Source organism: Pavona decussata, unplaced genomic scaffold (assembly GCF_977016875.1).
Source record: "Pavona decussata unplaced genomic scaffold, jaPavDecu1.1 SCAFFOLD_87, whole genome shotgun sequence".
In the NCBI taxonomy this organism is placed as follows: Eukaryota; Metazoa; Cnidaria; class Anthozoa; order Scleractinia; family Agariciidae; genus Pavona; species Pavona decussata.
Genome location: NW_028145504.1, coordinates 1165636 through 1236844, shown reverse-complemented (window position 1 = coordinate 1236844; position 71209 = coordinate 1165636). Strand labels below are relative to the sequence as shown.

Sequence of the window (71209 nt, the reverse complement as noted above, 5' to 3'; positions counted from 1 at the left end):
GTGCGAAGCGATTTCCGATGCAAACAACGAACTTGACCTACCCGGCGCCAATAAATTAAAAGTCAAAGAGTTTGACTAGCTTTCCTTGTTCTTTTAGTTCAGCGTGGTGAATAGTTTTGTTCTTTACAGTGTAAGTTTTGTATTACGAACTTCCTTCGGGAATCCTGAATGCAACGCATTGAAGCATGGGCCAATTTGCATGTATTTGAAAGGAGAAAGTAATTTCCCTTTTGTGTTTTCAAGTACAATGACTTAATTGTTATCGTTCAAGTTCTTGTGTTGTTCAAGGCAGAGCTCCGCAAAGAATCCCAGACAAACGTCTTTAGGCTTTCATCGCTAAAAGGCTCCACTGCGCAGAATGAGGGGTGGGATTTATTCCAAATACCTGAAGATTCTATGCAATAGCAAATGATGAAAGCAGAATACACAGCCCGCAGGAGAAACTAGCTTGAATGAAAACAGATACGATAAAACTTCATCTCTGAAGAGGTTTTCTTTGAAAACAGCTGAAAATTAGAAGGTCACAACGGGGGCGCGAAATACCGCGCTCGGATTGGTGGAGAGAAAAATGACCCGATGACGTCTCTCTCACACACTGTTTATCCCAGGCATTTGATTAATTACAGAGTTTGGACGATGCGGTGAAGTAAGGTTCCGTTTAACTTAAAGAAGTAAAGCGTTCTCGTTTTGTTTTGTAATTTCTTTACAGCGTGAAAAGAAGGATTATGCTTCTACGCAGCTGCAAGGCGTGTTTGTTGGCCTTTGTTCAGTTGGTCGCCATTTCAGGTAGGAGACTTTGGTCACTCATTGCCATGTTGTCGTTTTGCCAATCTTTGGTATGAATACAAGCACGCGATACGTGTGGGTTTATTCTACGTGTACCATTAACCGTGCTTTTATTTAATCCTCGTATCCGTTAAGAGGTTTCTTCCGTCAGAATAACTCTCTTTCGGTTTCGCTCCTGTTCGTTTTGGTGTGTTCCTTTCCGAAAAACGTGTGTAGTCACACTGGTTGTGTTTACCTTGTATGCGGGCCCAACATCAGTTCATCGAGTTTCTTGCCTTTGAGTGACTTCCTAACGAGTATTTCATGCGTTTTATTGTAACCGCAAACGTGACTCAGTGTGTAAGATTGTTATTAGTGAAAGTGTGAAACCATGAAAAGCTATGGTCTTTCGACCAGCGTTTTGTGTATTTCGCGCGTTTGGATTGTTCTCCTTTTCTGACGAAATAAAGGGATTCTCAGATTTGTACGTTTGTATCATAATAAACGAATCTGTTCACTGGAAGATGAATGGACGGGGTTTGTTGTCTTATTCTGAAACCCTTGTGGACCTTAAAGAAGGACTAACTATTTGTATTTCGTTTTACCGGCCGCGAATAAAACGCTACGTGTTTGAATTATAATGTTGCTGTAATTAATCCTCGGTTTTTGACAGTAGCGCGCTGTTTTGGCACCCCATGTCCCCTTTTTCTTCTCTTGTCGGTTTTCAATGTTCCCGGATAGCTTTATTGCTGAAACCTAAGAAGATCATTTTGGGTGTTAAGCCGCTTTATAATGTGAGCAATAGATCTACAATAGGTCACCCAGAAATTGCAGAGACCAGTCTTGAGAAGTAATAAGTCGCGACGAGACTCTGGTCGTAAATATCCAAATATCTTTTTGTCTGCCGTTTTTCCTGGTAATAATTACCTCTGGCATTAGTCATGGGCATTTTTGTAAAATTTTGCAAAGTTAATTACATCCTCTTCGTTTGTAAAGGTGTGAAAAGCGGTATAAAAGCCTTTGTGTTGTAAAATCACCGGAGCTCCTCGTCTCAACAACGCGAAGTTTAATTTTCGTAGATTATCAACACTAGGTTACAAAAATCAGACTTGTGAACTGTATTTTAAAAATAATTTGGTGGTTAAACTTTTGCTAGCGGTAGTATTAGGGAAAAATAATGACTTATTATAGTTTTCAGCAGGCTCAAACTTATCAAGAATGTGCTAGACCAAGTTTTTACTAGCGTAGGATTTGAAAGAAACGGAAGTGATTCACGGTTCAGCCCCAATTAATAGCTTCTCTCGATTGTGTTTCTCTGAACGTGTTTTATTGAAGGGAGAATTATTGAAGAAACCTCAATTTTGTTTCTTATATTGAATTTCACTGTGGTGATAATTTTGGAACAGTATTTTTCTTTTGTAGTATTTGAATGTATGCATGAATTTGATAAATTATTTATTTCAGTCGTAAATTTGTGTTTAGACGCCTTGGTATATGTAGAGGCAGAAATTGAGAAACTACAGCTGTGATAATCTTCCGTTGAATTGTTTTGTGCATTCTTTGGAGAATCACAGGCTTACAAAATATCTACCTTTGTTAAAACATTTATACAGTTATAAGGTGATTTTTGCTTGTACAGATGCGAGATGAAGTCTGAAAAGTTTTGCTTGACCTTGCTGTTCGAAATGAAAATCACGTGAATTAAGCACTTGAGTACAAATGTACAAACGCGTACATTTTTGTCTTAAATTTAGCTCATTTTACTTGTCTGTGAGCTGTAAGAAAAAGCCTGTAAAGTGCAATAACTTCAAGTTTAATGTATATTTTTCTTTAATTATTTAATATACATCTGAATGTCTAGTTATTTTAATAAAATTATTAAAACGTGCTAATATTTAAATGAAAGAAGTATTTTTGTTTTCATGGTATTGGTCATTCTTCAATTTGAGTTTATTTACATTTCATTATCTATTTTTACAAAGCTTCAGCTGATAAGGAGAGGATGTTTGGATAACAAAAAAGTTAAAAAAAAAAAAAAGAAAAGAATACATATTTTCAAAGTACATTGACATTAAACCGACCTAATTCAATTTTGAGCACTGTTACCAAGCCCACACACCTCATTCGAAATTTCCTTTGGAATAATACAAAGTAGGCCTGTGTTTTTAAAAATAGAATAGTGGTCTACAAATAGGAAACAATGTCCCTTAAATCGTCATGTGATTAATTGACGGGGATCTGGTTGTTATAAATAATCTGCTACCACACAGGAATCCTTGTAATTCAACTTTCCTCAGCTGCTCTGAAATGTGTAATTACTGAATTTGTCACTGATCAATTCAATTGATGAATTTTTAGTTTATGTTTTATAAAAGGATGGAGAGATACTAACTTACACGTAGGAAAATAGAAAGTCAGAATTGTCTGTTTATACTGAAAACAATCAACTAATTAAGGAATAAGTTTAAGACTACATTAGATCCCCATTGTTACATAGACAGGAGCGTTTTACTGGAAAATGCACCACTTGTTAAATTCATATGAAACTACATCCTGGACCTGAGTGACGTATTTTCCATATCCTCAATATTAAGGATATTGATGATGTCATTTCCCTCTTTTTTGCGACAATTTGTTTGTGCATTTTTACAGTTGGTGAAAAATAGCAAGTGATATAGATTTGTCTATATAATAAAAAGAAAATTACATGGTGGCTTGAAGATATGAATTTTGTGTTCTTGTGTAAAATACAATATTTTACTCACTCAAACATTGAAAATAAAATTCACATCTCCTTGCCGTCGTGTAATATCTGCTGTATATGACTACTGTCTAGGAAAGTGAGAATATATATAATTATCTTATTCAATGGTTTTACATATAACGCGCGGATATTTTGCGAGTAGCGAAGATGGGCAATGAGCAAAATGTCCGTGCATATCATATGTAAAACAATCGAGTACAAGATTTATTATTCCACTGCAAAAAGAGTTTGTTATTTTTGGCTTTTGGCTTCTCTTTTCTAGTAAGAGTGTTGAAATACACCCGGCCTTATCTGTCCATCAGTATATAGCACGTGCGAATGACATAAACAACACGGAAAGCCAGTGAAATGTCTTTGTCCTTATTCGCCAGGGTCTGTTATAAACCGGTCAAACCAGGACACTACTGAACAGTGTATTACTGTTTTATGTTTTGCATGTTCTCTTGACCTTATTTGGTCAAATGACATAATAGTGGAATAAGTTGAATTATCAATTTATTGCGATAGTGAGCATTCCAATAGCAATGCGTGGATCGTAATTTCAACTATCAAAAACTTTCCCATTAGTTTTTCAACTATAATTTTGATAGTTAAATAGTCATAAAAAAATTGCCGATATAACACTATAACAAATTATATGTTAACAATTTGCATGATCTTACTTTGAGTAACGTAAAGTCAAAAATTAATTAAAAACATTGCAGTACTTACCGGTAGTATAACAATAGTATCTGTTATATGGCAATGATATTTCAACTATCACAATACTATCACAATAGTCAAAAATAATGACCTCAGTAGCTGTAAGAGCCACCTGCTGGCCTTGAAATTTTGATTTTAGCAAAGGCCAGGATTAACAATTGAAAGCTTTATTGACAAGAAACAAATGCAAAAATTTGTTTTGGATTAGTTCTTAGAAAGTGGGCTTAATAAGGCTGGTCACTAATAAGACTGTCCTGGTTTTTTATTTGTTTTTGGTTTAAAAACTAGAGTGATTTTTATTGTTCTTTGTATTAATCAATAACGAAAGAAAACATAAATAATTTAAACCCGTTTGAAAATTTGCAAACTGACACAAAATTAAGCCATAAATCATTTAGTCACCACAGAACTAACTTTTAATGTAATTCATTTGTTGATTTATTATAAATATTACACCCACTTGGTTGGAACTAACTACATTAAGTTTATTATAGTTTATGCAATTAAGTTGATTAATAATAATATTGTTCATTCAATTATTGTAAAACTTTTTCTTTTTCATTCAAATGATTGTGTGTTAATTTTGCACACTGAACAGTATATAGTGTATAATGTTCTTTGTTGCATGATGGATGTATTATACTGCTAATTTCCAGACAATTATAAAAATAATGCTAAGTTTCGTTTTTAGCAGGTGGTTTGATCTTTTTAAATTATTATTTAATTTTTTTTAACTGGTGAGTATTTTTTTCTTTAAAATCAGTTTGGAAACCATTGAGAATGCTCCTATACAATCCCTGTCCATTCATCTGTAAATTAATTTTTAAACAATTAACTACTTTTCACACTAGGTTTGAAAATAGCTCACTTTAATAATTTTATGAAAGTCACCTTCCATTCATCGCAATGAATGCTTGCATTGAACCACTGGACTTCTCAATTTTTTTGTTGTAGTTGTTGTTTTTTGGTGGTGTTCAAGTACTTCTTACTGCTTTACCGTAAAATTCTACAAGAGTATTGGGAAGAGTATAAAATAAAGAAAGTTTATTAAATTTACTCCTATAGTATTTCTCTATGCTTGGGAGTATCAGGGCTTCTGATAATTCGCGGGAAAAAAAGTCAAATTTCGCGGGATTTTTGAAGACAAATTCGCGGAGAAAACGGCCGATTTCGCGGGAAATTTCGCGGGAATTTTCGGGGCAAATTTCGCCGAAAAACAAAGAAGAAAGCCAAGAAGAAAGATTCCAGAAAAAAAAAAGATATACTGGAAGGATCTCGTGTTGCTTTGCAGTTTACAAGGCAGGATTGTTCGTGATCGAAGGTTTAAATCCATTTGTGAAGTCAAAACATTGTTGTGTCTTCAATCGACTCTTCGATCGTGCCCTGCACGTACGACTAAACATGTGCCTGCATTACTACAGACAGCAGTTTCCTTTTCCACTCCGTATAGTGTCACCGAAAAGTCTTCTCATTTCTTGTGCCCATTTTTTCGCAACATTAATCTAAGAACGCCTGGTAGTTATGGTACGTTATGTTTACTCGTGACAGTGACGAAATTTCAAGATAAATTTGCATTTATGAAAAGTAAACAGCCCCAGTGGCCAAGATAAGTTTCAAATATGTTGTAACGACATGCATTTGGTGGGATTTTTAACGAATTTCGCGGTATTACGCGTTTTTTTGTGAATTTCGCGGGATTCCGCGGATATAACCGAATTTCGCGGCTCCGCGACCGCGCGAAATATCAGAAGCCCTGGAGTATGGTTAAAGAAAAAACTTGTCAAGTGGACTTAAGAATTTGACATTCACAAAATAAGTGGATCGGAACAATGTGCACAATCGGAATCAATCTCTCCACACTACTGTCAACACACACAATGTTGTTATCAGATACTGCTGTTGTTGAAAGGCAGAACTGAAACATTCTAGAGTATGCTTAAAAGAATAAAGTGCCAAAATTGTGGTAAGGTTTACAGATTAGCATTGAGCAGGATTATAAAGGTGCAATGTTTATTATCTGAGCCAGAATTAATTGTGAAATAAAGCTTTCTAGTCTTACCTTCTGTAGTCACAGCAAGTGACCATATTCCTTTTTCTTTATCTGTTTAATACCTGTAGACTGATAACAGATTAGAAAATAGCAGTTTTATTAGGAAATTGTACCTCCAGACAATGAACATCTTACTCATTAATCAACCCTGTTATCATTATAAATCCAAGGAATTTGCAATGAGTGGAAGCAGATTCATATGTTTAAATAATTTGAAAGGCGGCTGTTGTTTTTGTCTGCCATCATGTTATGTAATTTTAAATAGTTGAATACAAACTTTTGTGCTCTTTTGCAGGGGCATCAGCTGTAACAGCGCCATATTTTATTGAAGAACCCTCAGACATTTATGTTAGGAAAGGCAAATCTGCTGTTCTGAACTGTCGAGTAGGTGGAAATCCAAAACCATCCATAAAATGGAAAAGAAATGGGATTACATTGACTTTAGACAGCCGAAGGATGATAAAACCAGACGGTTCCTTGTATTTTACGGAAATAATTCATAATAAAACGCACAAGCCAGATGAAGGAACTTATCAGTGTGAAGCAGTATCTTACATTTCTTTGGACTATCAAGTTATCAGTAGAACTGCCCGTCTTATTGTTGCTGGTAAGTTCAGTTTTACTGCATAAAAATGACTCAAGAGCATCAAGAACACATGAATTCAAACAGATATAAGATGTGTTTGTGGTTGACCAGATGAGAGAAGTCAAATGGTGACTGGTCAAAATTAACTGATCCTCAGCCTTGGACATGTATGATAAAAAAGAGTATGCTAAACAATCCTGCTGTTTAAACTAAATTGTGCTTAGGTTCAGTTATTAAATTATCCAAGGCTGTTGTCTAAGAAAAATTTCAAGGAGCATGCAAGGCCAAAAGCTGAGAATTTAGGAGCCCAACATGTGAAGTGGTAGGTGCTGCTACCTGGTAACCAGGCTGGCTCATTAGGCGGGACGAATTTTGTCTTCTGTTCTTATGGGAAATTTAATCCTGATTACCGAGATGAAAAATGTCCAAAAGGCCCCCAAAATGCCGATGGAACCGGGTTCCAACTTGTCAGCGACCTTATGCGCAGTTGAAAATGTTTCTTCCCGGACAGTCCTGGTATCCAGGCTGGAGTGTTCATATGGGAAAAATTTCCAGCTCAGTTACCGAGATCTCAGTCGCAAAAACTGAGATCGCCGTAACCTGGCCTGCCCGCCTTCTCGTGTGAACACATCGAAATTTTTGTAAAGAAAAGAGTGGCGAGGTGAGATCTTGGAAACTGAGCCAGCCCGGTTGACTGGGCTCATACAAAGAGGCCCTAGAATAAGTGGGAGTTTTCGTTAACCACTTCCTGCTTTTCAAAGGATTTCTTCAATCACCATATTGGTTCATTTGGCTGAAGCTGGTTTACTGAGAACGGTGAACACAAAGAGATTCCAACATGAGAAAATCCTTCAAAAGACAGCGAATGACTGCAGAAAGCTCACAATTATCTTGAGGAACTTAATATGCAGTGGGGCCCAGTTCACTGTTTACAAAGTCCCAACAGATGTATTTTCATTGTCTTCACCTGTTGTAAACAGTCACCAAGTGTTTCTTACAAAAGTATGTACTTGAGAAGAAAATTTCAGTAGCATTTTTCTTAATTTCAGGTATTTCATCCAAAGTAGCTGTCACTCCTTCATCATTAACAGTTACAGATGGGGATACGTCAAGGTTTTTTTGTAGTATAAAACATTCAAGTCCCAAAGCATTAGTTGCCTGGAGAAAACAAGGATCAAATATCACTATTACAACAGGGGAACGGTTTACTTTAACTGCTAATGGGGCCCTACAGATCAGAAACACTAGATTTGAAGATAAGGGAAAATATCTGTGCATTGCCGCAAATGAAGTCACCATGAAGACTCACATCAGCACAAATGTAGGATCACTTGAAGTTATACCAGGTATGCTTTTAATAATTGCTTCAAGCTAAAGAGTATAAAATAATGGCAACCTTGCAAACTTAAAATTTAAGTGTAAGCAAGAAACTGGAGGAAGCAAAAGTGAACATTACAGTGTTTTGGTTCTTCTCACAAGACCAAATGTCAAACATACAGAATGATATCAGTGGATCAGAGAATTACATCTCTCCAGGTTATGTTAAAGTGCTAAAGTGAACCCATAAATTTCCCACTTTCTCTGACATTGGTGGGAATTGAACCCACAACCTCGGGATTTCTGATCGTCCGTTACTCTACCGACGGAGCTAAGAGGCAAGACAGGACCAAGTCGTGGGTGGAGGTGGTAGTTGCGGCAATGTGATTGTGAAGAGTACAAGTGCCAAATGTTGTGCCACTAGCACTAAGGACACAAATGATAGATGAGAGAATTAACTCTGCAGTGTAATATTAAAGTGTTAAAGTGAACTTTATCATAAAGTACAAGAATGAGCATTAGCACTAGGTGATATTTAATTGTATCCTTTCAAAAACGATTCTTTTCTGGTTTGTAGTTATTTTAAACAAAATATCACTCACCATTTCAGGCTAATTGAAAACAACCAGGCAATGCTAAATACTAACCATTGGTTTAATTTAAATGGGATACCACAGGGTCAGAAATTAACTTTTTTAGGCAGGCGCCAAGTGGCAACTGAAATTTTTTTTTCAGTTGCCATATGGAAAAATGTGGTCGCCAAAAAGCAGAAAAAAAGTGTCAATAATCCTTCGCAGCGAAACACAAACCAAAATGTTTGGTTGCCAGATGTAAAAAATTCTGGTCGCCAATTTTTCTTTTAAGAATCAGAACGAAGAGAACGCGTTTGCGTTTGGGGCTGCAATGGCGATTTATACACCTACCACTGAAAAACCACGACGAAAGAATCGAATGCCGGCTATATACGCAGTTTCATAAGACTGCTAAATGTTTTAAGTCAACTTTATACCTTCTCTTGTCTCTACCTCTCGGAGAAGAAATGTACCCGATTGAAAAACTTCCGGTTGGTTCTTTGCTCTATGTTCAAAACCGTAAACGATCTTTCCTTTTGCGTTCTGTCAAGACAATCGACAGATCGCCATGTTGTTCGCACCAGGCCACAACCGTGCAGCATTTCTCGTTCAAAAAACATGGCGGCGAAGCTTCGCACTGCTCGAGCTGTGAAGCGTTGTGATAGATTTATAATAACAGGAAAATCGGTTTTATACTTCAAAAGCAGTGGAAAGGTAAAAAGTAAGTGACCAATTGGCGGGCGGCTTTGAATTTTATTTTTATTGATTTGGCTGAAAATCAAAGTTATTGTTTGTATGATGATCGTGGCATGAAATAGTTAATCGCCCGCTGGCGACCAGTTGTGAAATTCTGGTCGCCAGTGCAAAATTTTTAGTCGCATTGGCGACCAGGAAAGCGCAATTTCGGACCCTGTACCATTAAATTTTTCTTATTATATTGTGATCAGATTATTGTTTTTACTTAGTACTGGATATGGATATCAGCTTAGTTTCTGAATGGAATTGGATAGTCACCTGATAAATGCAACCCTGTTTAGAAGGTGTAATGGGATAATATAACAGTGTTTTGACCACATTTTACTCAGTTATTTCACAATCACTGCTTAGATATAAGTACATGATTATTTAATAAACAGATGAAGGTTTTCCTCGCCGTCCAAATTTTGCGGAGACGCCCCAAGACACAGTAGCCATCGTTCAAAGCAAAGTTGTGCTTGAGTGTATAGCAAATGGTCATCCCACACCCCGTGTCACCTGGCTTAAAGATGGTTCACCTGTGCCACTTGGAAGTGAAGGGTATTCAATCCTAGGCAACAGTAACCTTGTGATACATCCTGTATCTGTGTCGCATGCTGGAACTTACACTTGTCGTGCAACAGCGACAACAAGATTTGAAGAAGCAACAGCCAAGTTAGATGTGCACTGTAAGTGACTTTTAAAAAAACATATTACTTTCTGAGTTTCTGTTGTTCCAGAAAATATCCTCACTCCTTCCATGAAAGGAGCTTTGGTTTGGGTCCTCCACCCCTCCAGAAACTCCAATCTAACCATATATTTCCTTTAAAAACTTTGGCTTTGGAGACCCTCCCCTCCAGAACTCCCCGTGTGATATGGATACTTGCTGTCTCCTTTCCCTCTCCCACCCCTCCCCCTCTCATGCTTCTACCACTCCATGGGGGAAGTATGGATGTTTCCAGAACCACATGTGCATTATTAACCCTTTGAATGCCAACTCAGGTACAATCCCAATGACTGGTGGCCATCTTCAATTATCCATGAATTTGTCTTGACAATTCAACACTTTGTGATTTCTGTTAAGTGCGTTTTCATGATTTGCGTATTCATGCATATTCATGGTCATAAACATGACCTCTTCCTTTCCCATCACCTGCATTAGCCACGGCGTCTTCACTAACATCACCGTCACTTTCATCAGAACTTTAACTTTCTTTGGTGCTTTAACCTCATCTTCCGACTGAGAACTATTACTGCTGTATTCCGAAACATCTTCTTCACTGTGCAAGGTAGTTGTAGTTCAATTTTACAAAGGGTTACCCTACCAATATGGTCTATTAAGAATCAGTTATCAAGCTACAGTACAATTGAACGGACACAATGATAGTACCACATTTGAACAGGGCCTTAGTGGGAAGAAGTGTGCAAGAACAACAAGCAAGCTGAGTGTGTACCACTCGATAGATTTTATTTCAGTGATCCTCAACTGTTCATTATCTTGAATTGAATTGAAGAATGATAATTTTGTTATTGTCATCCATGAAAATTATACACTGTATCCATCTCCTCCCATGGTGGGTTGTTTTTGAATTGCACCCCTTCTCCCTCCTCTTCGAAAATTCAAATTAGCTTCATCGTCCTCAAAATTTCCGATGACATTCTGTTAGGTTTGGGGGAGGGGGAGTTGGAGGGTATGGACATTTTGTGGAACCACACATTATTTTAAGATGAAGGGTTGTTTACCACAAATCTACTCACATTAGGCTAAATTCCTTTTCAGTTGGTCCTGTTTTTACTAAGAAACCAAGTGCTGTCTATGCTTACATCAGGGAAACAGCACGGTTTGAGTGTGAAGCAGATGGGATACCTAAACCTAACATTACATGGAGTAAAAATGGTGAAGAACAGACCAACTCAGATTACATCACTGTTGGAGATGGCTTCTTGATGGTGTATGATCTGGTCTCATCAGACATGGGAGCTTATCAGTGCTTTGCAAAGAGTTATTTAGGAACAATTCAAGCCACTGCAGAGCTCTCTGTCTTTAGGAAAGGTAATCATTGTATTTACATAGTGCTTAAGGCCAAATACTTTTGTGGCAGAGGTGAGCTCCAGGGCCCAGTTGCTCAAAGCCCGATTAAGCTAATCCTGGATTAACGAGAATTTTGATTCAAGTTTAATTACTAATGCTCAATAAAGACTTGTCAAAAAGATTTCTGTCCCTTAGTTTTGACTTTGGTTTTTCTTTACCATTGGCTTAAAATTAGATTTTAAAAATATTTTTAACGAGTGAGCTGAAAACCTCGGTTAACTTTTAATCGTGGATTAGCGTTAATCGGCTTTTGAATGACCAGGTCCAGATGTTTTCTCCCATTTCCAGCCGCCATGTTGGTGCCAACATAGCGTCAACACACTGAGCTCTATAAATGCCTGTAGAACATTTTGTCAAATAACTCATTGACAACTACGAAGTTCTGCCCTTGTAGACCTGAGACTTCCTTAATTTATTTATCATCACTGTCTATAACATGTTTTAAAATGGCATGACATCTTTGCTATTTTAAAAGACAAGACTCTCAGACTTGGTGTTTTTACTAATTTTAAGGTGCTCTTTACTGCAGTGGCAAAGGTTTTTCTTTACCTTGCCTACATAAAAAAATTGAAATTACCATGATGATTAAGGTCTATGGGCCAGTATGTTTGATGATTAGACGATTGAAGTATTTTCAAATTACTGATACTTTTTGACGCAGGAGTGCCTCTACCAGTTACTACACCTCCGCCAACAACCACCCCAGAGCCTACAACAACTGTCGTTACAACATTACGATCAACAACACCAGCGCCAGTTCCAGAGAAACCGCAGAATGTGGTTGCCCGGGCTCTTTCAGATACTGAAATAGAGTTGACCTGGTCACCACCAACAGTTCCAAATGGAAAGATTCTTAAATACACCTGCATTTACTTTGAACTGGTCCAAGATGGTAAGAGTTAAGTGCCATTTGACATATGCTCCATATGAGAACGTACAGAGCGGAACCTCGATTTAACAAAGCGCCAAGGGACTAGGGAAATTGGCTCGTTATATCGAGGGTTGGTTATATTAAGGTTCTGTTCCATATATTTTAAAAAGTCGGACTGGAGAATATTGTTTGTTATACGGAGGACTTCGTTATATAGAGGTTTGTTAAATCAAGGTTCCACTGTTTGTACCAGTTTGTCTCAAGTGGGCCAAAAATTCCTTGCTTTTCTTGTCAGGGTTAGCTCCCTACTTTCACCAGAGTCCCATTAGCTTGGATGGAGCATATTGCTTCAAATTTGATTTAGAACGGCATGACTGTTTAGCAGAAATGGCATGGTTGTCAAGTCGTTTTGCGCAAGAGAGGGGGGATGTCAGGCAAACCAGTTTCAACCAATGAAAAAAAGCAGTGACGTTTAGAGACAAACTTGAGGAACTTGGTGAGCAGAGAGAGTGAGAAATGAGCGAGAGAATTTCTGTAACCTTGATTCTGTTTGTGAAGTTTTATCTTTGTTGGAAATCATCATGACATTGATGCTGGACTCAACTGAAAAAAAATGAATGAATGAATGAATGAATGAATGAATGAATGAATGAATGAATAATAGTGACAACAACAACATCACTGAAAACACACAACATTGGAAAATAAAATTTAAACCAATGGTAATATTTATAGGTCCTCCTTTACAATCTGTTGCTTGTCCATAGTTTGCTGACAAATTTGACTGTTAAAATCTTAAAACTGTCAATTATCCAAATTTCTACTTCTGATCCTTTTTTGTTGTTGTATATTTCTTTTAAACAACTTAAAATGAATGCACCAAAGTTAACTGAATCTTATCAATGTGTCCTTATCAGGCACCATGGATTACAACATGATAAACACATCTGGAGAGAACTACAGAAAACTCTTCTCTGATCTAGAGCCAGACACAAAGTATCAGTTTAATGTATATGCCACAAATGCTCGTGGTGCAGGAAGTATTTCTGAACCAGCAACAGCAAGGACATACCCAAGTTCTCAGGTGCCAGGAAAACCTCGTAATTTAGTAGCAGAGGCAGAGTCTGACTCATCAATAAGGATCACTTGGGCAGTTCCTGATACTGGGTAAGTGTTCGGGACAGGATGTCTCTCTTGTCACCCTTCCCGGCAAGCAGATGGATCTTGGGCTATGACTACGTTTTACCAGATTCTTCATGAACGATTTGCAACCAAATGTTATTTGTTCAGATACATGTGTAGACGTTTTGTTCACATTCTACTTCCTGTCTGGGAGGCGTAGCCATGCAAGTTTCCTGCTCGTAGCTGCTTCGGTTTTTGATCCATACTGGTGTGGAATCCTTACTGACACAATTTGAACACAGAATTTTAAAACTAAATATATCTGGGAGCATCGTATATGGTGTTGCGGTGGTTTGAGGCCTAGCTGCTAGTGTTGTGTTTGTTGTTCTTAGACAGAAACTTCACAAGACATTGTTTCTCTTCACCCAAGTTTGGTACCAGTAGAATGTGAACACATTGTGCTTGCCATTCTAAAACAGACTTACAATCAATGTTAGAACATTTTGCACCCCATGTTAGATGATGTTTGACCCAGATTTTTTTGTTGGATGTCAAGATGTTGAGGTGATGCTACACGTAGCTGCATGTTCAGCATAGTTATACAACAAATGTTAGAATGTTTAGCTGCAACTTTATCTGAATTGTAAATGAATAATAGTCTAAATTGAGTGTAACGGTAAACTTTGATCTGACCAAAAACTATGACTTCGACAGTTATTGTTAATTATATGCCTTTCAAGGAAAGAAAACAGGTCATGCATATCCCTTATCGCCATTTCATCTCTATTTTTCTCAGGCCAAGCTCAGTCTTCAGATATGTGATAATTTACAAAGAAACTAGTAGTAGCTCAGGAGAAATGCAGGATGCCACAAAACAACAAACAAGGGTTCTGCGTGATCTAAAAACCTACACCAAATATACCATCAGCGTTTATGCCGAGAACAACGCTGGAGTGAGAGGTGCAAGTGCAGTAACAGAGGCCACAACTGAGGGTGGAGGTACATTAAAATTCACCAGTGTTGTTTATTTGCTGTCTTGATATTACAGTGGAAGCTGTCGTGAATGGACACCCTTGGTACATGAAAATGGTGTCCGTAACTGGAGCTGGCCACTTATGAGAATGGTTCTCGTACATGTAAGCGGCCACTAGAGATGTAAGGGGTAGATTGCCGTTTACAGGAGCTTGCCCAGCTAACAATAAACAATGAGAATGCAAAACAGTACCACAGTATTAAATATTTTTTGTTTTATTGCCCTTATGCAATGCATGCCGTGATAATAGCGATAATTGTAACTAATGCACTGTAAAAACATTGTGACGAACCGTAAAATGAACTTGATTGATTAAAATAAGATTTAGAGGCCTATGGGATTTCCTTTTGGGTGTCCGCTTACAGGAGCTTAAAAACAAAGCAAAAGTCTAAATCATTAACCCTGAAAGTGTCCGCAACCACTTACAGGAATGTCCGCTTACTGGAATGTGTAAATACAGAGTTTGTGTGGGAGTTCAATCGGGGTTTTGTGAAGGCAGTTGTAGGTAGAGCTGTCCACTTACGAGAGTGTCTGTTAAGAGAGCTTCCATTGTACTAAAGTAGTTGTTGATATTTGCAATGTTTTGTGCTCTTTAAACTGCAATGCAGAGCTGTACCATTAAGGAACTGACCATCTTTGCTAACCAGTTCTGACATCACTGGAATTTTCCTATATTGAGGGTCTTCTATCTCCAAAGATGCTCTGGTGCCTTTTGTTTGGCCTTCAATTTCATTTAATTTATTTTTCCTTAACGCATTACCAACAGATCACTACTAAAAATTAAATTACATTGCTAGCTTGTGTTAGTCGTATTTAAAAGCCTAGCCTCGATCGCAATCAGATTGAGATTTCCATGAGAATATTTCAAAACTGAATAATTTATTTAAAAATTCTTCAATTTAAATGTTCTCTTTATAGAACTTTGTATTTTCCTTCAATATGTAAAAAAGGTAGAGGTCGCTGTGCTTGTTAAAGAGAAAACAACCAACATTATAATGATTCTTCTCTGAGCTTAGCCTCAAATCATCCCACCCCCCCCCCCCCCCGAAGTTCTGTGTGTGTGCACTGTTTTAAGAAGTTCTGTATAGTGAGGATGCCAAATGCAATTCAATCAAATTACTTTAAAGGCATTAAGTTAAGTCAGTTGGTTTCATATGTCCCGTTTATTGACTTGCCAGTTCCAAGAGTAGCACCCACAGACTTTGCACTGAAGCCGGATCGTACAGGGACAGCGCTGATAGCAACTTGGAAAGCTCCTGATCCAGCTACTGTCAATGGAAGAATAACCTTCTACACCATCAAGTATAGACAAGTTGGATCTGTACTGGAGAAAACAACTGGTAGAATTGGGGTAAGTTGGAAGAAAGGGTTGTGGTGTCCATTCCAGTAAGTGACTTAAACCAAAGTAAGCAGCAACTTGGATGTTTAGCTCAAATCATGTCGATTAAACAGCAAAATCCACCAATTTCTGCCTTATAAACTAATAAAACTACTGATATGGACTTAAATGATAAACAGTTACCCTAACTTCACATACTGGTAATTTCCACGGTGTAGTTAGCTTAGATTTGACTGCATTATTTACTGATCAAGGTATATTTCTCAATGTATTGTTCAGTCTTTGACTAACAATATCTTTGTTTTGTCTCATAATCTTTGCTGACGATTGTATTTGTTTCTGTAGCCTTACAATGTAAATCCCTGAGCATTGGTTCATATTGTTTCTATTGTAGGCTAACCAACGGGCATTTACCATCAAGGGCCTAATGCCAAGCACAAGATATGAGGCTAAAATAGCGGCTGGCTCGGAATCAGGGCTTGGAGAGTTTACACGAGTATGGGTACAAGCAAGCTTGAATGCCACTAATTGCAAAGGTAGATGATAAATTACAATTTCCTCAATTGAAAATCTGCTCTAGTACAGCAATGGGACTAAGAAGTTTGTTCCAAAAATGATTTCTTTAATAGATTTAATTTAATCCTACAATAGTGGACAAAAGTAGTTGAGAAAAATGCAAATTTTGCGCAAATGTTTCATTCTCCTTCAAGGAAAACACCATCAGGATCTGGAGAGTAGCAAACCTTCACTTGCCCCTCTGCCTCACTCAGTATTGCTTTGAAGGCTGGACTATGAGCCAGCCTTTTTTTCAGGAGCGGACCAACATTGATGAGAGGGGGGGGTGGGGACTGAGTTGGTGATGTATCACTGTAGTGGTCGAATTTGCTTCAAATGCGTAAAAGTCTCTCAACAGTTTTGTCCACGAGTGTAGTAACCATACAGGTAATTTTTCATTGCTGCACCTAAGCTCCTTGCCACCATATTTTTGGCACAGATTTGCCTTTGGTCCTGCCCCTTCCTCCCATAGTGATAACCTGAGGGATTGGTAAGTAAAGGGTCCTAAAACGTATGGTCTGAAGGGGGGGGGGGGGGGGTGTTTTTTTAAAGTTGCGGTAAGTGTCTTTGGTGAAAACTGTTTCTTAACAGAAGTCAATTTTTGAGCATTTGCTTTGAATACCAAATTTTAAAATCTTAGATTTCTTTGAAAAGAACCATGTCTGTAGTCACTGTGTAATTGGCAAGGAAACATTCAAGAATATAGTTATCAGGCCTGGTAAGTTAATGGGACTTTTGAGAAATGGGCCCCAGGACCTTGTTTAAGTCACATATGGGTTTTTCATTCAGGGATGTAGCTAAGAAAAACCTCGGCAATCTTATTAAACCCACCCGGCTCTCAAGTATTTGTGTTTTGTTGAATTTCAGCCAGTGATGTGATCTCTTTCTAATGATGAAATTCACCAGTAGCTGGCTCTTAACCATATCCCTGCTCATTATCTCCTTGATTCAGCATACTTTAGCTTCTCTATCATCCAAGGCCCAGTTGTTTGCAAGCCGATTCACACTAATCTACGATTAGAAGATAATGAAGGTTTTCATCTCACTCTTTAAAAAATGTTTTTAAAAGCTGATTTTAGGCTAATGGTAAAGAAAAGTCTAAATCAAAACTGAGGGACAATAATCTTTTTGAAGAATCTTTATTGGTTTGTAATTAAACTGGAATCAAAGTTCCCGTTAATCCAGGATTACCTAATCAAGCTTTGAACAACTGGGCCCAGCTGTTTTGATAGAGAAATCAACCAAAGACATACTGTAGACACAGTTCAATGGCCTTAACTCCAACGAGTCTGCTGTAGCTCAGTGGTAGAGCATCCGAACTAGTAATCGGAAGGTCTTAGGCTCAAGTCTCAACTCAGATTTCCTTTTTCCGAGTATGCCTGTGTCACTCACGGGATAATACATGTACATATTCTCACAATTATTTACTAGACCTTTAATCGTTGTAATAAGGAAGGTTAAAAAATTACAGGCATTGTTCACGTCATGAGGTTAATATTAATACCCATTTAATCCTTCTGATTGCAGAAGACACAACTCCTGGGAAACCCAAGTTTGGTGACGTAGAGAAGTTCCCTAATGCTATCTTAGTGAGATGGTTGCCACCAGACAATGCAGGCCTTGTATGTGTGACAGGTTACAGCCTAGCGTGGGGAGAAAACAGCCCATATCAGTTCAGTTCAAAACCTCTAACTGGTGATGAAACACAGTATCTTATCAAGGAATTGAGTAAGTGCAGTATGTGCGGAGCAGTGTGGTGAGGTTGTTGTTGTTTTGGTCCAACTTTGGTGTAAGTGGATTACCAAGGGAGACAACAGGAAGTGAATTGAAAATAAGAAACAAACAAAAAAGAAAGGGCCACGTTCAGATTAGACTGATTTTTTTTTTTTCAAAGAAATAAGGAAAGTCAACTTTTGCCTTTTTCAAGTTGGAATTTATTTCCACCCTGGTCCTCTCTATCCAAATCTATCTCTATCTCATCAGCATTTTGGTGTTGACAAACATGTGCTTTTTACTTCAAATATCTGAGACAGACTGTGAAGGATGTTGGAAGAATTGCTGTCAAAATGCGGATTTAAGCAATAACTTGGATGTTAGTGATGTGAAAGCACAACTGAGCTAGCCAAGGTTTTGGTCAACGCAGGTTTGCTGACTTGGGTTGACCATCTGCAAGCCCCTTAAGGCTTTATTCCCATACTTTACTTCTTTGCTGCCGTTCCAATCCAAATACCTCTCAATCAGCTGGTTTAATTGTTTATTCAGCTTTGACCATCCACAATACTGATAAATTAAAACAGCAAACTGTCCCTGGCCTTTGACATTACTGATGACTTGTTTTTGTTTGGTTTTTTTTTTTTGTATATAGGACCTAACCGGAACTATGTGGTAAAACTGTTTGCAACCAACAGCAAAGGCAATGGACTTGACATCCAAACTATAATACAAACCTTGGCTGGAAAAGGTATCTGCAAATAACATACATGTAGTAACCAGCTTGGGATTTGTATGCATACAGTCATCATTAAGAAGTGATTTTGTTTTGTTTTTAGTTCTCCAAGCTGCTCTATCTCAAAATGAACTTTCTGAAACCTCTTGCTACCACATTGGGTCTTCATTTTTGGAATAATTGATTTTTGATAATTGTGAAATTAAAGGACTTTTTCGGTGGCAAAATTTGAAAACTTTGACTCTTGACATTAGCATTTCATGAAATTTAGTATTCTTGAAAAATTAGTGGGAATAAGGCTTAGCGGGAATAAGGCCAAACTTCAGTTCCCTAGAATACTTTGCTAGTCTACTTCCTATTTTCTCTCTCCTCGTAAGTTTGTGCTAGGCTATCTACAGGGCTTCTGATAATTTGCGGGGACATAAAAGTCAAATTTCGCGGGATTTTTGGAGACAAATTTGGGGAGAAAACGGCTGATTTCGCAGGAATTTTCGGGGCAAATTTCGCCAGAAAACAAAGAAGAAAGCCAAAAAGAAAGATTCCAGAAAAAACGATATATTGGAAGGATGTCAAATTCAGGGCAAGAAAAAAACCACAAAAGTTCATCCAACACAGTTCCGAAGGCAATTGTACTTGTTTCGAGCTACAAGAAAAACATAAGCTTTACCGAAACGCCCGGCCGGTTAACCTCCTTTTTCAGCTGCAATTTAGAGCCGAACACAGCAACGCAATAAATTTCTTTTCTCTCCTTGCTCTCTCGTGCTGCTTTGCAGTTTACAAGGCAAAATCGTTCGTAATCGAAGGTTCAAATCCATTTGTGAAGTCAAAACATTGTTGCACTTTAATCGTGTCCTGCACGTACGATTAAACATGTGCCTGCAATACTACAGACAGCAGTTTCCTTTCCCACTCCGTATAGTGTCACGAAAAAGTGTTCTAATTTCTTGTGCCCAGTTTTTCGCAACATTAATCTAAGAACGCCTGGTTGGTATGGTACGTTATGTTTACTCGTGGCGGTGATGAAACTTCAAGATAAATTTGCAATTTTATGGAAAGTAAACAGCCCCAGTAGCCAAGATAAGTCTCAAATATGTTGTACCAACATGTATTTGGTAGGATTTTTAACGAATTTCGCGGTATTACGCGTGTTTTTGTGAATTTCGCAGGATTCCGCGGATATACCTGAATTTCGCGGCTCCGCGACCGCGCGAAAAATCAGAAGCCCTGTATCTAGAGTTGTGAATTACGTTTAGCCATCTTTACTTTTACGCTAAGCTGTGGCATTTAAAAAATCAACAGTGCTGTAGAATTGAATCTTTCACCCACAAATTTTTTTATGTGTGTACCTGTTTTAGATATAAATTCATATTCATGTATTCCTCATTGGCATATTATGAACTCAGAACATGACCAGCTCCCAGTTGGCTTGATAGCTCAGTTGGTAGAGTACTGTACTGGCATCGCAGAGGTCATGGGTTCAAATCCCGTCCAAGCCTGAATTTTTTTCTGGTTTTTTCGCAATAGTCTGGTTGCGTATATATACTGATAAAATCTTTTCTTCTATGTAACAGTATTTATTTATCACAATGTAATCAAGGTGTTTGTTTATTTTAGAAGCACTTGAGCCTGTGAAAGGTGTGCAAGCAATTCCTCTGTCATCAACAGTAATGCGTATATCATGGAGGGATAAAATTCCCACCTCTCTGCCAATCACTTATCACGTGTACCATTTTCTTCACAATCAACTCAAGTATTGTGGAAATACAACAGAGAGGTCTATCAAGTGTGCTCAGCTGAAACCTAACACAAAATACTTGTTTTATGTGAGAAGGAATGACGAGGGAATCAATGCCACAGTCCAAAACTTCACAATTGAAGACAGTAAGTGAATTGATTTGTAGGGAGGGATTCCTGATTTTTTTTCTATTACTCATGAACCTTTATGTGTAGCAAAAAGAAAGCTATGAGTACCAGAACACATTGTATTGCCTTAAAGTTACCCGGTACCTTCAGAGGTGTCTTCAGAGGTGTCTCCCGTCCAAGCGATGTAGCGCGTCCGGTTTAAACTGTACATACCTGAACCCTTATATCAAATTAAAGCTTATAGAGCTGGCTGTCCAACTAAACCAAGAATTTTGAAATAAAATGAATTGCCGTATTTTTAGCCCTGTTTTCTCGAATAAATTTTTTTCACTTGGAGGAGCCACTTCAAAGAGCTAAAACTCAAAAGGAATTTGTTCGTTTGCCTTCAAATTTGGACAGTAGCTAGTTTAACATATAAACAATAAAAACGTGTCTGCAAATTTTTCTTTTGAAATATTTTTTCTCCGAGAGCGATTATTGTACGATTACTCCAAATTTTTTTCATCCTATTTCGAAAATGCGCTATAACTTTTCACTGCGATTGAATATGGCAAAACGCAGACACCTTTTTTTAGCGCTTTGGGTCCGGAAACTGAGGAGCAAATTAAATAAGCAAAAAACAAAATTCACTTTGACTTGAAGCTTTAAAAAGGTGATTCGGACGCTCGCAATTAGAGGTCGTGAAAAATTCGACAATTTATTTTATTTCAAAATTCTTGGTATGGTTTGATAGTCAGCTCTATAAGCTTTAATTTAATATGGGGGTTTAGGTATCTACAGTTTAAACTGGACGCACTACATCACTTAAACGCGAGACACCTCTGAAGGTATTGGGTAACCTTAATTTGTTTGTAAGGTATTGCATTTTGGTCCTGTTTTGGATTCATTGTCATTAAGTGCTGGTAGCCAGCTTTAAAAGAAACTGGCTACTGAATTTTGAGCTGCACACTTCTAAGGCTTGTAAAAGCTTAGATGTTTAACACTCATTTACTAGCTGCCTACTTCTTAATCCTAGCCATTTAATACTTGATGAGAACCCTGGGATTTGCATTGTTTTTGGCCGTTTGTTTCCTTTGCTTTGTGTCGTTCATGCTCCAGTACTCACAGAAGGGTCCTGTTAATTTCTCATTGAAGAATCTGGTTATCTTGAAGAGCATGAGCAAATTCCTCCAGTGAGTTGTCAACCATGACAATGCACCATTTGTAGTGTTAAAATGTCATACACGCTGGATGAATAAAGTATTGTCATTTAATGGATGTAAATATATGAAACATATAGTTTGAATTGCGGATGAAAGATCAATAGAAGAAAGATCCTCGCAGAAAGTATGCATCTTAAGCAGTTGTGAAAAGAAAGCTTGAAAAAAAATTCAGGCTTGAACAGGATTCAACCCATGACCTCTGCGATGCCAGTGCAGTGCCAGCTCCCAGTTAGCTTGATAGTTCAGTTGGTAGAGCACTGCATCGGCATCGCAGAGGTCAAGGGTTTGAATCTTGTTAAAGACTGAATTTTTTTCAAGCTTCCTTTTCGCTACAGCTTGAGTTGCATACTGACTGCGAGGATTTTTCTTCTATTTGAATAAAGTATTGTTTTTTTAACCTTTTAAATCCCAATATGTAAAGGGTAAAGATGATAACCTTGTATTTTCATTGTCTCGACTGTAGACAGAATACAAAAAAAAAGAAAACAAAAAACAAGCAACTAAAAAGATGTAAGTAGATTTTGGCAAAATCTATGACATCATCAGGCTAAGTTTACATGTAAATACATGTAAATACAAAGTGTCAGATGATGGCATTTTCTTGCTTTTCAATTGTTTTTTTTTTTTTTTTTGTATTGTCTACATTGGAGACAATACAAACATGCAATATAACCTTTATCCTTTACATACTGAAATTGTCAGTGGCAAATGGGTTTTGGAAGAACATCTGAAATCCCAGTATCAATGTGCATGCTCTCCTCACTGTTACCATATCTTTCTTATGGTACTAGTTGGGAGAATTTCTCTAAAATCAAATCATTAGTGACCTCTTCGTTCATTCTGATAACCTGCATGCTTGATGAAGCAGTGATCCTGTAAAGTGGGCAACACATCTGGCGATTTTATACAGCAATTGTGGCGAATTTGATCACCAATTGATGCGGACACACCTGGCAATTTTTTGCACCAATCGCGGCGATGTGGCACTTCAACCTTGTTCCCGGGCTCCATCGAGGGGCTTTTGAAAAGTCGTGATAAAATCGCCCAACTTGATTGGTTGACTTTACTGGTGATTTACAGCGATGAGCATAGAAAATCACGAGAACGGGCATACTTGGCGAATGTCAGCAAACTTGATCTCTTAAGAAGAGATTAAGCGTGCTTATTAAATCTGTGTGTTTTTCACGTGTGTATGAAATCTCTGTTTCACTGGTCTACCTATAGATTGTAACTGTGTGTCTTGAATTCTCAAGGGCCAGGTGTTCCCACGGACCTTACAGGAAACCCAAATGAACAAAACTTCACCCAGTTGACGCTACACTGGCAGCCTCCACTTGAACCCAATGGTGACATCCTTAGGTACCGCATTTATTACTCGGCAAATCCCAATGCTTCAATTGACGTCTGGAAGTCTGTATTTGCTGATGGATTGAAATTGACAAAGGAAATATCCGGTCTTCAACCTGGAGTAACATATTACTTTAGGATGCAAGCGCGCACCAAGAAAGGCTGGGGTATCTTGTCAAGAAAAAAGAAAATCTCTATGCCAACAAGTAAGTGTCACAGTTGAAATTCAATGTGGAAAGCAGATGGAAATTTTTTTGTTAAGCAGACACCCTGGTACATGAACTGCTTTCAAGTTTTCGCATGTGAGACTTGCAAATACAGTTTTGTGTAAGGGTTGGTGTGAGGGATTTCTGGTCATTTTCTTTCATGGATAAAGTTAGTTTTATTGACCATCAGTCTTCTTGGTGCCTGACCTGTAATGAAACCCAGTTTGCAGTCTGCTCATTGAAGTTGTCTGTTTATACTGAAGTTTAATTGTTAGTGAAGTTTATCTGCTGTTTGTGAAGTGTTACGACCAGTGCTCAAAGTTATCTGGCAAATTCAACTTTCGTCTCATCAAATATGTACCGGTATATTGATGGGCCCACCATTAGTAGATACCCTAATGGGACTGCATTCAAGTCCTTTCTCATGAAAGGTGCAGTGGTATTTATACAATATAATAGTTTATTTTGTTAATTTATGCAATATAATTATACTAATGTGTGGAAATTAAATGTAGCTGTGTGATTGGGACTTTGATTTAATGCCAACTTAGTTTTCAGCATGATCTCTATATTAAAAAAAAATTGATTATGTCTAGTTAAAACTATACTTTGTGGTGTGTGGTAAAAATTTTGTGCAAGTTATGCTCATTATTTTGTTTCATACTGATTGTGCATTGTTTTCTTGCACCCTGGTGATAGACATTCCAGGAGAAACAGGTTCTGCAGCAACAGGTATTAAAACCTACTTGCTCTAGTCTTTTACAACAACATATAGGAACCTAAATTGGCCAAAATACTGAGATAGAAGCGGTAAACATGCAAGTAGGAGTTGTGTAGGCCTTCCACCCCCATTTAATGTGCTTGGTCTTCGACTGCAATAACATAGTCAGGGATGTAGTTAAATTCTGAATCATTTAAGTTGTAGCTTGATTTGATCGGAATCAGAGGCAGTATCAACATTTGGGCTAAAATAATTGGCCAGAATCCCAGTGCAAATAGCTCGTGAAGAATTAACTCAGACTCACTACTGTTTTGTTGTGTGCTTGTTACTGAGATACCGGGTAGACATCACAACTCTCACTAGTGCCAGTCCTCCAAAGCGCCGTTTTCTCTTATTGAGTTTTATACATAGGAACAGGAATCCCAGAACTCTCTGCTGCAAAATTTGTGATATCCTTATTTTCTTCGTTTTTCACTGTTATTTATTCTTTACGTTTTATTGGCTGTTTGTGTGCGGTGAAGTCCTCCATTTATCGTACAAGCCATTTTCCATTTTAGTGTGCATCAATGTTTGAGTGGAATTGTGATTTCTTTGCACCTTGACGATAAAGAAGAGACATGGTTAGTGTGTAAACACAAACCAAACGTTTTTGCTTGTTTGCTTTGCAGCGTTGACCTCGCCTACTCCGGATGGACCTAATGTAGCAGCACAAACTGGTGGAGCACTGAAGAACAAGACTCTCTGGATTGTTATAGCGGCTGTTGCTGGCATTACACTCATTGCTATCATCATTATCAGTGTTATCCTGTGTAAGAAGAGGTCAGGGGATGACATACAGAGGTAAACTTCAATTTACTACATCGGCTATTGATTACTATTACAGATTGTAATGTCTTCCATTCACTAGAACTCACTGTGGTGTGAAACATACCTTGGTCAGAACTTGGGCTCATTTTTCTGGTTCAAATCCACCAAGGTTGGCCAACAAATTAGTGGTAAATGTCAGGTTGCATAAATCTGTGTGACCTGATCTTATATCAATCATTCGTTTTTCACACTTCACACTCTGCTTGTCTTGAAATACATTTGATCATCTTTTCTCAGATAAGGACGAAAAACTGTAGGCCCCGTCTCACAGTACTTTTACTTAATCTGATTCTGTGGGAACCAAAAGAACCACAAGGAACATAACAAATCTCTGACAGAGACCATCCTTAGTGTCTATCTCAAATTTACATTCACATTAGACAGTATTCATAACTCATTACTTCATTAATAATTATTGTAAACTGCGCAATGAGCAGTCTGGCTAAGTCCTCTTCATAGTGTTGTAAATTATACCCAAAAAGCCCAGAATAGAGTGAATAATAAAATATTCAATAAAGGATTATCTTGTGCAATGTGGTGTGATTTTGATTTTGATTAAATAGATAAATAAAATTTGATCATGACCTCTGCATCATACGAGAGTGTGTTGCGTCAGCTGGTGTGACATTTGCATTCCATCATGAATTTGTGACCTCTTGGTACTCGCCTTCTGTGGCCTTACGCTACCTTCTCTGGTGATGTGTGAATTATAGTTTTGCTAAAAAAAGCATTATATTATGTTGTAGAAAACCTCCAACTTACAAACAAGTTATACAGTCCAATGGCTCTACAAAGAAGAAACATAAAGAGGAGAAGCCCCCAGATCTGTGGATCAACCATGCTGACAACTTAGAATTGAAACCAGTTGAATCTGTTAATCCTGCTCCTGATGTCACTAACACAACTGCATTGATACCAAGGTATGATATTGATAGAAGAATGCCTAAAGGTTTTTCAACCAACCAACCAACCAGAATTTCTTTCCAGATCTGGTTAAAAATTATGTCATCAGTACGGAATTTTTGCAGTCGTTGATGAGACATCATTTCATGGGGAGACCTGTAGTGGCACCGCGAAACATGATCTGTTCTCTAAGGCTATTAATTTCATGAACAACTAACATTAGCAGGCTCTAAAAATATAGCAAAGTTGTGTTTCACGACGAAAATGCCCACAAACTTCAACTAACAAACTTCAAACTTCCATAATTTTCCTCTGTAAGAAGTAGTGAGTAGTTTTAATGCTGCGAACAGGGCAGAATGGTTGAAAAAATGGTTGAGAAGATTGAGTAGCTCTGTTTCTTGCGAACCGTTGGGCAGACATGTTTGTAAATTGTTATGTCAGCCTGTGAGAAAGTTCCCTTGGTGAGTTGTTTGCTCAGTTACCTGGGCAGAAATACCATGATTTGGAGCAATAAAAGCAACAACCTCCTTGCAAATCACCTTTCTGGCGCCAAGATACAAATACCGAACACTGAGTAAGCCTGTTATGTAACTTAGTCAGCAAAATGTTTTTTGCAATGAAGGGGCTTTAGTAATCATTAGATTTAGTCTCGTTTCTTGATGTTTTTATTGGTTTCACAACGAAGTAGAAGTGTTTGTTGTGCCTGTAAGCTCTGTTCAACCTGTGGCAATAAATTTAATTATTCTTGAGGGGGGGGGGGGGGGGCGGTTGTACCCTCGAATGTTTTGAGTTTCATATTTTGCTTTCGAAAGCATGTTGTAGATAAAATGTCGAGCTTTATTCTACGCCACTGTGATTATGTGACAGGAATACCGAAGAAATGAAGCCTGTGGATGATTCACCGCTGGACCATCTACTTGTTGAACATGAAAGGAGCTCATTTCTGAATGGAAGCGATGATGGTCCTGAAGATCTTGAAGACCTTCCCCCTCCGCCGATGATTGTCAGCGAAGATGATCCTTACTTTGACTACCCTGATGACAACAGGATGCCAACGCCACCCCCCTCCCCTGGAGTGTCACCCTTCAACCCTCTAAGATCGACTACTCCAGTAAATGGTAAGGCACTGTGTCCTGCTGGACGAGAGGGTTTTTGTTATGAAACATTTTGGACCTTACGAAAGCGCGCGACGGCCACGCCAACGTACGGCCCTAATTAACATTGCAGTCTTCTTAGGGCCTGTTCACATGGAGGTGGGCAACCCCGGGGTACTGGGGTGAAGTTTAAAACACTATCGCGTGGCTTGTAGTGGTTGGCAGTCATGTTGTTTTGGCGGGCTTTGGCGGAATTCAGAAATTCAAAATTCAGAATTAAAGACAAATACCCGGATGGACATCACCCCAGCTAGGCGGGTTACCCCACCTTCAGCATTCACATGGAGAAAACTCACCCCAGCTAGGCGGGTTACCCGTACCGGCTGAACGGGCAGCCCGCCTCGGTGGGGTGCTCCACATCTCATGTGAACGAGGTCAAGAAAAAAAAAAGAGATTGGTTACCCCACCGAGGCGGGGTATCTCACCTTCCCGGGGTCCCCCGCCACCATGTGAACAGGCCCTTAACATCTTTTTCTCCCTACAGTATCACTTCGTGAGTATTGTTAGAATTGTAAATATCGTTAGTATAATAAATTTGTAGTGCACATCTCTGTAAATGTTTGTTAGAATGTGGAGAATGATGGAGAAATGGGGCCAGAATTTAGAGAAGTGGAGAAAATATTAAGATTTTAAGATGATTCAAAAGTACAAGTCAAGGTAGAGAATTACTTAATGGACGACAAAACCGTTCGCTATCCGCTTGAATTACGCTTGCATGGTAGCGGACTAACTGATGGTGTGTGAAAAATGTTTATCCTCTCAATTTGTTTGTTTATTTATTTATTTATTTATTTATTTATTTATTTATTTATTTATTTATTTATTTATTAAATCGGATCCATTCTGTTAAAAATTTACGTGGTATGTCGCCTTTAACTTAAAGGGTAGTGTCAGATTGCTACAGCGTTTTGACTATTAACCGCATTTAGCTAATGTGTTTGATTTTCAGTTCATAGACCCATGTATCCTGCGACAAGCACACCCAGATATCAAAATAATAGTCTTCCACGGACTGGTTCTTGCGAAAATACACTTGATGTAGCAGATCCTCGTCCACCGCATCGATCAAGATCTTATGATCCTGACTTTGGGTTACCGAGTACAAAGGTGAGTCTCTTTTCTATTTTTATCCTTTTTATTTGCATGTGTGTGTTTCTCTCCTTTAACCATAATTCTGCATGCTGTTTGCTCTATGTAGACGTCTCGTTCCATGTAACAGTCGTCTGCAGGTCACAAAATGAAGCACAAGCAAGGCTGTAGGCGTAATTAACAATAGGGACTTTACGCAACCACGACGGCAACGCCAACGAAAACGTCACTTGAAAATACAAGTTCGTGTTACTTGTACTACTTTGCGCTTATTCCAATACGTTCAACTTCTTCAATGTGACCGAACTATCCAGTAACAGAACTGGTGGGAACGGTCTTCAAGTTAGTACAGAAAATGAAAATTTACTGTCATCTGCTCACGCTCTCCATAAAACCTTGAATTTGGGCATTTCACGTTGTTGTTTGGCCGAAGATGGGGACGAAATGTATCAAAATTTGTAATGCACGTGCACAGCATTGTTTAGCTCATTAAGCCTTTTCTTTATTGACGATTTCGTTGCCGTCGGCGTCGTGTTTGCGTAAAGTCCCTAATTACTCCACGAGCACGCGTTGAATATTGGCTCATTCACCATGGCTGCTAATCAAATCAAATCCCTGGGATTGCATTATACAATGATCCAGTTGTTGTTGTTGTTGTTGTTGTTGTTGTTGCTGTGTTTTTTTTTTTGTTTTTTTTTTTTTTTAATAAAAACAGGCTCGACGCAACCACAATCGCACGGGTAAGAACAAAAACGTGTCCTTTTCCTTGTGCTTCATGATGTTCGTGTTGTCAGTCATTTGTAATTGATACTCGGCAGAAGAACATAAGGATGGATAAGTTTGTTGCTGATATTCATGCTTATATTTACCTACAGTTTACACTGGAAGGAACCTAATGCTATTCTAGTGCTTGTGTTCGCACTCCCTTTGCTGCTAAAACCAGGCTTTATGCGTCACTGGTTCATATCGTTGTAGGAGCAGGGATGGCGCAGTGGTGAGAGCACTCGCCTCCCACCAGTGTGACCCGGGTTCGATTGCCTGTGTTGACGCCATATGTGGGTTGAGTTTGTTGTTGGTTCTTGTCCCTGATCGGAGGGTTTTTCTCCGGGTACTCCGGTTTCTTCCCTGCACAATCTACAAAAATCAACATTTTCAAATTCCAATTGGACCTGGAAATAGTGGGCGAATAGCGACCGTGGATTTGCCACTGAAATTCCTGTTTGTATTTATTATATATTCATTTATATTTATATCCAGTAAACCCGTTATTTCCTGTTACAGGTGCCAGTGTATCCAATGGTTCACCCCTTCCCAACCGCACCATCAACATTACCGAGGCCCAAGCCGCCTGTAGCTCCAGCAGATGACATTCAGTTACCTCCAGTGGGCTACAGTCGAAAGACGCCGAGAAATGGCTACTGGACGCCTCCACCAAAATACGAAGACATCTTTGCTCGACGACCAAACCCTCCTTCATCTCCGCCGAAAGATCAGGTAAAGGCAAAGTTAGCTGGAGTGTTAGACAGTTGGTGGTAGCGAACTCGGTCTTACTCCTACGGCCGTCTTAGGGAGGGTTAATCAAACGCAAGCAGTCTGATGGAGGATATAAATAAAGTTCACCTGCAATATTGCTCAAAGTTTCCTCAATGTTTCATCCTGCTGGGGAACACAGTTGTAGGTCGATGCTTTAATGTAAAAATAACTGCATGGTCTTTTGAATCTTGTTTTAGGCTGCCGTAGTAGCTGATCTTGACAAGGAAATTGCCGGCCTTGAAGGGCTAATGAGAGACCTTAATGAAATAACCGCTGGGGACTACATCTGAAAATCTAGCAAGGTACAAGCAAATCGTTCCTGTTTTTTTTTTTTTTTTTTTTTTTCAATAGATGATTTACCTTTTTAATTGTTAGTTAACGGTACAAGTCTACAGAGTATTAGGTACTTAATGATTTCCCCTGTCAAAGGAATTGTTAAATTAGCGGTATACGTCCAGAGAATTTTAGATACTTGAAGTCTAATGCCAGTCTGTGGCATGGTCAACTATCTCGCAAACGAGTTGAAGTCGTCAGATACGTACAGTCCGGTGCGCGCCGTATATATATATATTTTTTTCAAATAATGATTTGCCCTTTCAAAGGAATTGTTAACTAAAGTTAGCGGTATAAGTCTAGAGAATTTTAGGTATTTGAAGTCTAATGCCAGTCTGTGGCATGGTCAACTATCCCGCAAACGAGTTGAAGTCGTCAGATACGTACAGTGCAGTGCGCGCCGTATAGACTGGACATACCTATAAGTGAACCCAGGAAAGTTTTCAGTACTATCAAAACCGGGGATGACGTTCTGGGAGTGGCACTCGCCCCTCTCCACCAAATCTGGGAAATCATTTCTTCTTCAGATCTGATATAAAACTATGGAATGAGATACCATGCTATATCCGATTTGCAGCATTGAAGCCCCATACCCAACCGCACTGCTTGGAATGGGCAGATCACCCATCCAGGTGGAGTTGCATCGTTGCCACTTGACAATAATTTTTGGTTATGTTCAGTCGGTGCAACTTTTATTTGACCTTCTGATAGTTGCAGTTTTAAGTGGACCAAATGAGCTGAAGACCTCTTTCCTGCTGGAGATTGCAACTTTTATGTTCCCAGCGTGCCAAAGTTGAAATTAAAAACGATTATAAGTTTTACTTTTTTTCCAAACAAAAACGTAACCGCCCAAAAATGTCACCAAGTAGCTTCCTTTACTAGTTGAGCGAATTTCATCCACATACTTAAAAATACTCTCCGTGGGAATGAAGGTTTTGTCGTGTGTGGTTGTTTGATTGTTTGTTTGATGTGTGTAATCTTTTTTCTATTAACAGATCCTTATAAATTTTGCAAGCAGATGAAATAGACGTAGCAGGACAAGTATTGGTTTCTTCCTGCAGGCGTGGGCTGCATTACGGGGCTTACAAGCTAACTTCAACTTGAGCCAGTACGAGCGGCTTACACACTGTCCCACAGAGTGGATGGCACAGTGCGTGGGTTCTGTAAACTCCAGAGATAATTTTACATTTATAAGCGAGAAAAAAGGGATTTAATCATGACCTCTTAACCTTATTTTTGTACCAGAAGACTTGGCATAAGCCGATCTTCTGTTTTGTAGCAAGTAACATTTCGGAGTTGTGAACACACAAGTGTTCTTGTTAGCTTCCTTATCTTTCACAGTTTCGGCAAACAAAACGCTTATGGTCGCAGTGCTTTCTTTCATTCTACCACTGTCTATATCTTGATTTTAGCGCCAACCGACTGTGTTATTTTGTGTCAAAGATTGACTTAATTCGTTCAAATAATGAATAGATTATATAGTTATACAACTTATTTTATGTATCTATTTCGCCAAAGGGGATATATATATTTTCTAAAACGATGACTCGTCCTTCCTTCAGCAACTTTTCTCGTTTGGAAAGGTGTAGAGCTCTTCTATAATCCTGATTTTCAAGTTTAGTATACGGTGCAAACAGACTCCCCTAAACATCATTTCTTTGAAGTGTAGGAGCGATAAAGGACAAGCGGTCGTGTAGCAGTATTATAATACTGTAAATATGTCTGGTTTTTCCTTAGTAAAATGGAAGAAAGCAAAAAAAAAGTCTCTCCTCTTTTAACGTCTATATTATTTTTGTATTACCTAAATCTAATGCTACTCAGGGACCAGTGATATTATTTCGTCGTTTTCCGCCTCACGACTCAATTTGTTTAAATCCCTTGTCGAAGGACAATTTGATTAGCGAGGAAAAATTCAAGTTGTATCCCAACCAAAGAAAGTGATATCGAGACGTTTTAAGTTCGGTAGCAATGATTTAGTATTAAAAGGGTATCCAGTGAGAACTTTTGTAGTCGTTTTTTCTGGTGGAAGAAATATATTTGGTAGACTTACAACTAATAAGTAACAACTTACAGATTTAATGTCGAGAAATGTTTGAGAGCGGTGTTGGTCGCAAACTTGTACAGAAAAAAAGACTTGTATGTACCGATAATAAAATTTTGTTAAACTTTTTCATTGTTGTACTTTTGTTTTGTTTTTTTAATTCTTTTTGTAAATAGATTTCTACGAAGTGACTCAATAAGTGTGTGTATGACGATGTCAAAAGTGATTAAGTCGTGTAAAACCTGCCTAGGTCATCACTTGTGTCCAGACATGCATGCAATGGCGAATTTGGCAATTTTGACGAAATCTTGCAACACGTTTGATTGTTTTGGCAACTGTGACGAATCTGGCGAGATTTCGTCAAATTACCAAACTCGACGGATAGCTGCCAGCCAAGTTGACGGGATTGACGATTTGGCGAGATTTTGCTAAACCATAGTTAATTGAGGGACTGGTTAGGAAACCTTGCCATGAAAACAATGGTGCTGCAATTTATGTTGGAAGGGCCGCGACCGTGCACAATCTTTTGTTTTAACGTTCACACCACAGTTGAATATCTTAACGTTTCGATTGGTCAGTTGCTCCAACACATTCCAAATTCTATTGTTGTCTGTGCAGGGTCAAGGCCAAAAAGGCTAACAAAAACATTTAACAAAGTGGTTTGTCATGTTTCATAACCATTCAGCCTTTAATTAACTAGGCTAAACACATAAAAGCCAGCCAAGTTGACGATTTTGGTGAATTTGGCAAAATTTTGTCAAATTGCCAAACTTATACAAATTAGCTCTACGCATAGACGTCAACCATGTTGATGAATTTGACACTTTTGACGAATTAATGTAGCAAAATTTCGTCTAATTGCAAAACTTACAAGAAATCAGCCATGTTGACGATGTGACAAACTGATCTGAAAAACTGGGGAAAATTTCGTCAAATTGATCAAACTTCCCCCACCAGAAAAAATCCTGCATGTTAACACTTTGATACCTAAGTATGACAATATTGCTAAACCTTCTAACTCGCAGAGTCAATATATTACTCTCAAACCTTGGCCTTTGTTGAAATATCGATTCGCCGCATTCGTCGAATAGGTATCTTCTCTTGAGCTCATTCGCTCAAACCTCCACCTTCGGTGAAATATCGTCAAACTTGCCATCTTAGCTTATTCTACTGTTTGTTTTTAAGGCCATCCATGGAATCGCGCCAAAGTATTTAAGAGAACTTGTGTCGATTAAAAGACCAGGAAATTTTAATTTAAGATCCTCCTCGGATAGTTTGTTGCTTGCAACGCCAACTTATAGAAGTAGGGTTACATTAGGAGACAGATCATTCCAGGTCGCAGCTCCGGCACTTTGGAATGTATTACCGCGTGAAATTCGTTTTATGGAAAGCGCGCAATATAAGAATTAAAATTATTATCATTATCATTATCATTATCATTATCATTATCATTATCATTATCATTATCATTATCATTATCATTATCATTATCATTATCATTATCATTATCATTATCATTATCATTATCATTATTATTATCATTATCATTATCATTATCATTATCATTATCATTATCATTATCATTATCATCATCATTATCATTATCATTATTATTATCATTATCATTATCATTATCATAATCATTATCATTATTATTATTATTATTATTATTATTATTATTATTATTATTATTATTATTATTATTATTATTATCATTATTATAATTTGCCGCCTTGCCAAGTACTCTTCTCTTGGCTCGCGGCAAATCTCGATCTTTGGCAAAATATCGTCAAATTTGTTCAAATTCCCTTAGCGTTGCTTTAATGAAACTGATGGCGAAATTTTGTGACAGCTTGCATTGTTTTAGAGCAGAAATCCTGTGGTTATAAAATCCAGTTCCAGCGTCTCTCATGGCGGTCAAACGCTGGCCAAAGAGACTGAGGACTATAAACTTTACTCTGCTTGATCACGTGATTTTGTGAATGCCGGCAAAATGTTCCAAACGTGCCTTATGAAAAAAGACGGTTCTTCTTCTTCTTCTTCTTCTTCTTCTTCTTCTTCTTCTTCTTCTTCTTCTTCTTCTCTTTTTTCTTCTCCGTACTTAAGGATGCCCCTTCAATTTGAAACTCTTGCCAAGGAGAGAGAAATGCGTATTTGACGCTGAAAGCACCAAGCGAAAATAGTAGGGGTGCTTTTAATAAACAATACGCGGAGTGAATGAGATGCATCTGCCCGGATCTTGTTTGTGTCCACGGTCAAGTGACCTTGCGTGGGTAACAGTTACACAAGCTAGCGGAACCATAAAAACGAGTACGGAAGCCGCCAGAAAACTATCGAAAGGTGTACATTGTAAAGACCGGAGGTTTGATGAGCGTTATTTTTCTTTTCGTGGCTTCGCCGCTAGTCAGTTCGTCAGTTTTTGGTTTTCCTTTCGTGTGAAAAATACCGCCACGTACATGCACAATAACATTGAAGAGATTTAGAAACGGTATACATGTGAGATTGGCGTTTATGCTTTCTCGAAAAAAAGAAATACATAGATGAGAATAGTCAGTGCAAATAATTCTGGCCTTTGATACTGTCACAAAACTACTCAGGTTCGCTTAGAAACGTAAAACAGCGAGCGACAAATGTAGGATACATGGTCACGTGGTGCCGTTTGCCGTTTGAATTGAAAAAAAAACAACGTAATTCTGAACTCTCTATTATTTATCTTTATATTTCCGCAACAGCACTGAGTTGAAGGGAATATCAGAACAGACTGGAATTTTTCCACGATGAACAAACCGTTACGTCCGTCACAAAACATCAATTTGTTTATTTCCAATATTTGCTTTTTGGTTTGCATGACTAGGAGGGGAGATGGGGGGGGGGGGGGGGGAGGTGAGAAATGACCAGAAATGTGACTGAGGTCCGCCGTGACAGAAGGAAGTATGGTCGGGAGGGGGCAGGGGAGGGATTTCGAGGTTCTTGCACCCGATAATGAGGAACAACTGATTAAATGAATCGAGTAACCTACTTGCGAACTTTATTCCAATTTGAGAAGAAACCCCCATCAGTAATCCATATATTCTACGACCTTCTGGCGCTCCCACTTCCTTCCGGATTTTGTATCGAGGCAATATCGGGAAGAAACTGCCATCAGAAGTATCAAAGGACTTTACTAGAATTAATTGCGAACTTATTTCTAGTAGGTCCGCTCCATAGACCGGTGGTGCGGTTGAAAATGGACCGTAGAACAAAAGTGGGAAGCCTTTCATGTTTTTGTTTTTCAAGAAACTCAGAACATGACCATCTCCATTTAAAAAATTTTCCAACCGACAAAATTCATTGCCCGCTCCCTTTTCAAAGTAGCAACGACAACGCCAACGAAAACGTCACTTGAAAGTACAAGTTCGCGTTGCTTGCACTACATGGCGATTATTATTTCAATTCGTTCAATCAATTTGTACAATGCATGTGGCCGAACTATCCAGTAACAAATCAGGTGGGAACGGCGTTCAAATTAAGAGAGAGAATAAAAACCTTGAATTTGATCATTTCACGTTGTTGTTTGGCCAACGACGGCGAAGAAATGTATCAAAATATATAACGCTTTTTGACGGCCATTTTTTTCCGTCTTCGTTAAATCCTATGGCTTTGTGACGTTCTGTTGTCCGTCGCCGTAGCTGCTTAGGGAAGGTGGCTCTTTTTGCTACTGCGCATAAGCTCTTGGCATCTCGGGAAAGGTCCGTTCCGGGAAGCTCCGCCCTTGAAGGCCACTTTCATTGAGTCGCAGACGAAAGCAAGATTGGTATGATAACTTACTGATGAGATGACGTATAATTTAGTATTGATTTAAAACAGTGTATTATTAAAGCTGAACAAATATTTTAGATAAATCATACGTTTACTTCCTTCTCCAGTAACTTCCCTTCTAAACTGATCTAATATGGGAGGTGTTCATCAGTCACCTCAGTTGTCAGTGCCTCATTGCATTTTAATTTTCAATCCATCGATTGTAATTGATAGAGCTGGTGAAACTTAAACTTGCAAAAATTAATTTCCAGAAGAGGAAAAAAGATATGTAAAGAATGTTAAAATATGTAAGATAAAGTTTGTTTTTTGTTATAGCCCAGCTGATTGAAAAAAGAAAAAAAAGAAAAGAAAAAAGGAAAAATAATCAATAAAACTATTTTGGACTGCTAGAAGCTTGATACCTTCCTCACATCTTGAACATGAACCATCTTCAAGTAATATCACACACAAAAAAGCTTTAAAATAAACGAGCCACTGATTTTGTACATTTTTTTTTCTATTTAGTCTAGTGTGTATTGACCAGTCATAAGTGAACATTACATTTTTCAGTGTTTAGTACACGTATTTTTTGTTCTGACCTGTCTAGCTGACCTAAAGTGACTGACAACACAATAGTTGTTCAGCAGAACCTCCATATCGAACTAAAATGACTCAAACTTCTCAAACATCTTTGACGTAGTGTTCAGCCCTACAATCAGTTTGGTTTATTTACACAGAAAGTGACATCTAGCACGTGCATTTCTACTACAAGAGATCCGGCAACGAAAATTATTCACACCAGTTCATTAATTGTGCGTCATATGGTCCCCTGCATTCAAAACTGGGTTTCGTTCAAACTTCTCCCTAATGGTTCACTCATTCAGTAGATTATTCACGGCAGATAGCTCCAACTTTAATTTCGTTTAATGTATCGTAAAGTGTTGGGGTTTCCGCATTCCTCGTCCCGACTGAGGTCTGGCGCTGATAATTCTTCCTCTCGCGATCGTTTGTAACAAACCTATGGAGGCCTTGATATTCGCCAGGAATTTGACAAAAACGACTTACCAAGACGGAAACTGATCCTCCAGGCTCTTTCGGTTTTCTATCATGAAATGCTGTTGTTTTGTGTTTCCGCATTTCGCGGCCCCACCCCTGGCTATCGGTCTTCTTCCCTATATTAAACATTGGCAGGAGCCCAATCTTATGTTTGGCATTCCATGTATACCTCTCATCTTCGGAGACCCAGCTACACAACAGTCAAAACGGGTAAGTTTACAAGAACGGACAAGCGAGTCCGTTCTTGTAAATTGAACTTCCCCCTGAATCTGCCACCTGCGTCATTATTCATTTCTCGATCTATTTATTTGTCTGTATAGTATATGGCATGACAGAGTATATGAAGGATATTTTTTGAAATTAGAAAATTGATAAATAATAACGAAAGTTGTCACTGTTTAGATGACCCATCAACTGCTATAGCACCGATTGAAATTTAAAATGTGCCAACAAAATGGAATCAGAGCAAAGTTTAATTAATTCCGTCACCAACGAAAATTGTGCACCTGTTCATACAGTGGGTGCCGTGTGAGGCAGGAATGCCGGTGACCTGCGGTCGATCCATCAAGAATATGACTGCAACTGCGTCTCCAGAAAATATAATTATGACTCATTTCCTTCTAAAACCTAACATGGGCGATAATAAGGAAGGAAAAGCATTAAAATTTAAGGAAATAATCGGGCATTTGTAATATCGGATTACTTTTCATTCCTTTGAATGTGTACGTGTGGCAGTCGCCAAGGATGTGCATTTTTAACCTTTTGGATTAAACACTATTAATAGATTTTGATTATTTTTGTTGTATTTTAAAACAGTGTATATATTTTTGCCGTTTCGACGGTAAAAAGGGAGAGAATATTAATATAGAATATTTTGGTCCGACACGACTCCACCAGGAGCGAGCGATGTAAAAATACCAAACAAAAAAATTAAAGTTAATTAATACATAGAAAAATAAAGAACCAAATACCAGTCTTGAAGATGTTTTGTTATATTTTTTTATATCGCAAAATTTGGGTTCTCATGCCAGTTTGTCAGAATGGAAATGACTTTAAACATTCGACTTCCGTTCAACAGTCGCCCCAAAAACTGATTTCGTGAGCCCGACTCCAAGTTTGCCGGCGAATTAACACGTGCAAATGATATAAAAGGGATACATTTTGCGTCGAGATTGCCGGGAGGCACTTAACGAAATATATGGTTATTTCAGCCTCATTACATAGATATCGTATTGTTTTCTGTGCGAATCCTGTTGAGAGCAGTGGAGAGTAAACAACACGGACCCAAGAATACCGAGAATATTTAAAGCGAAATTTGGTCATTTTGCAATTGAACGATTAATGTAAAATAGTAGCTATTTTCGTGCATCAGAATGAATTTTTATTGTGAAATTTATCCCACAGATCTTTGTTTCCGAAGTGTGAAATTTTAAAACAACGAGAGAAATTCAACACAAGCGAAGATCTTGTTAGTGTCTGTTTAATGTTATCTTTCTAATCGTTCGAAAACTTGACGAGGTGGAATTTTATCGAAAAGCTTGAAGCACTTTGAAAAATCACAGCGAGCAGGCCTCCAGAGTTATCAAAGTATGGTTCCGGTTGAGAAAAAAACTGATGCCAATGGAATTTGTATGTTTATCAGGCGATTTTGATGCGTGTGTGGCTTTCCAATCATTTTCAAATGACATAATGCAAAAATAATTTAATCCCACTGATTCATCAACCGTTTCCTAGTAACCTTGCTCATTGAGAAGGATGTGGAGAAATGATAATTACCGTTTTGGCAAGCAAACTCGCGAATATTTAGATGAAATACTTTGAAACACTAATACGAACTTCTGCATATTTTTCCATTTTCATTAACTCTCCCAGTGGGATATATTGCTCATTTCTCAGCGTTGATTGGTTAAGACACAAAGCAAACAATAATTCCCAATTGATTGACAGCGAAGCGCTAAGGAACGACGCCGCGGCCTGAAGCTTACGAGTGGCAAACATGGCCGCATTAAAACCTTACCAGAACGCGTTGCTGGAAAATCGAGACGTTCTCCTAAGAGATGTGAGAGCAAATGATGTTTGCCCGTTGTTGTATGTGAGCGGTGTACTGACACAGAAAGAAATCGACGACATAAACATTGGGCGTACCGCCCAAGAGCGAACGGAAAGTCTACTCGACCTGCTCCATTACAAGGGCCCGAATGGATTTCAAGAGTTTTGCGTTGCATTGGAGGACACTCATCCACATTTAGCAGCGAAGCTACGGGCAAAGAATCCTCAGATTGAAGTTTTAGGTGAGCTATTGTTTGCGGCTTAAATAGCGAACGTTTAAATACCTTCGTTACGCTTGCAAGAGCACTGCCCGTGCGAACTTTTCGTACAATTTCGAAGAGCAGCTTAAATTGTTTTCATTAAAGTTTATTCTTCATTCTCTACGCGACAATTAGTTTTGTTTTTATGCAGGTTTTTTTGTTGATGCGGATTTATTAATGTATGCAAAGCAGGCTCTCCGGTCATCGTTTATTGGTTTGAGTCATGTCACAAGTGTCTGCCGTTTAACCAACGCATCATGTTTATCAGGAGGAAATTCATGCTCTCTTCCACTCAGTGACTCTCATAAGTTTCTTACACTGTTTTGTTTCAGAAAGCAAACCGCGAGATAGCTATCCACGATATTCAAGCCCTCAAAGGGTTCGAGATTTCGAGCAACAGGAAAATAACAATAACGAATTTTATAGCGGTAAACGGGACCGCGATTATTACACTCCACCCGAAAGAAACTTTCGACAAGAAGAACCTCGAAGAGAAATGAGAGGAGAAGGACAGGATAGGGAGCGTACGAGCTCATACGACAGAGGAAGACAGTATTCTCCGTATATCACGGAAAAGCACGGCGATGGACGAAACTACGTTGAGAGTGAAAATGGAAGCGAACGAAATTATCGCAAGTCCGTTGGCGACCCAGAGGTAAGCTTGCATGAGATTTTAAACCTGCCGTACTGATATGTGTGTTTTTGTTTTGAACGGTTTTTTGTTTTAGCAGTCATTTTTAAAGTAGGAAGAAAAATTTTGTTTTTTTTCTAGCGTATTTTTGGGCTAATCTACACGCTTGGGTTAACGCGGAACATGATACGAGTACGCTTGTAGGGATGTTGTGTGTGAAATCGACAATGGCATAATTTCGAAGCTCGGAATTTCGAGTATGCGTGCTTTTGAGCGTTTCACAAGCGCGTGTGGTTACTAACTTGCATATGTGTGGGTTGCGAAGGGTAGATCACCTCTAAAATTAGTGTTCCGGGATGGCAAACGCACAATGTTGTTTGTGATATTGTTGTAAAACGATTGCGTATTTCGATGTGGCGTTGATGTCGAAGGTTAATTCTTATTTACTACGAATATAGTGAAGGTTCGTGTTGAATATCAGTATACGCCTTCGTTCGTGGTTTGAAAGTTGAGTCAGTTTAGCCGTTGATTACTGCGGTTGGGTATGATCCGTTGTATGAAAAATTCCTTGGTTAATTTTGATTGTTATTCCCAAGTACTTATTCGATATTTTTAAGATGTGGCTTGAAAGAAATTTCACGTTGTAGTTCATTGTAGCGCGCGCGGCTGCTGATCGTGTGGGTGACTGATTGATTGATTGATTCTTCGCGGGCATAAGTAGCTTGCAAAATATCATAGTGACAAGTTATTCTGCCGAACTCTTTAAAAGTCAACGAATTCTATTTTACAAGCGTTTAAACCCCACCTTCTGGCGGTTTTGCTTCACCAAGTTCGGCGTTAATAGAGTTAAAAACAACGCTTGGTTTCGATCACAGTTCTTCAATTGAACACGTTGCACTCGTAAAGTGAGTGTCAAATTGTAAATAAGCTTATATTCCTTCGTATGTGAGGTTTTTTTTATTGCAGTAACTCGCTTACGATGAATATGTTAAATATGTATCTATCTATGTTTGTAATATCCTTCATGGATCAGTGGGTATGCTGGCGTCCACTCTCCGAGCAGGTACAAGTTGAAAAAATCTTCGCACCCGTTTACAAAGGTTTTCGTCACGAAGCTAAGCATAGTTTTGAGAGTAAACAAGCTTGGAACTCCTACAAATTGTTGTCGTGGCTAGATGAGTACGCAACTAAATATTGTCACGTCCTTGTGCGCTATATTCGCGTCTTCGATCTTCTTGATGGTGTTTCTTTTGTGCTTTGTGAAAGGTTTTTGTTGTGCTTTTGTTTACGTTCCTCCGAAGACGCCCCTGACTTGACTGTTAAAAATATTTGGTGGTAATAAATATATTTGCACGTCAAATGTGATATTACATTTGTTGTCGGTAACCTTTACTTTTGTGAAAGCGATTATTGTATGGTATTCATAGTTTCTTCAATGTTGTGTACTTGTTTGGGATCTGTCAATCGAATTTATTGCAGTTAGTTCCCTTGGGAATTCATTTTCCTTGCGGGCAAGCAAGCTTGTAATAAATAATCGTATCAGGAGATAAATTACCCTTTTTGGAAACTACATCTTGTAAAGTTTTGTTTGTAGCATTTTATTGTTGATTTTGGAAAGCTCTTTATCAACATAAATGGCCTATAATATTTAGAGAGGAGATTAAGGTATCTAGTATGGATTGCTTTCTGTCATTGTACTAAAACATCGTTTTGTTCAGTGGAATTATTCCAACTAACCTGTGGCAATTATCTATTTTTAATAGCATTATTTTTGGCATGGTTATCTTAAACAGGGATCCCAGTGTTTAATGCCACCTGGGACTGCTTTAGAAACAAACTGTTTGGTAAAAGAAAATGTTTTTTGGTTCACGTTGGAAATTTTCTACAGCACTTGTACAGTTCATTTTTCAAGACACAGGGTCGCTTGTTTATACTTTGTTGATCACAGTCATTGAAACAGCAAATAAAATGTGCCGTGGAATGCTGCAAGGCAAAATTACTTGATGCTTTGTGCATGACATGTTACATTGGACCTCAGAATGCACGCCCAAGCTACACCTTTTGTTTTGTTTCTAAATCGTGTGCATGTTGAATGATAAAGAAACATCTAGCTTCTGTGTCATGTACTTTGGGTAGAACTGCAGTAACTCAAACTTGAATTTGGATTTGAGCCTTCCTTAAAAAACTATTTGAATCCAGTAGTCATGGAGATTATGAACCACAATTTACCGGACTGTGATCATGACTTCTGCTCAGCTGAAATGCCAATGTCAACTGAAACAGTCCTTCTCAGGATGCCACTCACCTGGATGATCATAATTTACTTACTTGTGGCAAGTCACTTATTGTAGGTAAACTTGAACTTGGTTAACTTGAACTCTCTGTTGAACTAATTTTTGTTTTCCCTTGGTGCAAATTTATCCCATTACGGTAACTCAAACTCTAGTATCTAGCTGACTGACTTGGTTGAATCCTAAATCTTTTTTTATAACAACGCGAAAACATGTCCATTGATGACCATGGTCTTGTTACAGTTTAAATCGTAAAATTAATAGTTTTCAGAAATTTGTAAAGACAGGCCTAAAAAATTTTGTGAAAAAGTCCCTGTTAATTAAGGCATTGTTACAGACATTAATCTATGGAATATGTAATAATTATTAGGGAAATAATTACAAATTGGTTTTTTTGTGATAATATGAAATTTTGGCTGGTACGTGTAGGTTTGTGCTTTCACTGGTCATTTCGACTAGTAAAAATTTTAAAGCACTGGAGTACTGTAAAATAAAGAAAGCAAATCAAGAGAAGAGAAACTAAAACAAGACTGTCGGCGGACTCCATATAATTCAGCATAAAGTACACTAACTTTTTTTGAGAATTTGATTTTTAAAATTGATTTGACTCTATCATTCAACTATCACATGTATAGATTGGTAATGAAACTAAAGCTTTAATCAATCAACCCAAATAAGCCACATTTCTCCTTTATCCAATTTTTGATTTTCATTTATGTATGTTTGGCTGCTTTTTGTACTGGATGCATAGAATTAAGGCTTTTTACATGAAGATCAAGCTGAAAACGGAACTTTTACTAGTCTGTAGCTAGTTGGCTACTGTTAGTCTTGAGCCCTGGCGATTATCCTGAAAATTGAGACTGGTGCAATCCACTAGTACAGTATGTGTACCTGTTTTTATGTGACTGGCATGAACTCAAACCATTTACAGACTACTCCCTTTATTGCGGACACCCTCGGGACCGCAAGTTGACTGTCCTCAATAGTGAGAGTCCGTAATAGTGGGAATTTATTTCAGTCAAATGGCTGTAATTTATTTTTGCCGGGGATTTAGCTGCTGTTCTTATTTTTTGGGTGTCCGTAAGAGCGAGGGGTCTGCAAGGCGAGAGTTGACTGTAATCATTAAAATAACTAAAAACCTCAGACCTGTCTGAAATCAGTTTGTGCTTGCATGCACCCATTGTGGCAGAAGCTTAAATTATTCTTGTTTGTTAAGCTCCTGGAACCAGTCAGTTTGGAGATGTTTTATTTTAACTTCCCAAAGTCCATACACCATACTGTGTCAGCAGCAGGAACCAAATTAACCAAACTGTTGTTTACATCTCTGTCTTTTTAGGAGAATTTGCATTTGAAAACTGTAAGAGTTGAGTAGGCGGAACTTATATTTGGCCATTTTATAAATATTGTTTCACTAGTCTTAAATTTTTTGCAATATATTGGGATGTCATATTTTGACATGACCAAACAGTGCAGTTTTTTAAGATGTAAATAGCAGTGTGTTGGTGCTTTTTTTCACACAGGGATCTTTATATCTTTTTTTCTTTGGTTCCTGAGGTACAGAAATGGAAGCATCTGCATGCTGTCGTTGGTTGTCCTTGCAACAGTTGTTCATCTTCAACAACACTGAAAGAAAGTGTTCTAAAATATTGACAAAGCTACAGACAGCTTTAATGAAATACAGTATGGGATGAAACCATTAAGCTTTTAACTGCCAAGGAAGATCAAAACATCACATCCCTGCCTACAATATCAATACTGTCTGGTAGACAGCTGATCTAAATTCTCCTAACTAACATAAAACAATAGCGTGCAATTTGTTAGGAGAAGTTATATTTTGAGCACAAGATTGAAAGTTCAATGGATGTCATAATGCTGGACAATGTGCCTCGCCTTAAAAACCTCCCTTGTAATGTTAACTCCGCTTTCATGTCAAAACTTTGTTTGCCCAGTTTGCTTGCATAAATCATCATTCCCAGAACTCTCAAAATGTACCTGCAGCCAGCAATTTTTCCATTTACAGACAATGGTTTGCCTGTTAGTTCACCCCTTTTGACTCACCAGAAGTTCTTTCTGCCTACTACTGCTACTCCTTGCTATGTTGTCTACTGTTACAAAATATTTGAGAGGGCCTCATTCCATGCCCTACCCTGCTAGCAGAGTTGCTTCAATCTTTTATAGATAAGTTGGGAAAGAGTCCTGACTTATCTTATCCATGCCCAAACTTCAGGGCTGTGAACAAGTTTTGAGAGAGAAATAAATAGTCATAGAACCTTACTGATAAATGTCTTAAGAAACAGCCTACTGATAAATATGTCTTAAGAAACATGTGAAAATTCCAAAACGGTTGATGTTGTAGCTGTATGTGTGTTCTTGCTTATCTGCCAGATACTGGGAAAAAAAATAATTTTGCCTTTAAGTATACTGTAGTCCAAAAAATCCCCATTAACAGTAGAGATAGCTGTAAGATTAAGCTGTTTAAAGCAATTAAAATCTGTTTTGGTAACTTGTGTTTGTTGATTTAAGTTAATGGATAAATATTCTACCTGTCAAAAATGACTAGACATTTGTTTTGTAAGCAGAGTTATGCATTCAAAGTCATTTTAGTGAAATAAATGATCTGTCTTGTGTTTTTGAATGGATTGAGTAAGTGACATTATTAAATGCAGTAATTGAAGGGCTGAGTCTCAGTGAGAGCACAACTGTGTTCTGTCAAATTTTAGGTCAATTTTTTCTTCTGCTCAAAAGTGATGGGATTTTTGCTTTTTTTTAACTCCAAAGTGTTTGTTGTTTCACTTCTTTGCTTTCTTTTCTTTCGGTGGACAACATGAAGTGATGTTGATGCAATAGTTTGGCCTTGTCCTTCTCATAATACATGTAACTGTAATTAGTGCAAAAAACACGGAGTGATGTTCTCTGACTAACTTGAAGGCCACATGCAATTATAGTTAAAAGGTGTTTTAAGGGCAAAACCAAAAATGGACCTAAAATTCTACGTAAGACAGTTATGCTCGGCCCATCAATTATTTGGTGGAAGTTTGACTTGTTGCACACAGCGTATTATTCACTACCTTACTTTGCCATGCTATGGTTCAGCAATGTTTTTACGAAATTTATTCGTACACGGTTTTGATTTGGCGCCTTTTTGCTTTGACAGCTGGAGGAACAGTATGTGTGGGAAAAGAAGACGATAGTCTTGGAGAAGGTGATGTATTAGCATAGCAATTAAATAAGTATAAATTATGAATGGTTTTTTTGTCCCCTTGTAAACTTGCCATGCAATTCAAGGTTGGGTGGAGTACTAGTTTGCGGATTTCTCTTATTTCCTTCAGGGCAGGAAATAAGTGATGTCTGCTGTTTTCAATGTCTGTTTGCATGCATTAAATTGTTCATAATGTAGTAAATAGATTTATTTTACTTTTTTATACTAATATATTGTACATGTAGCTATGAACATTGTATGTTGTTGTTTATCCCAAATTTTCAACAAGGGCTAGTTACTTGATTTTTATGATTTTATTTATTTGTTATATATTTATTTATTAATTTTGCTCCCTTGTATTTAGTGTCTTGATTGAGAAGATAATGTTGACTGTAAGACAGAATTTCGTCTGCATAACACCTTGAATTTTTTGATAAAAATAACAAACAAAAAATTAAAACAAAAAATCTGCTGTGATTCATTTTGTCGGCTTTCCTCTTGGTGTGGGATATATTGCAGAAACTTGTTCTCTTGTATATTTGATAGTTTACTGGATGCTTTTTTTTTGTGAAACATGCAAATTTGTTTCAACTTTTGTGATTTAAAGAAAATGTAATACAGGTGAAAAATCTTACACCTGCTCAGTTTGTAGACAGCAAGACAATTAGTCTGACTAAACATTTTATCATTTTTAGTATAATTTATTTTGTTGTGATTTTTGTAGTTATGTTGGACTAACCATGATGGTGGGCATATATATTTTGCAGGCAAACACAAACCAAGGTTTTGGAATTGCAGTCTCTGGTGGGAGGGATAATCCTCATTTCAAGAGTGGCGACACATCCATAGTTGTCTCAGACATTGTTCGTGGGAGCCCATCAGATGGTCTTTTGAAGTGAGTATTAAACACTGTTTAAGTACTTTTTTAATTGCATTCACAAGTTCTTGCTGTGATGGGCGATTTGGTGTAAACAAAGTTTACATTTAAGCCAGTCTTACATGAGTTATAAATTATAAGACTGCAGGCTTTAATGTAAACTTTAAAATTCATGTAAGATTGGCTCAAACGTAGGTATTAAACTTTATCATCTTTGAAATATAGAGGCAATTATAATCCAAAGAGTATTCTTTGACAAAGTGGGCCAAAGAGGATTAAAAAAGAAAGGAAAAAAATTAAAATGATATCCTCTTTTTGACTTGACTTGAAATTGACTTTATTTCAAGTGAAGAGAAGCTTAGAAATCATCTGCCACGCTGATTAACTTGCACTCGAACCCAGACAGCACGATGGAGAAACTTTTGACCGGATTAGTTTACATCCAAACACTCGATCAAGATTCTGCCCAATTTGTTATGGTCCATGGGAAATCAAGCCTCAATATTACTAGGAGTTCTACTGTGCAGGCTATTTCTTTAAACCATTTCATATTCACGAGTTGGCTCAATCTTTGGGCCTTTTGATTATAAGAGTCTAAGGATGTTTCTCTTTCTGCCAGAGATAAGAGTTTTTGTATTTGTTTTGTGGTGAGTTTTCTAGTGCAGATCTTATAAGTGGAGACTCATGTTCTACATGTAATAAAATACCATCTCCTGGTCTCCCGTATGGCTCACCAAATCTCCCAGAAAAAAGTAACTTTTGATGTTTCCCTTACATGTTTCCTCTACATTCAACTAAGCATGTGACTCTATATTGTAGGGTTAATGATATCATCACTCAAGTGAATGATATAAATGTTGAGAATGTGATGCATGCAGTGGCTGTTCAAGCTCTAAAAGACAGCGGCAACTCTGCACGACTAGTAAGTCCAACTATATTTCGGTATCTGCAAATGCTACTAAGCTGGGATTTAAGGAGCTTGTGGTAAATACACAATGCTGTCGCCTGACAAATTTCAAGGAGCCCACAAGGCCAAATGCCAAGAATTTAGGAGCCCAACATGTGAAGTGTTAGGTACTACTGCAAAAACTTAACGCACCCAGAACATTTTCTTGGGCTACCGAGCTCCTTTTAGGCAGCAGCCTTGATACATGTGTTGAACAATGAAGTTTCCTTGATTTTATAGTTTTCAACAAGGTTTGAAAGAGTTGAGATCTTAATGTTAAGTCTCCAAGTGTACGAGTCTCAATATTGTTTTTTTTTTCGCCAGTCATGAGACAATATTTAATGAACAAACATCAAACACCAAAAGAAGAGATGAAAGCAAGGGCTATAGTTGGTTGTTATTAAGCAAAATTTACCTTTTTTTCTACACAAATACTATACATTGTTAACCTATTACTGTAGATGTTTTAAAAGTTGTGTGTCAGTGGGCATAACGTATGAGGCTGGAGGTGGAAATGTCACAAGGTTGGCTTAAGAAGCCTTTATGCTGGGGAGGAAGTTTCCATCAGATATAGTTCTGACTTGCTATAAAACTGAACTTGTAGGTGTTACTCATTGAGGTTAATGTATATGTGTAATGTCACAAACTCATTTTGTACAAGTGAAAATTTTTTTTGTCTTGATTTTCATTATCTGTTTTATGATTGATTAAATTTTGATAAGATGTTTTAATTGTAAAAGTAATAAATTATAGTTTTTTCTTAATTAACTATTTTCGTCTGTATAATTTTTAGGCTATTAAAAGACGGAAGTCTCTCTCCTCAGTGAGCAGGGAAGGAGGTAAAGTTCCACAGGCAGTTACCCTGACCAGGGAACAACCAAACAAAGGTATGCCAACTTTCAACCTTAAAATTTAGTGTGCTAATTTAAAATTGCAGCATCAAAACAGAGTACCTTTAAGTTAATGATTGCAAATTAAATGGCAGGTGAGATTTTATCCACAATGTCTCAAGTTATAGTGCCGCATCGAGTAATTCAAAGTTTCATTTCAAGAGGGATAGGGTGCAGGCAATACCAATGAATTGAGTATTAAATCTTTTGCTTAACCTACCACAAGTTTGACTTTGCAGCAATTGCTGATTTTCTTAGTTCATAATAAGTGTTTGATTAGCTTTACATGTTACCAAAGATCTGTTAGGAGTTGAATGGAATCCCACTGTACCCTGCTAAGAAGACCTGCTTACATGAACAGATACAGTGACAACAGTTTGCTCAATTACTTTAGGTTAAGTGAAATTAATATTTGTGCACTCTGTATAATAATTGTCTTTGGTCCTTCAAATTATAGATGTTTTACATATATTTTCACCCCTCAATTTTAGGGTATGGCTTTTCTCTTGGTGGATCCATGTTTATCAAAGAGATTGATAAAAATGGTATGGTTGCCAAACAAGGTGAACTGAAGTCTGGGGACCTCATCTTGAAGGTATGTTGTGTGTGTTAATTGCTACTTTATACACTGATTTCAGAAATTATTTTTAAGGTTACCCGATACCTTCACGGGTGTCTCGCGTTTAAGCGATGTAGCGCATCCAGTTTAAACTGTAGATATCTAAACCCCTATATCAAATTAAAGCTTATAGAGCTGCCTATCAAAATATACCAAGTATTTTGAAATAAAATGAATTGTCGAATTTTTCACGACCTCTAATTGCGAGCGTCCGAATCACCTTTTTAAAGCTACAAGTCAAAGTGCATTTTGTTTTTTGCTAATTTAATTTGCTGCTCAGTTTCCGGACCCAAAGCGCTAAAAAAACATGTCTGCATGTTCGCAGTGAAAAGTTATAGAGCATTTTTGGAATAGGATGAAAAAAATGTGGAGTAATCGTACAAAAATCGCTCTCCGAGAAAAAATATTTCGAAAGAAAAAATTCGAAGACACGTTTTTGTTGTTTATATGGTAAACTAGCTACAGTCCAAATTTGAAGGCAAACGAACAAATTCCTTTTGAGTTTTAGCTCTTTGCAGTGGCTCCTCCAAGTGAAAAAAAATTATTCAAGAAAACAGCGCTAAAAATTCGGCAGTTCATTTTATTTCAAAATTCTTGGTTTAGTTGGATAGCCGGTTCTATAAGCTTTAATTTGATATAAGGGTTCAGGTATCTACAGTTTAAACCGGACGCGCTTCATCACTTGGACGCGAGACACCTCTGAAGATACCTCTGAAGGTACCGCGTAACCTTAAGAGAAAATTATTGTATCTATGAGAGTTCTTCTGTGACCAAGCTACTGTCTGTTATTAGGACATGTCTCCTTACTTTTTCACAAGGGGAAGTTCAGCTGTAAGATATTACTTGAATGTATAATTATTTCTACTACCTCAGTATGTGAAATTTTTACATCACCTTTAATTTTGTGATATTGGAAAGTCATGACCACAAATTTTTGCTGTACTAGGAATTGTCTGAAAAGTTGATTTTACAATTTTTGTAAGCTTTTACAATGTACTTCTTGTGTTTTAAGTATCTTGTGTTGTTTTACAATGATGTTTATGTAAAATAAGAATTTGTAAGTACCCTTATAATTGAAGGGGTGCCGGGAAAAAAGCCCCAAGTGACTTCTGATAAAAAGCTAGATTCTCCTTCCAAATTTCATTGTATTCGCTTGTAAAACAAAAGGAGAATTTGACCTAAGTCACTTAGGGCCCTATTCCACACACCCCATCACCTAGTCACCTAGTTAACGGGGGAAATATTTAAATAAATTTTTGATTGCTTGATTGATTGAGCATTTCTGTTATGTTTTCATGTAGTATTTACCACTTAGTAACAAGTTTCCATTCATTTCAGATTAATGACAGGAAGACTGAAGAGATGAGCCTGAGAGAAGCAATTGAAACTGTTCGTCGTTCTAACAGACTTGATCTTTTGGTGCTAAAAGATGACAATTTACCACCAAGCTACAGCACTCATTCTCTGCCAGCAACCTTCAGACATAAAGCAGGAGGTAGAGAAAGGGACATGCCAAATGGGTATGGTGACGAACAAGAACCAGACCTGCCTGCAAGGTCAGTGGAGACCATTGTTAAATTACATGATGTACACTGCTTGTGGAGATACTTAAGGCACATTATTTGGGACATGTTCAATTATTTGCTGTTTACAAAAGTTTTTTTGTGACAGAGTTGGCTTAAATTCTTTTGAAGTGTAGTAGTGCAATAATTGCCCTAAATGCACTTCCTGTAGTTTGTTGATGATGTATTCATGTTAAATTTTCTGTTGTTTATTTGCAGGCATTACAGTGAAGAAGACTTGCCTGAACGTCCCCCGCCTCCTTCAGAGAAAGACAACATGCTATTTTCTGGTGAGTACTACAGTTATCAACTTCAAATGCATTGTAAAAGTCTTGAAATTTTTCTGAAAAAATCAATACAGTTGTCCACCTTGATAGCATTTTTGGCTTGAGTAAAAACCTTGAAAAGATATTGATAGAAACAAGGCTGAAAATATTCACTTAAAAAAACAGCTTTTGGGTGTAAACAATTTGAGTGAGGTAGAGGATTCTTTGTTCTAAAAATCATATTTACATTGCTGTGATTGCTTGTTATTCAGAAACCAGCTGGAAGAGGCCCAACACAGGGGAGAGAGTTTCTGGGTTTGTTGACAGAGAAGAAATGTACAGAGCTGTGGAAAGTTCTCGACAGGAATCAGAACCTGATTTCCCAAAACCTGCAGAAGGTAAAAGTATTTTACTTTTTTTACATTCTGTCAGATTTTCTTTTACATTTTGTTGGTTTTCCTTTAGATATTATCAGCTTGTTTTGATAATGCCTTTGCTTTTATTTCACTGGTTCCTTGCACTTCACAGGTGGCTAATTTCAATTTTGTAATTTTAACCAATCACAGGCTGTGTTGCCTATGAATTAGCCAATCACAGGATGTTAAGAGACAAGAATCAAGACAAGAAAATACCACATTTTATTTGACTCACTTACAACTCTATACAGTTGGTTTAAGTCAAATTAAAAAAAAAACAACAGCAATGAAAAAAGTCACATTGGAAATTTTACTTTATTTTGATGTAGATTTTTATGAAGAAACTGTATGTTAGAACCGTTGTTATTTGTTTCAGTGACCTACACACCTGGCCGGTTAAGCTCCTGGGGACATGATTCTTCTGTGAATGATTCACGCTATGTTGAGTCCACCTCAAGCTCACCTAGGAGTGATCGTAGAGATATGGATACCATGGAGCGCAGAAGATACGGAGGGTGTGTGGTTTTTGCTTTTTGTGTGATTAACTTCATTGTTTCCAAACTTTTATTTGGAAAAATCCGAGTTTGTGGACCAATCGTTGATAGGTTTCTTTGAAAATATTAAAATTTAACTTGATATTGAGGTCCAGAGGACACAGACAACAGTAGTGAATAAACATGATTGAATTTCCTTTGTTTGTTTCCTCTTGGCCTCATTGTCAAGTTGGTGTTGAAAGGAGTCTATTGAGCATGTGTTATTAAGTATTGCAATAATATGTAGGGATTTATTGTTTTGTTTTAAGCTGGAAGAGTATAATGATTGTCCAAAGCAGGGATATAAATTGCCGTTGTTGTCAACTCCTCATCCTCCTCGTCATCATCATTGTCACTTTTATATGTATCCAGCATTGCATGAAAAAAGTTCTTCAATCAAGTCTACTTAGGACACTGCTTCATGTCTCAGTCTTTTTTCCAGTTTCCTCCAATTAACAATATACAATGCATTTTAATTAAAGGTATTTCTTTTGTATTTTGACAGAGATGCTCGTCTGGTGTCTTTCCGTAAGAGTGGAAGTCTTGGTATTCAGGTGTCTGGTGGGAACAAAGCTGGTATTTATGTCGCAGCTGTCAAGGAGGGTAGCCCCGCCTACAATGAAGGACTGAGAAAGGGTGACCAAGTTATGATGGTAAGTATATTTAGGTCATGAAAGTCACTGTGAAATTTGCAACTTTGTGTCATCTTGTTTGTTGAGGGTGGTGGGTCTAAGACAAAAAGTGGTTACTTTTGTAACATTTTACTATTAGTCAAGATTGTCTTTAAGATTTAACCCATTTGTTCCATTGACAGTCACAGACAGGTCTTTTTTACAGGTCACGTTCCACCAGTCACAAGTACGGGTCACTGTTGTACTGGTATATAACCAAGAGGGTTAGCATGCCCTTGGCCTGAATTAGCTTTTTAGTATGGGTATTAGGGCAAGGAGATCCTGTTTAGCTTGTTCATATACAATTATCACAGTGACCTGTGACCTATATAAATGCTGTATAATATTTGCTGATAAATAAATAAATAAAAAAATAAATAAATAAATAGATAAATAAATAAATAAATAAATAAATTTAACATGTATTTTACAGGCCAATGACATTGATTTTAAAGACATCACCAGGGAAGAAGCTGTATTGATTCTGTTGTCACTCGGAGATGAAGTCAACCTTTTGTGTCAGTACAGAAGGCAAAGTAAGTATTGCTTTGTACACAAGAGTACTGTGCAGTTTTGTTTATTCTACTGTTACAGAGAAGCAACACCAATGATTGATTTTCAGCTTTAGTTTTATTGTGATAGCATGATCCAGTGTGAAATGGTATGTTTTTTAGGAAAGACATGATAATTACAACAAGCATTTTTGTTTACAGATAGCACTTGCAATCTTAAGAGTTATTAAGGAAGTACATCATGAATATGCCTTTGAATTTCAGTGTAGAACTTAGTGAAATTGAACATCTCATGTACACGTAATCGCCTACATGTACATGTAAAATACTGGGAAAGGGGGTGGTTAGAATATGGTGGTCACTCACAAGTGATCATAAATGTTGTGATTTCACTGACAAAAAGGAACTTGGGATCATGGACACCACCTGTTGTATAAGAGAGGTGGTCTTTGTTGAGTGGTGGCTTTTGACTAAGCAAAGGGTGCATTTATTTGGGAGAATCCGAAAACGCATTTGTGATCTCAGATCATTCGCACCTCTGATGATCCTCTGGACAAGGATTCGTCGGTTGCTTTGATGCGGCATGATCTGAATGTTCTGAGATCGCAAACCCGTTTTCAAATTCTCCCAAAAAAACGCACCCAAAGGCTTGACTATTTGTCAGTGGTAACGTTTCAGTTTATGAATATCACAACCTTTTTGTTTTGTGGTAGAATATGACAAGATCAGCAAGGAATCAGGAGATTCATTTTACATCAAGTAAGTTAAAAAACTTTTACGTTTTTCTGTTTAGTGTCTCAGTTATTTCATAAAAAATAGTAACATGATAAAATGTATTTTCTGACAGAGTTCATTTTGACTATGAAAAAATGAAAGACAATGAGCTGGATTTCCAGAGAGAGGATGTTTTCCATATTTGGGATACCATGCATGATGGTGTGATTGGAGCTTGGCGTGCACAGGTTGTGACTAAGACTGGGCAGGAGACAGTAATGGGAATTATTCCAAACAAATCCAGGTAATTGAATATTCCATGAGCGTGTATTGGATGTGAGATTATAGATAGTAAAAGTCAAGAAATTCTTTTCAAGTTTAGTATTGCCACTATAAAAATAATGAAATTACAAGTGTAATAATGATAAACCAAAGGTGGCAAGGAAGCCCATGAGAAACCACAAGGCTTTTAAATAATGGGCTCCCTCTATCATATATTATTCACAGTTGACCAGTAGAATAAATTATGATGGCAAATCAATGGCAGAGTAGAAATAGGACAGAGCTAAGACCTAAGAACTTTTATCGTGATGAGTGAGTGAGTACCCTGTGAAAACCATCATGTTATTTATCAAACTAAGTACTTGTACAAGAAATTGATTTTTACAGTTGCTCTTTTCTCTTTGCAGGGCTGAACAGTTAGCTCAGGTTCAGCACAAACTTGAGGAAATGACGCCAAGAAAAGGGGAGCCTAGTTATGGTAGCCTGAAAAGAAGCTCGTCTAGAGGAGGAACGCTAAAAAAATACAAGTTTGTTTCATCAGATCATTTGGATGAAGAGTCATTTAGTAAGTCTACAGACATTGATGAAATAATTACGCGGAATGCCTGCAGGGCAGGCCGTGTCTAGGTTTGGGTCTGTTATCTTTTTTATTTTTTTTTTTTTTGTTATAGCCACAAATCTGCACATTAATTTATGCATTAAACTCTGTCCTCTCCCAGTAAGGATGTGTTGTTCTGATTGTCTTCAACAGAAGTGGCCAATCAAAATTTATTATTCAGGCACATATCACGAGAGAGGGGACCCACTTATCCCTTCCTGTGTGACGTCAAATCATTACTTGATTTATTCATTAAACCTAGATTAAATTCTGCCCTCTCGCAGAAGGGATTTATTGTTCTGATTGTCTTTAACAAAAACGGCCCAATCAAAATCCATTATCGGCGTGTATATCACGAGGGAGGGGACCCACTTATCTCTACCTGTGTGACGTCAAAGCAAATCATCAAGTTATTTTCGTTCAATGGCGACCACATGTGTGAATTTAAGACTCTGATCTGCTGTTTTCAGAAAGAAAACGAACCTTTTTTAAGCAGCAAATCGAAATAATAACTTCTAAGTAGTACTCGACAGTTTAAACGATGGAAATTGGGAGAGTTCACAGCGAAGAAATTACGCTTTCACAAACAGATTGAATAATTCAATGCGAAGGAAGCCAGACCAGTTAAGCGGGGTCATGACGTTATTGCAAAGTAATTTGCGGTATGATTCCCAGCAACACAACGATAAAATATTACGCAGTCTCTCTGAATAAAACCATTCAATTATTTCAATTGCGAAGGGAGGATAGTTTTTAATTATCTGCGAAACATACAATGGGGAATAAATGGGGTTACATTAAGCATTCTGTGTAAATGCCATTAGGGGCATCTTGTTCCAAAAACAAATGAGGGCCCGGGACATTGCTCCAATGTGCTCCAGGTGTTATGCGCTTTGTGTGCAATGAAAATCTATGATTATGGGCAGGATTTTCGCTTTTATCACATCAGTTTAAGGTCACATACAAAACCTCCAGTGAATCTAAGCTAAAACAACAAAAAATGATCTGAAATGCAGTTAGGTTGGTTATGCTCCCAGCCCTTCAAATGGTAATGTCAGTGTAAATCTGTGTAATTCTGCTCTTTGTTTTCATGTCAAATTTCTTCACTTTTTGCACTGAGATCTATGGTATATAGGAAAATCAACAATCTTGGTTTCCCGTACGTTTTTTTTATATTTAGTCCCGTAACTAATTGTATTAAACAAAAATTTGTGAATTACAGTCGACTCCCGATAACTCGAACCTTCAAGGGAAATTGAAAAAGGTTCGAGTTATCGGGAGTTCGAGTTACCGAGGGTAAAATTATATAGCAAATGATCTGAAAGGAAAGGAAAATTGGTTCGAGTTAACGGGAGGTTCGAGTTAGTGAGGGTTCGAGTTATCGGGAGTCGACTGTATGTCTTATATACATCTGTTTGTACCTCTAATGAAATTCAGTCAGTGACTTGCATGGTCATGTGATTTGCATCTTACCTGTGTCTCTCACGGTAATGTTCAGTAATTGTGAATCTTTTGTCATTTAAATAAATTCTTCTCATTACGTATTGATCAGTGGCAAGATCCAGGGGTACAAAGGCGTAACATAGGCTAAAATAAGGAATTTTTAAAATTTAAGTTTATTTGATATGAAATAGTCTCTTTTCATGTCAGGAATGCTCAGGATATAATTTCAAATTGTTTTAGGGAAAAATATTGGGAAAAAATCAAAATATATACATTACCCATAATGCACTTTGGGTGTGGTCATTTTCCATTTTCGCTTTATAACGTCATTTTAAGTGTCAAATTATACAATAATCATCTCAAAACATATTAAAAGTTACTAAAATACTGCAGCACCAATAAAATAACACTACAAGCACTAAAAAACAGACATGATTTCCTCATGCTGAGCAGGCGAGAGTTTGTACAAGTCTTTCCTTTGTCTTCTAATCAGCACAAGCTCACCACAGATAGCTCGTACTGTGTTTGCATGTACTATGGCCTTCTTTTTGTCTAATTTATAAGTCATGTCTATAATGTTGTCTCTAAGGAAAAAGCTGCCTTCAAGAACAAGTGTTCCCTCCTGATAAGCAGCACCATAGTCGTCAATGGTATCATGCTCTAAGGTCACTGCTCCAGCACTGGTTACTTTTAGAAGGTAGTAGTCATAGTATGCGTCGTCAGCCGCTGCAATGGCTACAATGCTTCCTGCCTCCACCAAATCAGTTATGCCATTCACCCGGTCAGAATCAGCAGCATCTTGGTTCTGCCTTGTCACAGCAACCTGGCCATCGCGAGTTATCTCTGTCTCCTGCCACTTGTCGACATATGCAAAGTTGACACAGCCTTCGCTGTTGCCCAGTAAGCATTGATCGCATACACAGCTGCGGAGTCTCGTGAAAACTTTGCACTGTGTTGGTGTTGTTTGGATTGAGTGGATCTTTCTTATCCCTTTGATAGCTTGAAAGGAACGCCCCTGTCTTTTCCTTGGAATTGAACCTTCACCATCTGTTGGGATGTAAATGTAGACACGTTTCTTTAGGGTAATTCCTCCAGAGCTTGATGTGGGCAGCTGGAAATTCTCAGACAAATAGTTGTACAAATCTTTGGCACTACCAATTGTAACCTTTCTCTGAAGTACAGCAAGAGTGGCTCGCTGCTTTATATTAGCACCGGCCGCATCTTGCTCTCCCTTAGCATGGGATGTTTCAAAAAAGTGGCGGTCGATCTGGCATCTAAAATCTGCGAGACAGCAAGAAAGGTCACCAAAGGTGTGCTTAGACTTGTACTGTCCAGCACAGCCATCAGTGAATTCATGGATTTTCTCCACAGTTAAATGATTTTCCTCTCTGAGGTAGTGTAGAATGAGGTCTTGTACATGGTGAACAAAATGGTAGTCTTGTGTGTTGTCATCTGATAAGGCAAAAATGTGTTCTTTGATGATGGAGGGGTTTTCCTCAGAACTTTCCTTTCCATCGGTTTGGAGATTTGCATGGCGGTAGAGAATGGTAACATGAATGGAAACTTTGTTGGGGTCGAAATACTGTGACTGGATTTCATCTTGTGAACGGCATATATAGTTTTCAGAAAAGTCGTGAACGCAGATGACATGATTTAAGGGGAGACTGGATAAAAGGTTGTCAAATTCATCTTTTTGCCACTTAGCCATGAAAGAATGGTAGGTGTACTCATCAAGCAGTTCCAAAAAATACTTGAACATTTCATTCACTGGTGTTTCCTTGTTGATCAGTGCAATTTTTCTTCGTTCTTCTCCATTCTTGTCCGGTACAGTCACATAATCATATCTCTTCCACTTCACCACAACATCTCTTGATTCTTCATCACTTGATAATTTCAGCTTCTTAACACCACAATCATCACACTTTCGCATTATGCACTCCAGACGATGGTGGGCAGCCGCTTCTTCTTTTTCACAGAGGGTGGAGTCAACAACTTCACTCAAAAAATTGAAATGAGGAACTTGTTCTTCGTTACTACGTTCTGGGGACTTCCGAAACTTCATACAGCTATCAAATAACATTTTACATTCGACATGTTTCCTGCATAGACATGACTGTCTGTCTCTTTCACGGGCCCCTTTCACGAAAAATGGCTTCATTTCTTCAAATTTCCGTTGTTTAATTTTTATTTCTGGATGAAGCTGCTGAAATTCCTGGAAACACTCTGTTTGGGTCTTTTCCAGAACGTGTTTTGCATGCTCCACATATTCTCCTTTCCTCACACGCTGGCGCATCTTATCTTTCTTAGACCCTGTTGGACGGCTGGCTTGATGGGTCCAGTAGTCGTAAATCAGCCTTTTTTCCTCGTCTTTAACTGCATCCATCCTGACTTTCCTTTTTGTCATGATCCAACAGGCCTCGTCTCCCTTTAAAACTTTCTCCCTTTGTGAAATTCCCTTTGACACCTGCTGCCGTTTTATTCCAACCAGCTTTGAAACTCTGCTTTGTTGGCGATTTTTCTTAACAGAGGCTCCAAATGCCAGAGAACGTGCCACACCGTATGCAGCTCTTTGGTCGGTTGATTTGGCTCCTTTAACCTTTGCCAGCCCATCTGCTAAGTCTGCCACTACACTCTTCATGGCCTCTATATCCTGCTTGTCCACAGATGACTGAAGAAAACCTTTTTTTTCTAAAAGTCCTCTTGTGCTCGGACTGTTTGCCAAAGTTTGAACTACCTCTGCTTTTTTCCGGGGTGATTTCGGTAACGTGGGGGTGACCTTGTCCCTAGCTCTTTTCTTAGCCATTCGTGAAGGAAATGCCGATGGAGTTGCACAATCTCCTTCCGATTCCGGTCTTGCATCATTGGCAAGTTTTCTTTTCTCCCGAAATTTGCGAACTCGCTCTTTTGTTTGTCTTCTTTTATGTTCTTTTCTCTGTTCCTCTCTTTCCTCTTCTCTTTTTCTTTCATTTTTCTTAGCGCGGACTTGATCTGCTCTTTTTTCGCGCGAAATTCTTCCCTTTGATGAAGCACGTGTTGCCGCGTTTTTACGACCTTTCAAACTTGTTACATCGTGTAGCTTACGATTTTCACGTAGCCGCCTCATTCTTTCTCTGGCCTTTTCAGCAAGCTTTTCTTGATTATTTCGGTAGTATTCCCTCTTGCTTGCATTCTTCTTTTCTTTCTTATTGTTTCTCCACGTGGCTACTGAATATTTATCCGTTTTTCCCTCCATTTCCGATCTACTAAAGACTGTCACGCAACAAGTCACGTTTCTCAGAAATCCACGTGTGTTGAATCTATTGTTTTGGCCCCTGGATTCTATCTAAGTACCCCCCAAATATTCAGAAACGTTTTCGAAGGTGTTTTGATAAAATGGAGGCTTTCTTGCATCGAATTGAGCGGACATTTTCCTCCCGCGTTCAATGTTGCGCTACTCTCTTGTTGTTTGGTTCGTGTTACACAATGGCAGATCAAGCAATTGTGTTCGGGGTTCGAGAAAAATGGGAATATTGGCCGCTTAAAGCAGAGAAAGAAGCAACAGATTTTGCAGCCGTCTGGTAATCTTATGAGGATTGTCCGTGCACTGTTTCACGTTTCGAGGACATTTCGTTTCTCGGGGAGAACAAAAAGAACTGAACAAGCAAGGTTTATTTTGGAGGAAATGGAGCTTGTAACAATGTGTTCGGGGACGAACATTTTTTGATTTATCTCTAGAGCGGCTCAAGCAATCAAGCTGAATTTACTCACACATAAACTGTATGGTAAGAGAAATGATATGTATTTTTTTCGGCGCGAAAGGCCATTTCGATGATAGTATTTTATCATGAGTGTTTTTTTTCGTAACCATTAAATATAAACAGCGTTACAAGAGACATCTTTGTGTAAATTTCTTCATTTTATTGCATAGAGAAGTGTTATAAGTTTTGTTTGTAGCAAGACATCTAAGTTGGATATAATTAAAGATTTGTACAACAACAAATGATGTGTGCGATTGATTTTGGTGAACTGGTGGGCTAAAGTTGGAACACGTCTTGGTATATTTGTTACGCGTTACATTGCAAAATGGCGCTTATTCCACACAAATAAAAAAAATTAAAATTACAAATTGTTTCCTCTCCCAGAAACATTTACATACAAAAAATACTTATTTATTAAGCAATCTTTTTGGAAAGTTTGGTCCATTGTCTGCGTTTCGTTTTGAAGATATTGTTAATTTTGTTGTTGCTTTCCGTTTGTACCCCTGGATCTTGCCACTGATCATTTAGAATCGAGTGAAGGTCAACAAGAAGAATTTCATGTACATGTGGTCTTTACTTTTCAGATTCTACTGCAAGAGAGAACAGGCTACCAGCCTATGAAAGGGTGGCACTCAAAAAACGTAAGCATCATTATTTTGTTACATGTCCCAAAAACAAATACCACCATGTGAAAATTCCTTTATGTAGCAGATAGGCTTGCCTAGCATGTTTTTTCCTTTATCAGTTTATGTTGTATTTACAGTGCAACGAACTCAACCAGGGCCATCGAAAAAACCGACACTTTGAAATTTAAAGAAATGTTCTCATTTTTTATTGGTTTATAAACTACCAAAGCCAGACTTCTTTGTTTTACACGTGACCTGTGATTGGCTGATCAATGTTGGGTGGCCCTGGTTGAGTTTGTTGCAGTGTAAGTTACTTGGAGTACAGTAACATTTAGCTCTCTTGAATCACCTTCATTCCCTTCAAATTGGTGGTATTTCTCTCCTGGCACAAGTCTGCGTTGCTCAGTAAACTTGCAAATGATGTTTTTGTTCCCTAGCTGGATTTGTCAGACCAGTGGTTCTTCTTGGACCGATTGCCGACATAACAAGAGACAAGTTGCTGCAAGACATGCCAGAAACCTTTGCCATTCCAAGTGAGTATTTACACTGCTTTCTTTTTCACATAATGTTTACACTTAGATGCAGAGATTTCAATAGAAGGCAGTTAATGACGATGGACTGCTGGGTTTTATCTATTTATTTATTTAGCTTCGCCTAACTAAAATACAAACAGAATGGAAACAAACAATAGAAACAAAAAAAAATACCAAAGATATGATAATTAGGCAGGGAGACCACTACAGCGTAGCCAATTACAGCGGATCCCTCATTAATTATTTATATAAAAAAATGCTTAATAACTAAAACTACTAATATGTAAGCATAAAACTTGAGAGGAGACAAGGTGGGAGACCAAATTGCTAGAAGCAGCACGTTGGCAGGCATAGGAGAGACCTCGCTGTGTTACACCTAGGACAGATTGTTCTCCAAGTTATAATGTCGTCAGCGTCGTACAAGTTCTTTGTACCGCACCTAGGCATAGGAGAGACCTCGCTGTGTTACACCTAGGACAGATTGTTCTCCAAGTTATAATGTCGTCAGCGTCGTACAAGTTCTTTGTACCGTACCTACGCCACATGATCAGGTCGAATGTTTTGTTTCACAGTTTACTCACATTTTCCTTTCATTTACTATTTCACATTTGAGAAAAAATAATAAGGCAGATTTTGTGAGAGAAATATTTCATTGCATTTTGTTTTTGGCATAATGATCTTGCCTGCAAGGTTTTTTGCTGTTATCGGTTTTTCCCAATCAAGCAGCATGGTGTTCAAGAAAAGATAACGTGATTTGTACATGATGTAAGCTGTCATCACCTACTATATCTAACCAGCCTTCTACTTAAAAACTTATTGAAAACTCTGAAATACATTCATTATAGCAAGAGTACCACTGAGTTAGGTTACTGAAATGTTTGCTTGTGTCCATTGTTTCACTCTGTTAATATGCACAGGTGAGTAGTCTAAAAGCATTGTGACTTGTTAATTTTAGCTGCTTTCAGAGGAGTTCAGCCTGTTGGAAGGAGTCCTATGAGATCTTCACGTAGATCACTGAGCTACAGTACCATCCGTGCTGTGATTGACAGCGTGAGTACAACAATAACTTAAGACTGATTTTTAAATTAAATTCTTTGGTGTTTTTGCACGAATTTTGTTAATTTGCTGTTTTATGGTTTAACCTTGTAGAATTTGTTAACGTGTCTGTTTTTGTAGCCTCAGCCACAATTTTGTCTTTGGTTTCCCTTGCATTCTCAATGCACGCTGCATCCAACTTGACTATTAATTCAATTTCAGTCCAGCACCACATATCTTTTTGTAGGTTAGCTTTAAAAGAGGAAAGAGAGAGAGGTCAAGTTTAGAAGTATCTTTATCTAAAGAATTAAAATATATAGGTCCTTGCTTGCTTCTCTAGGGTAAACACTGCTTGTTGGACATTACCCCTGAGGAGGTTGAGAGGCTGAACTATGCACAGCTGTACCCTATCGTCATCTTCCTGAAGCCACCCAATAAACAGATGGTCAAGTAAGCCAAGTTCTTATGTTTCATGATAAAGATAGGAAAGAACGTTGTGGTGGCTTTTATTTGAATGATTTAACGTACAGGATGCTATTTACAGCCTTGAGATGTTGGAACTGTCTTTTGAATGATAAAATCTACAGGATATTATCTACAGACTTGAGAACTTGGAACTGTCTTTTGAGTGATAAATTGTACAGGATATTATGTACAGGCTTGAGAACTTGGAACAATCTTGTGCATAACAATTGAAATCTCCACAGGCTGTAAAGTAGAGGTGTCCTAAAGTTCTAACCACATTTGTACACAGGTACGAACATCCTAGCTTAACTTTTTTTTTATCCCTTAGGGAAATGAGAAGTCAGCACGGCATTGGTGACCAGTCCGCTAAAATGATCAAGAAACTCCACGACAACTCGCTCAAACTAGAGGAATTCTACAGCAATATGTTTACAGGTTTGAAAACTTTGATGCTCGGTTTTGGCTTCTTAGGTTGTGTCTAGTTTACTAAGTTTTGTCTCATGGAAATGATGACTGCAGTCAAACAAGCTCCATTGCTCTGAAACCAGCTCTTCAACTACAATGAAGATTATAAGAAGCAGATTCCAACTCTTTGAACTCACAGCAGCTCTCTCTCTCGTTCACATTGGGGGTAATTCTCTCTTATGTTTGTATACGGACTTTTTATAGAGGAGTTTCACAGAGAATTGACTGTTATGCTTTTGTATTTTTAGCTGTTATCCCTGCGGGCTCCATGGATAACTGGTACTCACGTGTGAAGGATGAAATCAGGCAACAGCAGGAAGATCCAGTCTGGATGTCTGAAGACAAGGTTAGAGAAGCCTTGCCAACATTTACAGCGCGTGAATTTGATGATAGAATATGTTATTGTTGAGCTAAGCGAATGTTTGGTTTATCAACAGAGTTGATAATTAAAGGTATTTTGGCCACCGCCGGAAAGAGAGTCGAGTGCTAACGCTTCAAGCGTTAGCCCTTCGTCAGAGCGATTTTTAAGGTGGCCAATTTACCTTTAGTTATCAACTCTGTGGATAGTTGTTTCCACTCCCCACCGACACAGCACCACAGTTTCTTTACAAACTAACCCCTTTATCCATATTATTATTGTGCTCTCTTGTTTCTACTGGGGCATTTATGTTGGTAATTCTTTGCAAGATTTTAGTTTTTGCTTTTATTTTGTCATCAACGTATTTTTATTTCTTCTCCAGTTTGACGAACAGCAGGAAGAGATTGAGTTCCGTATGCCCAGACGCTACTCCCAGTCATATGATTATGACTCCAGGTTAGACTCACCAACTGTCCGTTCATCCTCCTCCACCCAGCATGTTGAAGACGAAAATGTGGTAGTAGCTGATCGTGCGAACGAGGTGAGGTGGAACATAAATCATTAACATAATTAGACAAAATAAAAAAGCAAAAAAGCAAACAAATAACAATAAAAAAAGAATGGTGGACATGAAGTTACGGTTATGTTTTTTGTTTTTATCCTATTACCCTCCGTATGATTTTACTCAATATTTGGTTTGATAAAAGGCCAGAATGTTATTTGCTGTAGTATGTTGGACGTTCATTTTGGTCCGTTGTAGAGTTTAACTGAAGACGGCACGGTAACTTGAACAGTTTCTCTAAAGCGTCCTTTGGTATTTCAAGTCAGTGCATGAAGCCGAAATTCTGCAAATGCAGTTAAAAAATTTCCTTGCTCCTAGCGAAATTATCTCGTCCTCTAGACCGAAAAATCTTAATGAAAGTCTAAACGTTTCATTGACATTTTGTTTCTCCTCCAGTATCATTCTGAGCCGACCCGTGATGCACGTGTGCGCCCTGCTTACTCTGAGCCCCAGCTGAGGTATCCCGACCCAGATCCTTATGAGCAGGAATTCGTGCCTCGATCTCGTTACGATGATGATGATTTCCGTAACGGCAGACAAGGCTTCAACGAAGACACTTTGGAACGGCACAGGCCTGGGTATAAGCCCTCGGGGAACATTGTCAAGTAGGTTTAAACTGCTGCGTACGTAGCTGTGTAAAGTATTGGGAAGTAGGTTTGTTGGCACAGCAAGGTCTTGCAGTGTTTGTTTTCACTTCGTTGCAGTGAGTTCAATGCTGACAATGTTCATATGTTAAATACTTTTAATATACTTACGTAACAGACAATTCAATAGGAAAGTGCCACTCAACAGCTTTGCATAGTTGTACGTTAAGTTTTACCCAAAATTTTAAGGTAGTTGGGTGAGAAATTTTACTTGCTTCATCCAGCATTAGCAAGGTAGCAAGCTATGGAACTGGCAAATTTTCTTTTCAAGCTTCGAAAGGTTTTATCGTGTCATTTCTGTTCGTGTTCATGAGCTGTTTAAGCTACATGTAGATGTTTGGAAGCCATAAGTAGAATAGAATCGAATGTTTGCAAGTTGCAATATTTCGTAGTTAAGTCACTTAACTAATGTTCGGTTTTTAAATGGTTTGCTTTGCTTTGTTTTTAAGGCTACTGCCGTCTCGGGAGGATCCAGTTGAGCTGAGAAAGGAGTTGAAAAAGACCCGAATGCCCGATAGTTTCGATCGCAACGATGCCGAAGCTGAAGAGTTAAGAATGAAACGCGAAAGCCTTCGTAAGGTGGAAACCGATTCCGACCTTCTCAAAGAGTACGATGAGCGCGTGGGAGTTCCAGTCTCTAAACTGTGGGCAATCGATAACGAGTCGTCTCAGCGTCGTGAGCAAATCGATCGTATCCGTGAGCCACCGATCGAAGTCGAGCAGAAGAAGGCTGATCCAAACTTTGACCTTGAAAAGCGTTTGGAGGATCTGGAGTCTGCCTTGATTCCTCAACGAAGGCGCTCTATAGAGGATAGAAAACCGCGTCCAAAGTCGGAATCGTACGAGAGAAAACCGCGCAATATTGTCGTGGATTATGCTCACCCAGACAAGCAAGAAACTGTGGCGCATTCAAGCTACTACCCCAAGCGTCATTTTCCAACTTTCGAGAGACAAGCCGAACCTGAGATTCGTGCCAACGTTTCCGATTTTCGAGTGGAAAGCGCGCCTCAGCGAGAGTTTCCCGTGCGATCTGACAACAGGACAGGCAGCCTGCCTCGTGAGCCGAGATACAGGGCCGAAGTCACGATTCCTTCCCGAAGAGAACCGAAGTTTGATCCTGTAAAAGCTGACAGACCCCGATCAGCTTATGGCGCTTATGCTCCTAAACCTTTCAATGCAAATCCCGACAGGCCCTCCTCGGGAGACAGGCCGTCACGTGAACAGCCCACGAGCAGACCTTCAGATTCTCCCCGGGTAGGAGATCCAGTGACGTACAATTTTCGTTTGTCGGGATCACCTCGGTTCAACCGACCGGAGCGCGAACCAGAGCCGAGACCGACGACTTACAGATCCGAGTATCGGCAGAAGATGACAGACTTGGATAACATGGACCACGATGGACAGAATGTAGTCACCAGGTAAGACGCAATAATGGCCATCACTTCGTAGCAGTGTGAAGGAAGGCATGGGTTTGTTCTTTTGTCTTCCAGTAGAGTGAAGAGATCTGGAGTTGTTAATCTAATAAAATAATTCAGAAAACAGATAAAGAAAGAAGATTAACAAGTTAATAACACACCGCACGTTTATGACTTAGACCGTCTCTTTAATGGATCGATGAAAACAAGTTTTGAATACACAGAAGCACTCTCCCCCACTTTGGTGTTTGTTTACCAATGGGAGCTTTAATGCAAATCGTAGAACTCTAAGTTTTGTTTACTAATATGCGTTCTTTTGTGTTGAAAATAAATGTCTGTCCATCCAGCAGCTTAACAATAACAAACAACAAACCTACTTATTTCAACGCTGTGAAATCTTTTGTTAATGCGTATTTTCTTCGTCTCCATAGCGATTTTGAATCCCTTGACGAGGACACTCAAGTCGTAGCCACCGCTCGGGGCAAGTTTACTTCCCAAGGGGGAGTCTTGTCTTCCCCGGAGTCCGGTGTTAGCATCGTCATACCGGAGGGTGCCATACCCCAGGGAGTGGAGCAGGAAATTTATTTCAAAGTCTGTAAAGACAACAACTTCATGCCCCCATTGGACTCAGACCGAGGTATAGTCCAGCTGTTTCTTTTACAGGACAGATTTGTCTTTACAGCTCTACTCAAGAGTTATTTGTAGTTCGCTTCATGAAAAAATGCATACACTTCCGATATTTACAATCCATATGGATGTTTGAAAATTAATATTTTTGTAGCTAGCTAATCTTACAGGTGCTTTTTAACAGCAGTTCATGTAATGTACTGTGGCTATTGTAAGCTGTTAGACAGTTTTTCAAAATCCGACATTTTTGTCATGTAGCGGTAACGAACTATCGAAGTTTGACTTGCAGGAAACGTGTTGTAAGCAAGGAGTGAACAATCGGCGCTTAAAAGCCTCAAAGCCAAACTTTAGACTGCGAACAGTCTCTCTTGCTGGAAAATCCACAGGGAAGAACACAAAAAAACTGAGCGAGCACGATATTCGAGGGGTAAGTCGCGCGCACGAGCGGTGAAGCCGCGGCTTTGCCCCTCGCGTGCGCTACTGGCGCTTCAAATTTCGTGCTTGCTCAGTTTTTTGCGTTCTTTCCCACGGATTTTCGAGCAAAAGATAGACTGCTCGCGGCCTATTCGAACTTATGCCATTTAGAAAACCACCAGAACCAATTGATGAAGATTATCTGCTCCTATCCCGATAACTCAGATTCAGAATTGACACCCACGAGTTCACCGCAATTTGTTCTCCCACTTTTTACGCTATATATAGTTGCGTGACATATGCGTGACAGGCGAATTTGTTACATTTTAAGTTGCGTTTGTCTCGCTCTAGGAGAAACCCTATTGAGTCCGTTAGTGATGTGTGGACCCCATGGTACTCAGTTCCTCAAGCCTGTTGAGTTGCGCCTTCCTCACTGTGCCTCCATGACTCCTGATGGCTGGTCGTTTGCTCTCAAGTCCAGTGACACACCAACAGGTAGGCGAAACTCTTTCTTAATACTCGGGCCGAATTTTGATGCCCTGTTTCGATGAGGAGACGATTGAAAACTGTAGCTTGTGTGGAATCGAAGAAATAAGCCTTAGTAAAATGTGCAGTTTTTACTGACGATTTATCGTGATAGCTAAAATTCTGTTGAACGCAAACCCCAAAATTTGACTTCATTACCTGCTAACTTGGTTTAGGAATTCACCATTTGTTTACTGTAAAGATTTGAGTATCGGCGCATATGGATGCCATAAGTTTGTGTTTCTCATGGCATAGTTAGACCAGATTAAGTCAATTTCCTCTTGTTTCTATAAACCAAGAAAAAGTGACAAGAAAGTAACATTTCTGAATCCTAATTTGCTGTTTATTGCCGCTTCCCCCACAGGTCAGCCGTCCGAATGGAAGAACGTAGCATTGCAGGGCCGCGACTCGCGCGGGGACCAGTGCCAAGTGGATTCCAACTCAGTCTCAGTCCTCGTCGATCATTTCTCTGCTTTCAGCCTGGTTGGCAGGGCTCGTCCCCACACACGGGGCCAGGCTACCAAGCGTATGTTGGCGGCTGTTTTCGCCCCTCCCCCCAGAGTCAATGATGACTGGGCGTTAAATGTAGTGTTGATGGATGACACTGAGGCAGCCTTCAAGGTTTGTATTGTGGAGCAGGTCATGTCCTTTTTAGCTACTTTTTGCAAGAGTTGTAGAGGTTTGAGTTAGTTTGAGTCCGGAGGTCGACCTTTCGTCCGAGCTTGGTCTGGAAGAAAAGAGTTACTAAAAAGCTCTCTAATTGCTAAGTACTGTTATTTCATAATAATTGTGAAATAGTTTATTTTTATTAGCCTTCTTCATCCATGGAATGCACAAATCGAGTTCCAGAGAGCTTACTAGTTAAAAAACTTCCTGGCTCGGACTTCGATTTTAATTCTGTACTTTTGAAAAACTGACGAGCAAACAGTAACCAGCTGAAAGGACTGTAGCTAAATATATTTCATCGTTTCTATTGCAGGATGTCTGTAATTCCGAAGCTGAACTCGGCCGTTTTCCGTTTTCGGCGTTCAGACCTGTTTTAGTCCATGGAGATGCAAGTGACATCAGAGTACAGCTCCGAGATCTTAATAACAACTGGATAGCACGCTCCAGCTGCAAGAAGGTGACCACTCCGTTTTGTTTTTAGCGGTTTACGATTGACTAGCGAGAGTATAAACGAGCAATGGTTTCTCCAGCGGACGCTACGCTGGCTTGAGAAACCACTGCTCGCACGGTAAAATATCTTGAGCTCCGGAGCCGGTTCGAAAGACGATTAACGCTAATCCACGATTAAAAGTTAATCGAGGTGTTCATCTCGCTCGTTTGAAATGGTTTAAAAGGCTAATACCAAGCTAAAGGTTAAGTAAAGTCCGTAAGTCAAAACTGAGGGTCACAAATCTTATGGGAGAATCTTTATTGCCCGTTAATCCAGGATTAGCTTAATCGGGCTTTGAAGCAACTGGGCCCGTTGACCTACAGTTAGAAAACGCATGTGACTTGCTTTATCAGATAGAAAGCATTTATTCTTTTTCCTTAATTTATTCCCCCTCTTTTGTGGCAACTAATCGGGAGCAGAAACAAAATTAGTCTATAAAATCGAGTTAGTTTTGCAAAATATCGTCATTCCAAAATTGCGAACTAGTTGTGGCAAAAATATTTGTGATAAGATATTGAATTTTCGCGAAGATGTGCGCATTGCACTTTTAACAAGATTGGAAAGATCAAGGGGAAACGAAACAGAAACGAAATTTTCAATTTCATTCGTAAAACATTCGATAGCATCTGTGGAGTGTCATTTTGTTGAAGGAATTTATATTTTAACTACATTCGAGAGTAATTCATAACATGGAAATGAAATCTCAGGACGCTATTGAGTGCAGCGAAAACGACAGTTGGTAAATGTCTGAACGTTTCTTTCGGCTGTAGAAGGAAAAAAAGTTACAGAACTTAATCCCTAGCTTACGAGTTTGTTTTGTTGTTGCTTGCAGTATATTGAGTTCCATGACTCATGGGAAGCCTATCGCCATGCCCCGTGTGTGGAATTCTTGATCCGGGACCGTAACTTTAGCCCCACCTCCAGTGTGTGTGTCGTGGATGTGTTCCAGGAGGGTCATGACGGGGAAACAGCTGCAGTCAGTGTTTCTACCAGGCCAAGAAAGGTAGGGTACCATTGTCTTATCCACCCTACACCTGTTAGAAATGACCTAGACGCTTGCTTTCAAATACACAACGCAAGCATTTGGACTTTACAGCGTCACGCAACGATAATATTTAAGCGAAACACTTGAACTGTTGTCTGCTGTATTTCCAGATCGTTTTGTGGGCTTTTAAAGGCATGTCTGAAACGGAATCTTATTCCCCGAATTTGCGAGCTGTTGTTGGGTTTGGCAAATTGTTAGCCGATCTTATTTCGCATTTTAACGACATACCCTTCCGAACACAAGAGTTAGTTTTCCAGTGTTAAAAATCTCACTTGTTACTGACTGCCTGTTTCCTTCTTTGATTTCAGATCGGAGGACAAAAAGTCCAGTATCTTATTTGAGGAAGTTGACACATCACTTAATTTTTCTACCAGCGGCAGTACGGACAGATATGCCATCGACTTGCATGCCGCTAAAGGATATTTTTATAGGAGATACAAAGAGAGTTTGAAGCCACTGAGATGCAGAAACCATCGTAGTTAACAACGTGGTTGCTTGTCAGTCATGTTTATCTGACAGCGCTCTGCATTTTCGTGGGTTTCTCTAGGTCGTAGCGTCAAATATCTATGCTGTTTTTGTGGCGTTGTCACCGCCTTTTTTGCCAGATCATTACTGAAAAAAAACCAGTCTTCTTAAGCTTTAATGGAATGGAGAAACGTAAATCTCTTTCTTCAACAAGCAAATTTCCCTTGGGATGACAGTCATGATCGTTTCAGGGAAGAAAAGAATTCCATGAAATAAGCTTTAAATTAGTTAAGTCTTCAACATCGCAAGGAAGACTATCTCACTCAGATCAGCCTGGACTGTGAAATATTTTAACGGAATGTACCTTTTTAGAATGTAAATGATTGTGTTTTGTCATTTTAATCACATCGAAGCTAAGTAATGCTTTTAGTACAGCTAGGGGATCGTGTATTTTTTAGACGAAAACAATACGTAGGATTTCATTACATAGTACAGCGTAGAATAACAATGTTTGAATTTGCTTTTAATGATCATTCTAGCTTTTTAATTAATACGAATTTTCTGGAAAGCAAGCACAAAATTAAATTAACACCCGGACTAGAAGTGTTCTCTCTGAAGAACGGTTTGGTTTTATTGGTTCTGATGTTTGAACTCTGCACTGTTTTTGTCGGCTTTGTTATCCTGGTGGGAGTATATTATATACCGGGATTAATTTTAGTTTTAGATCATTTCTAAAAAATTTTATGTAGGTACTCAGGTAAACTGTGCCGTGCTAGCTTTTTTTAAGTAATCCGGTTTGCTACAAACCAGTTCAACAACATGCTACATCAATAAAGTTTACGTACACTTTTACATGAGTTGTTTGTTTTCTGTTGTTGTTTTATTTCCTGTGAGTGTTCCAAGTGATCAGGTCGTGGAAGCGAACAAAGGTGGCCTGCGAGGAAAAAATTACGAGAAGAAAGTGGAGTGTGTCAAGGGACCTTGGCGGTTGTCTCGATATTTTTTTTTTCTCTCTTAATCAGCGTCTGAAACAGTGTCCTTTGTGTTGGTAGAAGCTCGCGAGCAAGAACTGTTTTGGGTAAATTTAGTCTGCAAAGAACGCCATGTTTTGTTGTGAAAACGGATCGTCGACGTTTGCGTCACGTGACATCAGAGCGGATCGGTAATTTCTCTATGTATGCGCCTATCAATGTGAAACCCGGGCGTTTGAAAGTGCACTATGTCCGGGCAATGGGGCTTGCGGAATTGGAGCGTGGAGTTTTCCTGGTTTTTGGGAGTTAAAATTTTTCAAGTACAGGATTTCGACTTTTTTAACGAATGGCTAACTCAAAAGGGCT

At 38.5% G+C, this 71209-nt stretch overlaps 3 protein-coding genes and 1 long non-coding RNA gene across 6 annotated transcripts; 2 read left to right on the top strand and 2 right to left on the bottom strand.

The window, feature by feature from the left end:
• Positions 1–605: 605 nt before the first annotated feature.
• On the top strand, positions 606–32340 carry LOC146474672 (neogenin-like). 2 transcript variants are annotated; one of them, XM_085116395.1, is made up of 22 exons: positions 606–786; positions 6577–6888; positions 7917–8213; positions 9893–10180; positions 11272–11544; positions 12245–12475; positions 13372–13621; positions 14373–14575; positions 15788–15960; positions 16343–16484; positions 18031–18231; positions 18869–18964; positions 20567–20830; positions 23268–23567; positions 24267–24299; positions 24957–25128; positions 25902–26075; positions 26926–27176; positions 28162–28319; positions 29583–29795; positions 30032–30136; positions 31163–32340. In XM_085116395.1, exons 1-21 carry the CDS (start codon positions 726–728, stop codon positions 30122–30124), a joined length of 4185 nt encoding a protein of 1394 aa, XP_084972521.1. In that variant the 5' UTR covers positions 606–725; the 3' UTR covers positions 30125–30136; positions 31163–32340. The 2 variants fall into 2 exon arrangements, with proteins under 2 accessions (XP_084972521.1, XP_084972520.1); XM_085116394.1 differs by having other exon boundaries at positions 20564–20830.
• Positions 20797–23261, bottom strand: LOC146474673 (uncharacterized). The gene is made up of 3 exons (XR_014866044.1): positions 22740–23261; positions 21652–22211; positions 20797–20938 (listed from the first exon to the last, which is right to left on the bottom strand). It is a non-coding gene; the product is annotated as an uncharacterized LOC146474673 (long non-coding RNA).
• Positions 32341–38904: 6564 nt separating the features above from the next.
• LOC146474670 (tight junction protein 1-like) lies at positions 38905–70724 on the top strand. Of its 2 annotated transcripts, none has more exons than XM_085116391.1 (31): positions 38905–39332; positions 39683–40005; positions 45427–45474; positions 46239–46366; positions 47168–47270; positions 48088–48181; positions 48676–48779; positions 50142–50359; positions 50585–50655; positions 50904–51029; positions 51424–51562; positions 52086–52233; positions 52685–52787; positions 53477–53522; positions 53611–53781; positions 54167–54324; positions 60122–60178; positions 60601–60696; positions 61652–61746; positions 62072–62181; positions 62525–62631; positions 62910–63007; positions 63402–63560; positions 63978–64186; positions 64675–65643; positions 66072–66277; positions 67036–67176; positions 67571–67827; positions 68186–68329; positions 69195–69365; positions 69716–70724. In XM_085116391.1, the coding sequence occupies exons 1-31, from the start codon at positions 39038–39040 to the stop codon at positions 69746–69748; spliced, it is 5127 nt and encodes a 1708-aa protein (XP_084972517.1). In that variant the 5' UTR covers positions 38905–39037; the 3' UTR covers positions 69749–70724. The 2 variants fall into 2 exon arrangements, with proteins under 2 accessions (XP_084972517.1, XP_084972516.1); XM_085116390.1 differs by having other exon boundaries at positions 38907–39332; positions 67033–67176.
• Positions 55902–60054, bottom strand: LOC146474671 (uncharacterized). The gene has a single exon (XM_085116397.1). It carries the CDS (start codon positions 59030–59032, stop codon positions 56219–56221), a length of 2814 nt encoding a protein of 937 aa, XP_084972523.1. The 5' UTR covers positions 59033–60054; the 3' UTR covers positions 55902–56218.
• Positions 70725–71209: the final 485 nt, after the last annotated feature.

Bases quoted from the DNA above. Each gene is read 5' to 3' on its own strand.
- LOC146474672 (XM_085116394.1), top strand. From the start codon at position 726: ATGCTTCTACGCAGCTGCAAGGCGTGTTTGTTGGCCTTTGTTCAGTTG. The intron at 6,889-7,916 runs GTAAGTTCAGTT...TCTTAATTTCAG, and splicing joins TGCCCGTCTTATTGTTGCTG to GTATTTCATCCAAAGTAGCT. The intron at 8,214-9,892 runs GTATGCTTTTAA...TTTAATAAACAG, and splicing joins ATCACTTGAAGTTATACCAG to ATGAAGGTTTTCCTCGCCGT.
- LOC146474670 (XM_085116390.1), top strand. From the start codon at position 39,038: ATGGCCGCATTAAAACCTTACCAGAACGCGTTGCTGGAAAATCGAGAC. The intron at 40,006-45,426 runs GTAAGCTTGCAT...TTGCTTTGACAG, and splicing joins AGTCCGTTGGCGACCCAGAG to CTGGAGGAACAGTATGTGTG. The intron at 52,788-53,476 runs GTAAGTATTGCT...GTTTTGTGGTAG, and splicing joins GTGTCAGTACAGAAGGCAAA to AATATGACAAGATCAGCAAG.
- LOC146474671 (XM_085116397.1), bottom strand. From the start codon at position 59,032: ATGGAGGGAAAAACGGATAAATATTCAGTAGCCACGTGGAGAAACAAT.